General features: G+C 50.4%; 2 protein-coding genes, 2 long non-coding RNA genes and 1 pseudogene across 4 annotated transcripts; 2 read left to right on the top strand and 3 right to left on the bottom strand.

The window, feature by feature from the left end:
- Positions 1 to 11,615: 11,615 nt before the first annotated feature.
- On the bottom strand, positions 11,616 to 14,040 carry LOC117011594 (annotated as a pseudogene).
- Positions 14,041 to 31,866: 17,826 nt separating this feature from the next.
- LOC117011593 (olfactory receptor 14J1-like) lies at positions 31,867 to 32,794 on the top strand. Its single transcript, XM_033087011.1, has 2 exons — positions 31,867 to 32,145; positions 32,238 to 32,794. The coding sequence occupies exons 1-2, from the start codon at positions 32,034 to 32,036 to the stop codon at positions 32,792 to 32,794; spliced, it is 669 nt and encodes a 222-aa protein (XP_032942902.1). The 5' UTR covers positions 31,867 to 32,033.
- A 2,494-nt stretch (positions 32,795 to 35,288) lies between these two features.
- Positions 35,289 to 38,019, bottom strand: LOC117011592. The gene is given in 2 exon segments (XM_033087009.1): positions 35,289 to 35,429; positions 36,498 to 38,019. Coding segments are annotated over 2 exon segments (1,401 nt in total). The 5' UTR covers positions 37,758 to 38,019.
- A 4,470-nt stretch (positions 38,020 to 42,489) lies between these two features.
- LOC117011598 lies at positions 42,490 to 43,552 on the top strand. Its single transcript, XR_004421029.1, has 3 exons — positions 42,490 to 42,552; positions 42,862 to 43,021; positions 43,203 to 43,552. It is a non-coding gene; the product is annotated as an uncharacterized LOC117011598 (long non-coding RNA).
- A 14,981-nt stretch (positions 43,553 to 58,533) lies between these two features.
- LOC117011596 lies at positions 58,534 to 61,229 on the bottom strand. The gene is made up of 5 exons (XR_004421028.1): positions 61,113 to 61,229; positions 60,399 to 60,479; positions 59,878 to 59,985; positions 59,408 to 59,517; positions 58,534 to 59,262 (listed from the first exon to the last, which is right to left on the bottom strand). It is a non-coding gene; the product is annotated as an uncharacterized LOC117011596 (long non-coding RNA).
- Between the last annotated feature and the right edge of the window lie 243 nt (positions 61,230 to 61,472).

Below are 61,472 nucleotides of genomic sequence, written 5' to 3'. Positions count from 1 at the left end.
GTGGCCTCATCACCCCAGGTGGAAGAAAAGGGTGAGGAAGGAAACTCTGCTCACCGTGGGCGTCCCAGTTCCCAGTTGTTCAGAGGAAGCAGGAAGCTTTAGCAGTCCAAATCCAAGAAGCCTGATCCCAACAGGAGAAAAAGAACCTCTCTCCTCGAGTTCGACCGGCGAGCTGTAGAGTTCTCCTACCCCCAGTGTTCTCTTACTTGCCAAAAACAAAAGCAGGACTCCACCTTTCCCTAATGGGCCATCATCGCTTCAGCTAGTCCTTTGTCTCCAGCTCTTAATGGCTAATAGGAGAGCCATCCCGGCTAGCTTAACATAATAATGGGAAAAAATTTCTAAACCTCGCCAACCCACAACAAGTGTATGCCTGGTGCTTCTTGTTTTTCAGACTAACTTGTTTTTAGTTAACTCTGCAGTTTGCAATTCCATTAAAACTCGGTATCTTGCTTTTGACTGCACCTGTAATCTCACTTGCTCTGCTATCTTGCTTGCTTTGCCTGCACATCTTGTTACAGTACTGACAGGAGTGAGGGATTTGTCTTTACAAACAAGCTGTGGCTCTGCTGATGGATAACACCAGCACTGAGAGATAAAAGAAACAATGAGAAGGATTCCATTGACTGATGAATGGGGAAAAAATATATTTGCCTTTACAAACAAACTGTAGGTTTGCTGATAAATGAAACTGGATATTGAAAGATGAAAGAAGCAATGGGGAAAAACCATGAATTCTATAAGAATTAAAAATTAAAAGGAAGAGCTTTACATTAGAGGGGAATCTTAGGTGTCTGGTGTTTTGGGAAGTCTGTACTTCTCAAGTACCTCAGCCAATGGAGGAAAAGAGAGGGAAATGAGGTCAGGAAATTGGGATAAAAAGGAGGTTGCATCCTCCAAAAATTAGAGTGATCCCAGAGGAATGTCCCATGGCATCTCCCTTTATTCAAATAAAGTTGAAGAACTCCTCTGTCTGCTGTTGGACATAAACCTCTGGTGTTTATGTATTAGTTTTCCTGACAAAGGCAACATGCAGCTAAGTGTTTAGGATAAAAGGAGGCTGCGCCCTCTGAAACCTCAAGAGAGAAAACCCCACAGGTGTGTTTCCCAGTGAACTCTCTCCCTTTATCCAAATAAAGTTGAAGGACTCCTCTGTCTCCTTTTTGAACATAAACCTCTGGTGTTTGTGGATTTTCCTGACAGGAGCTACCCAGAAATCCAGGAAACATGAACATATTCTGTGGTTAGCACACTTTAAAATTACCCCAAACTTTATGAGATTTGTCAGGTTCAGTGCAGACTTTCTGTTCAGCACCATCAGAGCACAAACAAGAGCTCCTTGGGCTACTGGGACCAGCACCACTGGAACTGCAGAGCCTAGGGGGAAACCCCCAGTTCTGGTTTCTACCGAGGCACTCGGGGTGCACTGAAGGCCTCAGGAAGGGTCCCAAATGGAGCAGTGCTGGAATTGATGGAAGCATTTAGAGTGGGGAAGGGCCTGTGGTTTTTAAGAGGGTGTTCGCCCATCATGGTCCCAGAGAAGAGCAAGCAAACACTGGGGAGAGGGAAATCTCCATTAATGGGAGCTGGCAAATCCAGGAAGGACAAATGCAGCAGAAGAAATTCAATTTTCTTTCTGTCCTCTTTTCTGCACGAGCTCTTCTGATGGTGCAAGGCAGAGCTGAGGTACCAAACCCAGGGATTTCTGTTAGGCTTGAGCAAATCTCACCCAGGTCAGGCTGTTGGGGGGCAGGGACAGGGACATCCTAGGAGCATGTGGGGGTGTGTGCACACAGGGCTCTGAGGTGTGCTGGAGGGCACCAGGGATGTCCCAAGGGGACAGGAGGACAAAGGGGACCTGGAGGTCCTTCAGGAGCACCTGTGTGCCCAAGACTGAGCTGTGCCCATGTCCCCCAGGGACACCCAGAGACTCCCTGCCCGGGCAGTGGTCACTGGGGGCAGGTTCCATGTAAACAATCGCTGGAAGCGGTGGCTGGGGGCAGGTGCTGTGTCATAGGGAAGGCCTTTATGACACCCCTGTGGTCCGTATCTAGCAGGACAGGGACAGGAACACAGCGTTGGTGAGGAGTCTCTGCACACAAGTCTGAGACCTTCTCTGCTTCCTCAGCCTCCCTGTGGTGGTGTGATTCTCGCCAAACAATTCTCATTTCCCCTTTTCCACTTTCAGCCTTTTCCCTTCTACCACAGGATGGAGAAGGAACCCCCAAGAGTGCCCAGGATGGCCTGGGAGGGGGATGGGGCTCTCCAGGAAAGCAGCTCCTCCATGGAGCCCCACGAGGTGACAATGGTGCAGCCCCTGCAGATGGGTGAGTGGTGCTGGACTGGGCAGGGCTGGGAGCCCAGCCTACCCTGCACGATGCCAGGATCACCTTTCCCCAGCCAGGAGCCCGGGGGTGGCTGTGATGCCTCAGTGCTCAGGGCTGAACGCTGGCCCCAGCACAGCCTCTGCCAAGGAGGGGGTGAGCAGAGGGGCACCAGCTCCTGTTCCAGGGTGAGGGCAGTGAGCAGCAACTGGGCTGGCAGGAGGCAGGGATACCATGGGGCCTGTCCCATTACCATTGCCATCCCAGGGATGGGAACCTCAGGGATTCCTGTCCCTCTGCCAGCTTGTTCCTCAGCCCAAGGCACTGGGGCTTTACCCTGCAAGCCGTGCTCCAGCTTGGCAGCTCCTCTGCTGGGCACCCTCCAGTCAGGATCCACATGGGATCACCGTGCCAGCAGAACAGGCACAGGGCTGGGTGCAGGGCAGATCTTCCCCTGCTCTCTCCTGTTTGCAGACCCTCTGCAACCCTCCCTTCTCTCTGTTAGATGCCAGTGGGTTGCCTGTGTATGGAGAGGAACGGGAAGCCATGGCATTCATCCAGACCTTTGTCAGGCTCTCTTGCCCGGTAACCGCAGCCTGTTGGATGGTGGCTGTGCCCTGCTGCTCCCCCAGGGCCCTGGTCCTGCTGGCCATGTTCTCAGATGCCCTGTTGTCTCTCTGTCCCCTGGCTGCCAGATGAAGGATAACAAGCTCAAGTTCCTCAACAGCATCTGCACCCTGTGCAGAAGCGCCACGGACTGTGGCTCGTTGCTAGGCCTGGAGTTCTTCTGCCGCAGATATGAACTGGCAGAGAAGATCAAGGTGAGGGCACACCTGAGGAAGGGGGTAGGGAGCCCCAGCACCCTGGGGCAGTGCTTGGGCAGGGCGAGGAGCTGGTGGCACTGGGTGCCAGGCCCCAGCCCAGCTGTGCTTGCCAGGTGCTGCTGAACGAGGAGCCCCAGAAGCAGATGTGCACAGAGGTGCGGCTGCTGGCCATGCTGGCCATCACTGGACTGAGGTACCTGCTTGTCCCTCTCAGTGTCCACCTGCACAAGGCCCTGAGACGCTGCTCCTGAGAGGAATGAGGGATTTGTCTTTACAAACAATCTGTGGCTCTGCTGATAGATAAAACTAGCACTGAGAGATAAAAAAAAACAATGAGAAGGATTCCACTGATCGATGAATGGAAAAAAATATATATTTGCCTTTACAAACAAACTCTAGGTTTGTTGATAAATGAAGTGATATTGAAAGATGAAAGAAACAATGGAGCAAAACCATGAATTCTATAAGAATTAAAAATTAAAAGAGAGGGTTCTACAATAGAGGGGAATCTTAGGTATCAGGCTTTCTGGGAAGTCTGTACCTCTCAAGTACCTCAGCCAATGGAGGAAAAGAGAGGGAAATGTGTCTGGGAAATTGGGATAAAAAGGAGGCTGCGTCCTCCAAAAATTAGAGAGATCACAGGCAAATGCCCCATGGCCTCTCCCTTTATTTGAATAAAGTAAAAGGATTCCTCTGTCTTCTGTTGGACATAAACCTCTGGTGTTTATGGATTAGTTTTCCTGACACTCCCATCACCAGTATCCAACTGGGCCCTGTCTCTTTGCAGCTCTGTGGGGTCGGTGCTGCAGGACAGCACACAGCTGATAAACTCCTGCTTTCTCAGCATCCTTTATCTTCCTCCAGAAGGGGAAATGACAAGCCTGGAGGCTTCCCTCTATACTCAGGTGAGTGCTGGGTGAGTTGCAGGAACCCCAGGGCTGCTCTTGGCCACTCTGTGCTGCCTCATGTTCAGAGATCCAAGGTGTGGCAGGGTCTTGCTTTGCTTTCCCACCCTCATCTCTGTCCCCTTCCCTGGGTTTGGCCGTGTCCAGCACCACAGGCTGCTGTGCCTGCAGGACACTGCCTGTCCCTGGATCTCCCAGGCAGTGTGGGCATCCTGCCCTGGGAGTTCACATCAGTCTGCAGGGTGGCAAGGACAGCAGAATCCCTGCCATGGCTCTCTGTGTTCCCTGCAGACCCTGGATGCCATGGACACCATGCTGAAGGCTGTGGTGCTCAACTCTCCTGCCGAGTCACTGCAGGATATCTTGGAGGTCTGGGCTGTGCAGAGTGGGGATCCTGGGGCTGTTTCTTACCCGGGGGGGTTTCCCACTCCTGGGTGGATGTTCCCCAGCCCAGCTGTGAGCAGGCAGAGCTCACTGTGGGGAGGGTGCTCACCTGCCCTGGGGCTCAGCTGGAGTACAGGGACTGCAGAGGGTGGCACCTGCCTAGCCACAAGGTTGGCCAGGACCCTTTGTCCCAGGCACAGGAGCCTCCTGAGGCGAGAGGAAGCCTTGAAGGATGGTGGGAGTCCAGCCCAAGAGCAGAGCCATGCTGCCACCACAGGAGCTGGTGTCTGCTGCCAGGGCTCACCTCAGCCTGTTTCTGCCCAGCTGCTGCTCACCTTCACCAGCTCTGAGAGAGCAGTTGTGCGGGAGAGGAGCTTGGGGAGGATTTGCATCCTGAGCCATTGGCTGGCTGGATGTTCCACTCTGGAGGTGAGGACCAGGCACCCTTCAGCCATCTCCCTGAGCCTGTGGTTGGTACAGCTGCAGCTCTGAGGTGCCTTCAAGGCCAGCCTGGGCACAAGCTCTGAACTGAAAGGTGTTGGTGTCTCCATTTCCCTTGGGCTTCCCAGCCAGGAGCCACCTCTGCCCCAGCCCAAGGAGCATGGAGGGAGCTCTCCCTGCTGGGGCTACTATCCAGTGGATTCTCTAAAAGATCCTGGAAGACCCTTCCAAGTTCTGACCCACCTGCATCCAACCGTGGATACCTTGTGCGGGTCAGGGTTTGGCCTCAGCTGCTGCCTTCTGCTCTTCTGCCTCTCTCCCCCAGACTGGTCAAAATGAGGAGAGAGGTGATGCCTCTCGACAGATCCACATCCCAGTCCTGGGGAAGGTGTTTGGACGTCTCATCCTCATGTCATTTGAGGAAGGAACGACCAAGTGTGTGGCTCTGGATGCTCTCTACGCCCTCCTCAAATTCATCTGTCAGCAGAAATGTAAGAGAAGCTGTGCTGGGCTGTATCCCCCTGCATAGTGACATGCCCTGATATATCTGTTGCTCTTCCACAGCATTTTGATGGATCCTTGTGCCTGGTGCAGGTGCTGCCATGTCCCCAGCACTGCTGTCATCTCTGTTCCTTCCCCACACTCTCTGTCCCAGGCTCTTGATGGTCCTGTGTAGCTGAGCTGCCCCTCCACACAGGACTCAACCCATTCTGCCCCATCTCCCCATCCCCTGGAGAGTTTGTGTTCTTCCCTGCCACACTCCAGCCCCACAAGCCCTTCCCCCTGACCAGCACTGCAGCCACGGTGTCACTGGGGGCTGCATGCAGAGCTGAGGGAGCTCAGAGGTTCCTGGGCCAGCAGTTCTGGAGGAAGGTTGCCCTTTCCGCCACTGCCACCACCTCCTCCTGTGACCAGCTCCTCCCCAGCCATTCTTAGCTCCCGAGGTCTGTCAGGGAGGGCTTGGCTTGCTGGCCCAGCATCTGTGTCTCACTGAGGCATCCACATCTCCCTGCTCTTCAGGTGTGACACTGCCAGAGGGGAAAGCACAACTCCAAGCACGCTGGGAAGCTGGGATCACCTCCTTGCTCCATTCTCCCAGTGCCAAGGACTTCATGGAGGTACTGAGCCTTCCCCTTGCTGGGACTCTTGTCCGTAGCATTTGTGTGAGCAAAGGGGCCCAGAACCAGCAGGGCTCCTGTCCTTCCTACCACAGGCATTTGGAAACTACCTGGGACCTTCTGAGAGGACAGGCATCATCCTCTCAACCATCACCATGTTCCACTGTTCATCTACCTGCAGTCAGCAGGTGGCTCTCAGCATGCTGGAGGTGATCGGGAGAGACCCTGACTGGTGGCTGATGGATGTAAGTGGCCCATGCCTGGATTGCCCTGCCATGCTGGCTTCCTGCCTCCCTCCATCCCTCCCAAATCCAGATGTTTTGGGCTCCTGAAGCCACCTTGAGGCAGCAGAGAGGGATGGGAAGGGCAGCTGAGGCTGCACCACCCTCAACTGTGTCCCTGCAGGTGCCAAACATTGTGAGCCACATCTGCCACACTGGGTGTGGCACGGACACCCAAGTCCAGCACAGGCTCCACTCCCTGCTCCTCCTGATGGCTGACAAGAGTCCTGGGCTGGTGGTCACAACACTGCTGCAGATGGCTCCACGAGGAGAGAGGTACTGGCCTCGAGAGCCCCAGTGAGGACAGGGACCCTGAGACCCTGTGGCTGCCAAACCCAAGGAACACTGCAGGACCCCACCAAGGAGCAGGGCCCTCCATCCCACCACGCTTTCCAGCCCTGGTGGGGGTCATGCAGGCCTGCAACAGCCAAAGCTGGCTGGGCCAGCCAGAGCCAGCCCAGAGCCAGCCCAGAGCCAGCCCAGAGCTGCTCCTCAGCCATCTCCTGCCTGCCTGGGTGTCACTGCTGGGGCAGACACGACACACGAAGGGACACACTACATTTCAGAAGGCTAATTTCTTTTTATTAGAACAGCGGGCTGCCTTTTATACATTCAACAAAGTTTACACTTTATTCATTGGTTACAACAGATCAACAAAATGTTCATTGGTGCAAAGCAGTCTCCACCACTGTTTTTCACAAAACCTTTCTAAAAATACTTTTCCCAGCTGCAGGCTTCTTCTTGCTCCTCTCTCCTCTCCTCGCCTCTCCTCTCCTCTCCTCTCCTCTCCTCTCCTCTCCTCTCCTCTCCTCTCCTCTCCTCTCCTCTCCTCTCCTCTCCTCTCCTCTCCTCTCCTCTCCTCTCCTCTCCTCTCCTCTCCTCTCCTCTCCTCTCCTCTCCTCTCCTCTCCTCTCCTCTCCTCTCCTCTCCTCTCCTCTCCTCTCCTCTCCTCTCCTCTCCTCTCCTCTCCTCTCCTCTCCTCTCCTCTCCTCTCCTCTCCTCTCCTCTCCTCTCCTCTCCTCTCCTCTCCTCTCCTCTCCTCTCCGCCTTGGTAGAATTCCTCTCAAAAGTTAACTGTATCAATCAACTCTCTCTGGCTCACAGACCAGCTGTACACCCTTCCACACCTGGGCAGGATCCCCAGGCACCCCACATCTTGCAGGGCTGGTCCAGGCCCTGCTGAAGGTGCTCTGCCTCGCAGGAACACCCTCAGTTTGTGGGAGGTGATGTTCTCGGTGCCCCAGACTGTGGAGAAGGTCTTGAAGGAGCTGCACATCCAACTCCAGGACCAGAAGAATGGCGTTCTCCAGAGCTCTGATGAGAACACCTGCCTCGCTCGCGTGGCTGTGAGTCAGCAGGAAAAGCCCTGGTGCCTTTGTCCTCCCCCAAGCTGTGGGGGAGAAGCAGGAGCTGTGCCACAGGAGCCCTGCTGGCTTTGCCAGGGGGCAAACGCTGCTCACTGCAGGGTTTCTTTCAGCTGCTGGCCTCTGAAGATGTGCAAGAGGAGGAATTTGCCCTGTTGTACAATACCTGCAGGTTTCTGATGTATCCAGACAACACCACCGATACTCAGATGCTCTCCCTGGTGCTCAGGGCCCTCATGACACTGTCAGAGAGAGGTGATGGGGTGAGCAGGGTGCTGTCAGGGTGGAAGCTGGGCTTAGAGGCGCTGGGCAAGGCAGTGACTTGGCCTGGGCTGGCAGTGAGGACAGGGGGTCAGTGCTCCGGACACCCTCCCTGGCTGGCAGGGCCTGGGGAGGGCTCCAGGCATGGCCTTCTCACAAAATGACAATTTCACAAAATGTCTTTCCTGCAGGCGAGGAAAATGAAGGTCCTCGTGCCAGACCTGGTGAACCTGTTGAGGCACGGCCTCGTGTCCCTGGCCATGAAGGCCCTGATGGTTCTCTGGAATGTGATGAGGCACTTAGAGAGGGCTGAGGCCAGCCCCATGGCCGTGGAGATGGTGAAGGCACTCCGGCCCTACTTCGATGAGGTGCTTTGTTATTAACAAAACTAAGAAATAGTAGTATGATAAATGTGTTTATCTTGTACTACAACATGGTGTTGTAACAAGCTTTTGTTCATGTACAAACTCAGAGAATGATAAAAAGATAATCAGGAAATTCTTCACATTTTTGGATTATCCTATCTGAATGAAGACAACCAGAACTCCAGGGAAGGAATTTATTGATCAGGAATTAAGCAACAGGATGGCACCACAAAAAAAGTTGATTTACAGATTGTGAGGGGGTGATTTTAAATAATGCATGAATGTCTGTGAATATGCAACATGTTGATACATTTAGGGAAGTGTTTTCTGAGTTAGTGCGTGCTCTTGGCTGAATGCCCAGCACCGGCCACATTAACCCTTTGCTTTAATGTCTTTGTCTCCCATTTGTCTTTTTTTTTTTTTTTTTTTTTTAATTAACCCTTTTAAAATTTGCCAGGAAAGTGGCACTGTGGGCAGGGAGCACAGGAGCAGCAGGGAGCTTCCCGAAGCTCACCTTTCCTGGTTCCTTGCAGGAGGAAAGCTGGGTGCGGGAGCGCTGCATCCGCTCCTTCAGAGGCCTGCTGAGGACAGTGGTGGGGAAGGAGAAGAAGTGGATGAAGAACTACGTGCACAGTGTCCTGGCCCCGCTCATCCTCCGCATGAATGACAAGGCACCCAGAGTGGGCCAGGTACCGATGTGAAGGCACAGAGAGGGGTGGTTGACACCTCCTGGGGCTCCAGGCTTTGGGCAGCGCTCCCCAAGCACAGCCCCAGGGAAGGGTCCCTGCAGAACCGAGCTGGCACGGCCACTGCCAGCACCTACCCTGCCTGCACCAGCAGGGCTCAGCACCAGCCCAGGACCACCGAGGTGTGGACAGGCGTGTCCCCAAAGGTGCTGGACAGCAGGGGTTTGGGCCTCAATCCCTGTACCTAGGGGCCATTCCCTGATGTTTTGGTAGGGGCGTGTCCCAGCTCCCTACAGGCAGAGTCACCCCAGGTCACATTTCCCACTGGAAATACCATATGTCTGTCCAACACAACCCCAGAAAAACCCTTCTCAACCTGCCTAATTACTGTGAATGTTTAGCCAATTCCAGCAGAAGTTGATAAAGCTATACGAAGTTCACTGGCAGAAATGCCAAAACAGGATTTTCAAACCCCTGTAAAAATGTGGGATCGGTGGGTGCCTCACCTTCCCAAAGCAAGCTCTGAGCCACTGGAGCCATCTCCAAGTTTCTGCTGTTCCCAGGCCTCCAGGAATGCCATCCTTGCTATCGCAGAGCTCCTCAAGTGGAAGGAGCTGAAGCACGTGGTGAAGACATGGCAGACCTGGCGGATGGCTGACTGCTTGGTGAGGATGAGCCCCAGGGACTGTGCTGGGCTGTGGGCTCTGCAGCTGGGCCTGGGGAAGAGACCTCAGAGCCTGGAGCTGCATCCTTGTTCCTGGCTCAAGAACAGAGCCCCAAGGGCTCTCCTCCAGGCCCATCTCCCCTTCCTGCTCCAGAGGGAGGGAGGAGAGCCCTTGGTAATGGGGCTGCTGGCAGGAGGGGCTGCTCCAGCCCCCTGGAGGGTGTGTGACAATGCCCTGGCCCCTCCAGATGGAAAAGGACAGCAGCAGGGCTGAGCAGTATCTCCATCAGAGCCTGCAGTACCTGAGGGACCCTCAGGAATGTGTGCGAGACTGGACCATCAGGTTCATCGGTGAGTGCCAGCCCGGGGTCCCTCTTTGGGCAGCCCCTGTCCCCCCCAGCCCTTGCCCAGTGCCACATCCAGGCTCCTGGTGCTCCCTGGTTTCTTGGGAGCGTGCTGGGGATCAGCAGCGGCTGACAGAGCTCTGTGCCCAGGGACCATCACTCGATATCTCAAGGATCAAAGCGAGGAGCTGCCTGCTCTGGTTTTCAGTGGTGAGTGGGGAGTGAGGGCTGGCAGAGTGGGGGGTCTCTACAAACACGGGAACTCAGCTCTGTTTTTGTCACAGAACTTCAGGCCTTGGAGGAAGATGGGTGTGAATTCATCCGTTGTCTGGCAGCTCAGACCAGCTTGATCCTGAGGAGCCCGAAGGAGCAGCGGACACCGGCACAGTCCCTACACGCTCTGTGGCGCTGGCGCTGCTGAGCTGGGAGCCTGGAGTGCCCAGAGTGGGACACTCAGGCAAGGCTGAGCAGGGACAGCCTCCTGCTGATTCACAAGGTGCAGAAAGGACTCCCTGACTTCCCTTGAGGGTCCTTCTCAGAGAAGGCTCTGGGTGTGGCTGGATCCAAGCCCAGCCCCAGACTTGGCCAGCACTTTATGTCTGAAGGGTCACACAGGTATTGTTGAGCCTGGATATCACTCTGTCCTAAGGATTATGGCTGGCAAGCCAACTGTAGTTTTGTAAAGAAAGGTAGTTTTTTGTTCAAATAATAGCTTTTCAAATTTCTTTTAAGACATCCCAAAGGTACCTGCGGGCAGGAGGGCACACACAGGTGTGATGGGGCTGGGTGGGATCAGGCCCGGAATTAGACCCTGATTTTGTGATTTACAGCAGGACTTCTCTGATCCCAATTCCCAGTGTAGTGGGGCCAGCTGTGCTGGTGGAGGGTCTGGGATCCTCAGACTGGGATGTGGGACCCCTAATCTGGGGTTTGGGTCCCTAAAATTGGGGATTCACGTCCTGGACTCCTAAACTGGGGTCAGGGGCCCTCAAACCGTAATCTGGGTTCTTTAAACTGGGTCTGGGATTCTCAAACTCAGATCTGGTACCCCAAAAGTGGGTCTGCAGCCCTCCAGCAGAATATGGGATCCTCACACTGGGGTCTGAGCTCTCCGAACTGGGATCTGGAATCCTCTGACTGGGATTTAGAATCCTCAAACTGGGTCTGGACCCTCCTCCCACCTGGAGTTTGGACCCCTGAAAAAACTGAGGGGACAAGGCGGGGGATGAGGTAGGGGTTCATTTGGGGGTACAAAGATTAAAGGGGGATGGGGAGACCTCAGAGTGGAATTTTGGGTCCACCTTAGAGGGTGAGATGAGTGGGAGGAGCCTAGGGTGGAGATTTGAGATCCTCAGGGTGGGCTCTGTGTGGTATCAGGGGGGATTTGGGGGTCCCAGGATATGTTCTGGAGGGCCCCAGGGTGGATTTTGGGATCTCAGTGTTGATTTGGGGAGTTCCAAGATAGATATTGGGGTCCAAGATGGATTTTGTGGGTCCCAGTTCCAGATTTCACAGACCCCTCAGTGGGGGGGAGTCTTTGGGGTTTGAGGATTCCCAGGGTGGATTTTGGAGTTTCATGATGAGTTTCACCCTCTCCAGGATGGATTTGGGCGTCTCAGGTTGGATTTTGGGGTTCCAGAATAAGTTTTTAGGGTCCTAGGTTGGATTTTGGGGGTCCTGGGCTGGGTTTTCAGGGTCTGGGGATGGATTTTAGGGTTCCAGCACCCACAGCACAAAGTCCAGGGCAGGGGCACTATGGGTCAGACACCCCATGGACACCACATCGATGTGGGGCCCCAAAAACTGGGGGACGGTCCCCAGAACGATGCCCCCACTGGCCTCCACTGCCACTCCGGGATGCGCAGCCTTGACCTGCACCGCTGCTGTGTGCAGCTCCTGGGGGGGACACCCTGTTAGCAGGGAGCACCCCTCCCCAAAATCTGGGGGTACACTGCACATATGGATGTACAATGGATGCACAATGGATGCTACATAGTGCAGAATCCTCCCCAAATTGGCCCAAATCTGCCCAGTTTGGGTTTCCCCCCACAAGAAACCACCAATTCAGGGATTACTCCACCCACTGAGCTCCAGAACTGGGGTGTCCACCCCCAAACCCTCCAAATCAAGGGTTATCCCCCTTAAAGAAGAAACCAAATAAAAACAGGGGTTTGCCACCCAACATCTGCCCAATTTGGGGGCACCACCCACCACTGACCTCCAGAACAACCCCAAATTTGGGCTCTCCAATCAAAATGGTAGTCCCCCCATCCAGAACACCCCAAAATTGTGGCCTCTTATCCAACCCCTCCAATCCAGGCATTTGCCCACCCACTGACCTCCAAATTACAGTCTCCCCCATCTAAACTCCTCAAATCAAGGGTCCCTTAACAAATCGCCCCCAAATTGGGATTACCCAACCCTCTGACCCTCCAAAATTGGGATTCTCCCTTGTATCTTTGGCACTACCCCACATTTACAGAAGATTCCCATTTGACTGGTGCAACCTCACCCCGGGATGTTCCCCATTTTTGCCACTCCCCTCGATTTTGGGGGGCTCAGCTGGGTATAGCAAAGCCTGGATCTATGTGGTTAACCCCCACTTTTTAGAGTATTCTACCCATTTCACTGCTCTGCCTCCCATTTTAAAGGGTCTTAGCACTCATTTTGGGGTCCAGCCTCACACCTGGAGCATCCTCCCGTTTTTGGCAGCCCCTGCCAGCTATTGGGGAGCTCACCTGGTGAGGGCAGAGGTCAAATCTATGCCATTACCCCCTCTTTTTTGGGAGATCTGTGCCTCACTTTTGGGGTTAATCCCCATTTTTAGAGTTCAACCCCCCATTTTTAGGGTCCACCCCACACTTAGGGTCCCACCATTATTGGCCCTCTCTGATTTTGGGGCTCACCTAGGGGACCAGGTTGTCCAGCAGGATGATCTCAGCCCCAGCCCCAGCAGCTTCCAGCGCCTCATCCGCACTTGAGCACTCGACCCAAAACCAGTGGGTGAAGCTCCCGGCCCACCACACCCTGAAATTCATCTGGGGGTAAAGGGGGTCAGGGGGAACCCCAGAGCGACGCCCCAGTATGGGGCAGGGTAAAATGGGGGCCCCCCCCACATCATTCCCTTAAAATTGGGGTCCCCTCACTCCCTCTCCACACTTATCCCCAAAAATTGGACTCCTCTCCCTAGAGTCCTCCAATTCAAGGGTGTCTGCTGCCCCCAAAGCTGGGGTTCCCCCAACTGCAAACACCAACATTTAGAGTTACCCAACACATGACTCTCCCCAATTCAGGGGTTATCCCCTAACTTCCCTCCCAAACTGGAACCCTCCCACCCATGCCCCCCAATTCAGGGCCCCTCCCACATCAGTCCACACCCAGAATACCCCAGCCCAAGAGTCTGTCCCAAAATTGATACTCCCTTCAAATATCACTGCTTCCCCACCACCCTAAAAATTCGGGGTACCCCAAGCCATCACTCCCCCTAAAATCGAGCCATTTCCACCAAAACCCCCCCAATTCCTCCAAACCTCATATTCTCCACACCCCCAAAACTGGGGTTGCCACGCCTACCACCCAGAACCGCCAGTTTAAGGTCCTCCCCTCCAACCTCCCCAAAAACTGGGGTGCTGCCCCCCCAATCTCCAGGTTTCCCCAAAATCCAGGGGTCCTGCCACCATTACTGCCCAAATTCTGGAGTCCTCCCACACCCAGAATCCCACAATTCAAGGGTCTCCACTCCAATCTCCTTCCCCAAACTGGGATGCTGCCCCGCCAATCTCAGCCTGGCACTCCATAATCCAGGAGTCCCCAAATTCTGGAGTCCACCCACACCCAGAACCCTCCAGCTCAAGCCCCCTCCCCCCGCCCACTGTCCATCAATTTTGGTGTCCCCACCTGCTCGAGCCGCGCCACTGCCGCCATTTGGTGTGGTGGCCATGGGAGTTGGGTTGGTGGTCAGGGGGGTTGATGTGCCTCAGGGTTCCCCCTTTTGTTCCCCAGTGCCCCCTGATGATGCCCAAGCTGACGCCACTGTTGCTGACACCTTGGCTGATGGTGGTCAAGATCTCGTTCCCCATCGTCCTCCTTGGAATAACTCTCCAGTTCATTGCCAGGAGCTGCCTGGAAGAGGAGGGGGGCAGGACGTGTCCCCATGTCCCCATAGCCCCCTGTTTCCCCCCATCCCCAATCCCCCCTTTCCCATGGGCCCATGTCCCACCCGAACCCTGCCCTCTGCTCATGGGTCACCTCCATGGTCACCTTCATGGTCCATGGTCACCTCCAGCTCCTCCCTGTCTCCTCTCTCTCACTTTCTCTGTCCCTTTGACAATCTCCAGCTGGTCTTGACCGTCTCCATATCCCCATCACCACGTCCTGTTCACCTTGAACACCTCCACGTCAGCTCAGATGTCAAATATCAAGAACATCCTCTGGCAGTGTCAAGCTGCCCTCTCTGCCAGCAGCAGAAGCCTCTGGATCCTCTCCCAGAGGTACAGCACCTGCTGTGGGCTCCATGGCCAGGGACCAGCGAGAGCTTGTGCCACCTTCCTCATGGAGCACTCTGGCTGTGGGCACAGCCCAGGGAACCCCTTCCCTGGAGAGCACAACCAAAGGGCTCTGGCATGGCTCAGCGGTAAGGCAGGGCCAGCGCCTGCCACCCTTGCAACCCGCACGCGCTGTGCCACTCTGAACTGGGACTCTGCCAGCATGGAAGTATCTGTGGCCCTCCCAGATAAAGGAGCTCATCGAGGGGCACACAGGGCATGGTGGCAGCACCTACAGAGGCCTTCTTGCAGGATTCAGCAACTCCCTCATGCAAGACAGGTCCATGGTGTTCATGTGCACCCAGGAGCAGTCAAGTGTCCTCCAAGAGGTGGATGCAGGCTGTCAGGAGCAGCCCAGTGTTTCCATCTCAAGCAAAGGCTCCACAGCAGAGGCAGGAGAGTGCTCTGAGCTCCTGTCCCCTGCCCAACTGGCAGAGCAGAGCGCTGTCTCTGATGTCTGGCAGACCTGGGACGCTTCTCTAAAGGAGCCAGAAGAAAAGCAGGAGGAAAAAGAGCTGCCAGAAACAGAGGCTGCAGGAGAGTGGGACAGTGACACAGAGAGCTTGTTGGTTTCCCTGTTGAATGAGAACCGGGTAGAGGCAGCAGCTTCTGCCCAGGCTGGAGATGCCTGGGACAAGGGGCACAGCAGGCTCTTCCTCACATCAGAGGCTGAGGAAAGCTCAGGCTCCTCAGCTTCTTCTTTGTCAGGAGGAGGCTCCTTTGAGGAGAGGGCAACTCGTTGGCTGGCCAATCACGCTGCACTTCCCAAGCAACTCTGCATGGGGCCCAATACTTTGTTGCAGTATATGCCAGCAAAGAGAGAGCAGATGGAGAAAGTGGAGGAAGAACAAATGCTTGCAGAGCTCTTTGAAGACATCTCCTCCTCCATGGGCAATGCAGAAAGGCCCATGAGCTCCAGCTGCATCCTCTGGCCTCCATCAAGTCCCACCCTAGCAGCAGTTGCAGACCGCTTGGTGCCACACAGCGCTGGCAGCGTGAGCGATGACGCCACAGCAGAGACACAAAACTCCTCAGAGCTTGTGTCTCCTGACCCGTTGTCAGTCTTCGGCGTATGACTCTGATGACTCACTGCCCCTGGAAACTCTTTTAAACCAGCTGCTGGAGAAGTGGAAGCGAGAAGGAGTGGCAGCACAGAGGGACAGCAATGTAGAGACCCCACTGTCCCTCCCACCACCAGAGCAAGAGCCAGAGCCAGCACCCACTCCTCCAGACAGCGGTCTCAGTGACGAGGAGCCCAGAGAGACTCTCCCTGCAGCACTGCCCAAAGAGGACAAAATGTTTGCGGTTTGCTCCTGGCCTGCTGATGCCGCGGACGAGGCTGAAGCAGCGCAGATGCAGGCTGGCCGTGCCCAGGCCGCCCCTCCCCAGGAAGAGCCCTGCAGAGCTGGGACGCCGGCACGGGCTTGCCTGGTGCCTGCCCAGGCCCTGGCATGCAGCGTTCCCGCTGGCCCCGCCGGCAGCGCAGTCGTCCCGCAGCCCCTGGCCCCACGGCCATGGCGCTCCATGGCCAAGACAGCCCGGTGGGCTCTGCACTGCCTCTTCTTCTTCAGCTGCCTCAGGGGGCAACCAGAGGAGTGAGCCCAGTGCCGGCAGCAGGACCATGCCCAGAGATGCCGGCTCACCCTCAGGACACCCAGCTCCCTGGGGCAGCGGCCACTCCCACAGGTGACGGCACCGATGGGAGACAAAGATGGGATGCACCAATGGATGGGCGGATGGAGCCCAAGGCAAGCACTTGCCAAAGGTAGGTCCCACTGCTGGCGCCAACCCCTCAGCCCCATGCCACCAGCAAGGCAACCTGGTCAGGGAGAGCTGGCTCGGGAAGGATAACAGCGCTGTCTTGTAGAATGCCACAAGAAGCTGACTTTAGGCCTGGACTGCCTTGTGGGGGTGCATCCCTGCCCTGTCCCCAATCTGAATTAGCTGCTGACAAACGCTCCTTGGGCTTCAGCACTGCAGCTAAATGAAGGCAAATCCTCCTTTCACATGGCAGATAGGAAAACGCTTCACTGGATACTTGCAACAGGCACTGGAGAAAGGTGTCCATCCCGCATGGGTGACCCAGGATCCCCATCACTACAAGAAGTACTGGGACCCAAGTGTCTGGAAGCTCAGGATGGGCAAGGACCAACAGGATGCCGCTGGAGCCAAGCCTCTTGCATTGTCTTCTCTTTGATCTCTTCCTCACCTCACCCCAGCCCTGCTCTTCTTCTCCACATCCCACCCTCGCTTTTCCCCTGCACACCCCAACCTCACTTTTCTACCTCTCTCCTTCCCACTCTCCTCTTTCCCATCCCTTTCTGTCTCTACCACACATTTCTTGTTCAATAAAATCCCTGTTGTTAGCTTTCAGAGATGCTCTCCTTGTCACCTTAACTCACACAGGGACACCTCTCACTCCTCCCATCTTACCAGGGGCACACTTTTGCACGCAGGGCTCGAGGTGTGACAGCCCTTGTACCCAGCACAGAGGGACAATCACTGCCCTGGTCCTGATGGCCACAGGAAGGCTGACACAGAATACCAGTAGGCTGGCCACTGGCCTATGCTATCCAAATCCTTCCCTTCCTATTCCCCCTCTAGGAAAGAAAGATTTCTCTTTGGCTCTCCTTTGTTTTTAATCTTTTTACAAGACACTGCAGAGACACAAAACTCCTCAGAACTTGTGTCTCCTGACCAGTTGTCAGTCTCGGTGATGTCCAGGGGAGTTGGAACAGAGGCTACACAGAGTTGAGGGGAATAAAATGGGTGTTTATTGAGAGGCCTTCAAAGGCCACACCCTTGCAGAAACAGTGCCACTGTTGTGGCCTCTGCCTGGATGGCTTCAAGATGTAAGTAAAAGAGGGCTTGGTCACAAGATCTCACACCTTTATAGATTTTAGTCCATTTGCATAGAGGAGTCAATTGTCCAATTAATAGTCTCAAACTGTGAAGTTTCATCCTCCTTGCTTGCTTGCTGGCCTGCCCTCCTCTTTTCATGTTGTTTATGCTTATGGCCTTAAGTTTGAAGAACCTATCCTTGAGTCCCCATCTGGAATAGGACTGTTTTGTCTTCATTACCCAGGCACAATGGAAAAGCACCCTCAAGCAGAACAGAAAAATGTAAAACTTAAGGCATCAGTGTGACAATGGCCCCTTGGTTTTCTGAGGCCCTATGGTGTCAGAATGGACACTTGGTTCCATGCAGTTTAGCGGTGTCACAAGGTCCCCTTGGTTCTATAGGACTTCATGGTGTCATAATGGCTCTTTGACGCTGGTGGGCGCCATGGTGTCACAATGGGCCTTTCGTTCTATGAGGCCCTATGGTGTCACAATGGCCCCTTGGTTCCGTTAGGCTTCATGGTGTCACAATGGCCCCTTGGTTCAATGAGGCCCCATGGTTTCACAATCGCCCCTTGATTCTGTTAGGTCTCATGGTGTCACCAATGGCTTATGTGTGCCCTGAGGTCCAATGGTGTCACATGGCATCTTCCTTCTATCAGACCCAATGGTGTCAAAATGACCACATGGTTGTGTTAGCCCCCATGGTGTCACAATGGTCCCTCGGTTCTGTTAGGACCCATGGTGTCACAATGGCCTGGTGTTGCCTTGAGGACCCATGGTGTCATAAAGGCCTCTTGGTTCCAAGAGGTCCCCTGGTGTCACAATGGCCTCTTGGATCCAGTAGGCTGCATGGTGTACACATGGACCTTATGGAGGAATGATGCCTCATGGTTTCACAATGGCCCCTTGGTTCTATGGGGCCCCATGGTGCCACAATAAACCCTTTGTTCTCAGAGTTCCCATGTTGTCTCAATGGGGCCTAGGTTCTGTTAGGCCACATTGTTTAACAATGGACCCTTGGTTTTGTTAGGCTCCATGGTTTCACCATGGACCCTTAGCTCAGTTGGGGTTCATGGTTTCACAATGTCCGCTTCTTTCCATGTTGACACAATGGCCCCTTGATTTTATGAGGCCCCATGTTTTCACAATGAACCCTTGGTTCTAAGAGACTTAATGATGTGAAAAGGGTGCCTTTGGTTCCCTGAGGCCCCGTAGTATTACAATGGCCCCTTGGTTCCATGAGGCCCCAGGGTGTCACAATGGCCCCTTGGTTCTGCTAGGCCCCATGGTTTCACAATGTCCTCTTGGTTCCATTAGGAACCACAGTGTCACAATGTACCCTTTGTGCCCTGAGGCTCCATGGTATCAAAATGTCCCCACAGTTCCACGTGTCCCCATGTTGTCACCATGCCCCATTGGTGCTCTGAGGTCCTGTGGTGCCACTGTGGTCCTTTAGTTGTTTTCTTCCCCATCACGTCTCAATGGCCCCTTGGGTATGATGGGCCCCATGGTGTTACTATTTCCTCTTGATTTCATAAGGCTCAATGGTTTCAGAATGTCCCCTTGGTTCTGTTAGGACCTATGGTGTCACAAAGGTTCGTTGGTGCCCGTAGGCCCCATGGTGTCACAGTGGAGCCTTGGTTCCATGTGTCCCCCTGGTGTCACAATTGTCCCCTTGGTGCACTGAGGACCCATGGTGTCACAAGGGCCCCTTGGTTCTCTTGGGCTCCATGGTTTCATAGTGGCCCCGTGCTGCTCTGAGTCCCATCACGTCACAATGGCCCCTTTGTACCATTTGGGCTCGTGGTGTCACAGTGACGCATTGGTTCCTTAGGGTCCCATGGTTTCACTATGGCCTCTTGGTTCTGTTAGTCCACATGGTGCCACAATCATCCCCTCAATTCATAAGGCAGCATGGTGTCACAATGGAACCCTGGTTCACTTAGATGCCATGGTGTCCCCACGAACCCAAATAAAGTTCAATAAGGACAAATGCTGCCACAGTTGCCCCTTGGTTCTGTGGGGCGCCATGTTGTCACAATGGCCCGTTGGATCTATTAGACCACATGATGTCACAAAGGACCCTTGGTTCTGTTAGGCACCATGGTGTCACAAAGGACCCTCAGTTTTGTGACTCCCCATGGTGTCACAATAAATCTTCGATTCCGTGTGGCACCATAGTGTCATAATGGACCCTGGTTTTATGAGGCTCTATGGTGTCACAAGGGCCTCTTAATTCTCTCAGGCCCCATGGTTTCACAAGTGACACTTGATCCCATTGGGTGCGATGGTGTCACAATGACGCTGTGGTTTCATGAGGATCTATGGTGTCACAATTTCCCCTTGGTTCTGTTAGGACTCATGGTGTCACAATGACCCTTTGATTCCATTGGGCACCATGTTGTCACAATGGACCCTTGGTTTTATGAGGCCCCATGGTATCAGAACAGCCCCTTGCTTCTATTTGGTGACATGGTGTCAAAATGGATCCTTGGTGTGCTCAGGACCCATGGTGTCACAATGGCCGCTTGATTAAATTAGGTGCCATGGTGTCACAATCAACCCTTGGTGCAGTTAGGATCCATGGTGTTAGAATAGCTCCTTGGTTCCATTATGCCCCATTGTGTCACACTGGTACCTTGGTTCCATGATAACGCAGGCATTGACAATGGCCCCTTGGTTCTATGAACCCCCTGGTGTCACAGTGACTCATTGGTTCTGTGAGGCCCCATGCTGTCAAATTTGTCACCTGGTTCAGTTAGGCCCTACGGTGTCACAATGTACACTTGGTTCTTTTAGGTCCCATGGTGTCACAATGGCACCTTGGTTCTCTCAGATCCCATTGTGTCAAAATGCCCCCTTGGTTCCTATAGGAGCCTTGTTTCCACAGTGGCTCTTTGGTTCCCTGAGGCCCCATGGTGTCACCATCAATCCTAGATGCCCTAAGGACCAGTGGTATCACAATGGCCCCTTGGCGCCCTGAGGACACATGGTGTCACAATGGCCCCTGATTCCGTTGTCCACAGTGGTGTCACAAAAGACCCTTGGTGCCCTGAGGCTCCATGGCATCACAATGGCCCCTTGGCTCCGTGACTCCCCATTGTGTAACAATGGCACCTGGTTCTGTGAGGCCCCATTATTACACAATAATGCCTTGGTTCTATGAGGCACCCAAGAGTCACAACGGCCCCTTTGTTCAGTGAGGTTCCATGGAGTCATAATTGCTGTTTGGTTCTATGAAGGCCCATGATGTCACAATGGCCCTTTGTTCCCACGATGCCCCATGGTGCCACAATGGTCCCTTGGTTCCATAAGGCCCCATGGAGTCACAACATGCCTTAGGTTTTTTCAGGCTCCATTGTGTCACAATAGACCCTTGGTTCTGTTAGGCCCTATGCTGTCACATGGCGCCTTGGTTCCGTTTGGCCCCATGGTGTCCTAGAGGTCCCTTGTTTTTTTTAGGACACATGGTATCACAATGACCACTTGATTCTATGAGTCCCCATGGTGTCACAATGGCCCTTGGTTCTATGAGGCCCATTGGTGTCACAATGGCACCTTGGTTGTATTATGCCCCATGGTGTAGCAATGGCTCCATGTTTCCCTGAGGTCCAAAGATGCCACTGTGGCCCATTGGTTCTGTGATGCCCCATGGTGTCCCAATGGCCCCTTGGTTCCATTAGTCCCATGGAGTCACAATGGACCCTTGTTTCTATGGGGTCGCATGGTATCACAACAGCCCCTTGGTTCTGTGAGGCTCCATGGAGTCACAGTGGCCCCTGGGTTCGATGAAGCCCCATAGTGTCACAACGGCACCTTGTTTCTGTGAGGCCCCTTGGTGCCATAATTGCCCATTGGTACTGTTGGGCCCATAGAGTCACAATGGACCCTTGGTTCTGTGAGGCCCCATGGTGTCACTATGGCCTCTTCATTTGATGAGGCCCCATTGTGCCAAAATGGCCCATTGAGTCTTGGAGGATCCAGAATGTCACAACGGGCCTCACTAGTCCTGCCCAGTCTGAACCCTTACACTCGGTAAATAGAAATAAAGTCCCTATAGTACACATGAAAGATATTTTAGGTAAGACTGTTTAGATTAGTCCCACCACGAGCAAAAACAAACCTGTCCGTGGGATTTTTTTTGCTCAAAAACCTAGTTACACTTGGTGGGTAATGCAGAAAAATAGAGAATCCCATTGTGTACCACAAAAAACCTAATCTTAAGTGAAAACAGTGTGTAAAGTGTCATTATGCAGATGGTAATAGAATAAGGGGTGAATAATGTCTTGAGTTACAATACAGAGTGTGATAAAAGGTCTATTCTATTACCATCTGTTGAGAGTGGGGGCGGTGATGCTTATCTCCGTAGGAGATGTTCTGCTAATGGGCCATCCATTGAAACCAGGCAGGACATTGTTCTTTATCTTTTCACAACCCATCCTACCTCCAGTTCAGAAGTTCAGCCTTGTGCAGACCCCTGTCTGTGTCAGGAGCCAAGCTGTCCAGGCCCAGTAATAAACCTACGGCCCAAAGTCTGTAGAAACATTATGACACATTTCAAAGACCTTAACATCCATCCCTTCACCCACCTAACGATTTGTAAAGACACGAGCACACGTCTTTCCTCTCAGATTGATGTTTCCTCTGCTGGTGACAGTGTTTTAAGCCCAACCCTCAGCCAGGCCTGTCGCCTTCTCAAGGCGTGGCGACCTGATCTTTGGCCCGGCACGGTGACTCAACCTCAGAGTCACTCGGTCCAAATGCTCCTGACACCAATGTGGTGGAAAATAAATGGCGTTTACTGGGGGGTTTCAAGGGTTCTTATAGCCTGGGTAGTTACTGTCACTTCCTCCTGCTTACGTCAGCAAGGTACATCCAGGTACAGGGCAGGGGTCTGGTTACAGAGGGGGGGTGTGTCCTAACTAACCGTACAGCACGATATCTTCCGTACACATGTCCCTAACTCTCTACATTTCCCCCCTCTCTCATGGTTAGTAAAAATGTGTAAAAGGTAAATGTTATAAAAATTTCGTGGGTTAGTAAGATTAGTACACAAAATTGTAAGTGTGTTAGTAACAGGAACGCTTCAAAGTAATTGTCGGCGTTCGACAAACATAATGTTAACCGCTTCTAAACGCTTTTTAACAAGTAGCACTAATTTGTTTAAAATGCAAGGCCCGAAGGTTAGTGTTAGTAAGATCATGGCGAATGGGCCTATTGGGGAAGAAATTAGGGTGGTGAGCCATGGAGACCGGTTGAACCATGGCTCAAACTGTCCCGGTTGGGCTTCTTTTCCCTCCGGGTTCGCTGGCATCTTGGGTGGTGCCAGGCTGCTTGATGGTTTCTCCCTCTCTTCAGGTAGTGGGGTGCGTGGGTTGCGGGGGTGTCCGATGATCTGGTCCTGCAAATAGAATCTCACAACTTTCGTTAGTTTTACTCTGAAGGTCTGGTTTGATAGATTTGAGTAGACACCGCATACCCTCACCCCGTGAGCACTAGCTTTTGACTTTGTTCCTATTTCCCTAGTTCGTTTTTGCTTTGAATTACTTTAGCTTGATGAGAATTATAATTGTTGATATTTTACAATTCAATTTTAGTGTTTAATATTGTTCAAGAATTTTCCTTTTACACGATAACTTAGGAGAATCTTCTCTGGATAAGATTCTTCATGTTTATCTCAAAGGAAAAGGTTTTAGCTTTCGCAAGGCTAAATCAACTAGTCCAAATTACTTGATTTCAATTTTAACTCAGAAATATTTGAATGTTACAATTTTCTCCCCTTGTCAGCAAGTTTCAACCTGGCCACAATTGAAACAGGCTGAGAGGGTTTTGATAGTAAACATTCTTTTGCTTAGCTAATATTCCAGCCTGGCCAGGGCTGAAACATTAAACTAGGCAAAACATTTTTCTATTATATTTTTAGATTAAACTTTTACTCAATTTTAATAAGTGGTAGAAAACTATGCAAGTTTAATTTGACTGTGAAATATTTTCCACTAAACCAATCCACATAATTTCGATTTACTAAACTTATAATGTTAAAGAAAGTAACATTCTTCTGGATGGCTAATAACATACAATGCCAGTGCAATGTAAACAAACAACATTAACAAACATTGTGGTGCTAGCTTCGACATCTCGAAGCCGTTTGTCTTCAGGGTTTCGGAGATGGTTGATACCAGCTGGTCTACTTGTCTCGTTGATGGTGCGGCGATCAGGATGTCGTCCATATACTGCATGACGGTAGCGGTCGGGTTGCTCTGCCGGACTGGTGCTAGTGCTCGGTCTACTGTGATCTGGCAGATGGTAGGGGAGTTGATCATTCCTTGGGGTAACAATCTCCACTGGAAGCGTAGGTTGGGCCGTTGGCTGTTCGGAAAGATGATGGAAAAGGCGAACCGCTCCTTGTCGTCCTCGTGCAGGGGAATAGAAAAGAAACAGTCTTTGATGTCGAGCACTGCACAGGGTTGTCCTTTCGGTATCATCGAGTTCATGGGCAGCAAGGTTTGCACGGGGCCTATGGGCTGGATTCTCTTGTTCACTTCTCGCAGGTCGTGCAAGAGACGAAAGCCTTCACCAGACCGTTTAGGTATTACGAAGATTGGGGTGTTCCACGGGCTTGTGGAGGGTTCTATATGATTCTTGTGCAGCTCACGGCTAACTAGCTCAAGGAGGGCAGTCATTCGAGGCTTGGACAAGGGCCACTGCTCGATCCACACCGGATCGACTGATTTCCAGGTCAGCTTGATGGGCAGTGGTGGGTATGCGACAGTGGCCCTTAGAACAAATTTGTCACCCTAACATCCGGTAGGGCTAGGGCATCTCTCCCTAACAAGGGTGGGCAATCCGACATAATGTATGTAATAAGGGTGATAGTCCTTCCTGGTCCTCTCTCAGTGCAGAGTGTTATTGCTATTGGCTGGGTGCTTTTGCGGGCCCGGGACATTCCTCCAACTCTGCCCACCATGGGGGCTTCTTCTAGCTTCCATGGAAGAGGCCAGTGTATGTCTGGGATGACGGTGACGTCTGATCCTGTGTCCACCCAAAAGGGAAGGCAGATGTCTGGGTCGCCGGAGCTGTTGTGGAGACGGCACGTTGCCCACACGATCAGTGAGTGCCTGCCCACCTTCACGGCGACGGCCACCCATGGGTCTTGTTCCCACGCTTTCATGACCAAAGCCACCCAGGGGCCTCGCCCCCAGGGAGTTGTTCTTGGTATTCCTGAGATGCAGATGGGTTTGATTGGGCCATTGGCTGGGCGACGAAGTTGGAGATTTCTTGAGAGGGTGGTGGGCATGGAAGCCCTGTGCCCCATTGGGGGTTGCAGTTGCTGGGCCGCTTCATGTTCCAGGAGGGAGGAGGTTGGGTACGGCCCGGCTGCCCCCTCCCCTTCCCGTTTCCCTGAGGCTTGGATCTGCATTCTTTAGCTAGATGCCCCTTCTTTCCACAAGCCCAGCATGGTCCTCTAAGTTTCCCCTGGCGTGATGGAACAGCTGCTGGTGGGTGCCCCGACTGGGGGCAGTTGACTGCCACGTGGCCTGCTTGACCACAATTAAAGCATGCCATAACACTGATTATTGCAGTGTGAACTGCTGCTTGGATGGGAGTTAGGTGTTCTTCCTTTGCAACATGTCTGATCATGGCAGCAACATTGGACCCAGGTGGCAGTGATCTTAAAATGTCCTTGGTGGCTGAATTACATTGCTGGCGCAGGCAGTCTGCAAGCACAGGACCCTTCGCCTCTGAAGGTAATACTGAAGAGTCCAGTGCTGCCTGAAGGCGGTCCACAAACTGAGTGAAGCTCTCACTCTCACTCTGCTTTATGGTGGACCATGGCGATGGCCTGGCTATTACTTTGGAAGCAGCACGGATGGTTTCCCGGGCAGCTCGGGTCGTTGTCATAACCTCATGGGCCCACAGGCCCTCTGCCTGTGCCTGGGGGGTGATCATAGTGGGGTCTGTGCCCATTAGCCTCTGTATGCTGGAGCCGTGCAGTGGATGGTCTGCCCCCGTTACTAAGGCTAGCTGCTTTACACAATTGTCCTCCCATTCCTGTTTAAAAACGATCATCCCCACCCCATCGAAAATCAGCCTGCACGTCTGTTTGATATCAAAGGGAAGCATATCATCGCCTCCAAAAACGCTATCGATGAGTGTGGAAACCATGGCAGAATTAATCCCCCTGTCCGCAACGGCTTTAACAATTGCCTGCACGTCTTTCGGGTTTACCGGCGAGTAGGTTCTTTGGTTTCCGCCCGCGCCACCCACGCGGACCGGGAACACAAGCCTGGCGGACGGAGTCCACTCCGCACAAGCTATCTTTATTTTTCTCCAGTCTGTAAGCGGGGTTCGATCTTTCTCTAATATCCCCTTAACCCATGCCGGAGCCTTGCAGCTAGTGATCTTATATGCCGCCGCTCCCTGTTTGTTAAAACCCGATCCGGTATCAGACTCGTCCTCCAACCAGCTCTCCAGCTCGTCGGAGCTCGAGTCAATGTCCGAGCCGGAAGTCGACTGACGGGGCGCTTCCGGAGAGCCCAGCCAGTTTCTCGGGCTCCAACCCCGCCCCTTCTTGCGGGGGTCGGGCCGTTCCCTCCCCCTGGGCTCCCTCCGCCTCCTGCTGGGGGAGGTTCTTGCCCTATAAGGACTTGATTTAAAATGAGCGCTGTGATTGGTCTTGGGCGCCTTCTCAGGGGCCGTCCCTCCGCCCCCCTCGCCCGCGCCTGCGCCGTTCACCGTACTCTCGGCTTTTCCGCCCCCCGCGTCATAGACATGCAGTCCGGCGCCATTTTCAAACCCATACGGCGGCGGTTTTCCCTTTAATTCCGCGGCTGTTTCGGGCTCCGATACTATGTCCGCAACCCGCGCCTCCTCCGTGAGCCCCTGCCAAAACGCCCGCGCGTGTTCCCCCGCCTCCGATGGTGGTGAGTTCTCTCCCGGGGGTAACGGAGCGGGTTATGGAGCACCGGAATCCCCGCGCCCGACTGCTTCCAATTCCTCCACAGTTTGCGTCGCGGCCCCAATACCCAACTGCGGCGTGGCTAGCAAACAAGTTCGCGTGGCTTTCCAGGTCTCTTGTTCCTCCCGAGCTTTTCGCAAAGCTTGCATTACCCTCCCCCACGCATGTCCCTAACTCTCTACACAGGCCTCTCTGCTGTTGTGGTTCCATGGACAGAGGTTGTTGTCTCTTCCCCCTTCCATGGGCAGGCCGGTGTTCAGCCATCTCCAGGACAGCAGGGCCCCACCCCACGTCTGTGACCTGGGAAGACAAAAACCATCTCTCCAAATGTGCCCCCTCCTCCTTCTTCCCAGGCATTGGGCCCTGGCAGTGGGGTTTGCTGCTGGGTGACACAGGAGAAAGGACACCACTGTGACACTGTGGGGCACATGGAACCAAACATCCATTGTGACACTACAGAACCTCACAGAACCAAGAGTGCATGGTGACACTGCAAGGCCTCAGGGAATCAAGAGAGTCCAAAGGTCTAAAACAGTTCTTGCATATCTCTGCCTTGGGAAGAGAAATCTCTTTGGTGGCAGCTTGGGCTTGGCACACACTAAAGGAAGGTGTCAATTTTAAATAGGGAAATTAGGATTTTTAGACGGCTTCAAAAAATTTAAAAAGGAAAAAAAATCAGTTTTGGCTATGTGCAGCCAGATCTCAAAGCCAAGCATGTCCCAGATGAGTGAGGACAGACAGGATGGAGTTTGGGAATGTGGAGCAAGGTTGTCCACACTGGGTCTAAGCTAAGGGCACAGCTTCTCTGGCCAGGCCAGACCTCCTGAGGAGAGAACCAGGATCAACACCTATCACAGAAAGCTGGAATGACCTCGGCTCTAAAGAGAAACAGTAAAAAAAGACACCCTTTAAAACAGAAGTTCGTTGAAATATTTCTCCATAACTGTAGTAGGAAAACTTCCCATGAGCTGCACCAGACCAGAGTGAAATCAAGTCAGAGCCATGGTTTGTCAGGACTTGCTTGATCCCAATGAGCCCCGTGGTGCATTTGGTGCTGAGCCCTTGAACCTCAGGGCCTGAGAGGAGATTGCACAAACCTTTCCAGGAGTCCAAGTCAGAAGAAAAACCCAAAGTGTCTGAAAGCATTGATGGGTCCCACTGAGGTCCATCCCCAACACAGGCTCCTCATGGACTCCTTGGAGAAGTGGAAGCCATGATTGCCCAAAAACTTCTCAGAGACTCAGAGAAGAAGAGAAAAAGGAAAGTAGCATAAAAAAAATAAGTATCTTGAAGTATTAATGAACTCCACGGAGTGTTGTAACTGACAATGACTCTCAAGGGACTAATTAAAGCAGATAATTGGAGGCCATGATTGCACAAAGTTCTCAGAGACTCGAAGGCAAAAGCAAAACCCAAAGTCCCTGGAAAAACCTGCAGTCCCTGGAAGCAGGAAGGAGCCCCCCAGGGCCATTCCTGACCAAGGCTCCCCAGGGACTGGTCCCAGCACATCCTTGAGGCCACTGGGATGTGGGGGGATGCTGAGGGCAGGACAAGGGGTGACAGTGCCCAGCCCTGCTGGGGCTGTGCCAGGAGGCCCCAGTGCCTCAGGACAAGGTGTCTCCTCAGAGCCCTTGGTGGCACAGACCCTGCTGTGCCCCAGGGCACCAAGACTTGGCTTCTCTTTGTCCCCACCTGTCATCCCTGCCTCCAATTTCCTGCTCTAACTGCAATCTTGGCACACTTTCTCAGTCGTTTCCCTCAGTGGAACCCATTAAAACTTTAAGAAACTTTAAAGTTTGATTCTGGTGAAGCTCTTGAGAGGTTTTTTCAGCTCCCTCTCAGGGACTGATGTCCAGGGCCTCAGCACAAACCCCAAGAGGGTCATTAAAGTCCTTGTGCTGTGCCTGTGCTGCTGAGCTGGGCTGGGCTCCTGGCACAGAGGCAGCTCCTGGCAAGGGCAGCGCAGCAGAGAGCCAGATCTGCCCAGGAGCAGCTCCTGTGCACAGCCCAGCAGGGTTGGGCCACTGCCTGCAGCCACCCTGGGCACAGCACAGAGGCACAGAGGGGTTAAACTCAGCCTGGGTTGGAAGCACAGAGCAGAGCTCACTGAGTACTCACTGGAGCAGATATCCTCAGTGTTTGAAACTGTCACTGTGTGGCTGTGGGACAATAAGCTGCAGTTCCTACAGGGATCTCCTGAAGCTGGAACATCCCACAGCTTTTAGGACCTTCCAGGAGGACTCTCAGAGCTGCTGCAGTGCAGGGGATGTGGCCCCAGGGCAGGGCAGGGTTTCCCTGCTGCAGCACCTGAGGCACAGCCCAAGGCAGCTCCCTGTTCCAGGCTCTGCTGCAGGGCTGAGCAGCCGGGGCTGCAGCCAGGGGTGCCCAGGGCTGTCCTGCAGAGCAGGGTCCTGCAGCCCAGGGCGCTGTACTGGGGCAGGGACTCTGCTGCCTGCCAGGGACAGCTCTCAGCCAGCCCTGGGAGCTGCTCACAGCACTGGGGAGAAGCTGTGGGGACAAAGACTGACCCTGAGCAGGGCAGGGGCTGCTGCTGAGAGGTGCTGGGTGGGGCAGGGCTGCTCCCAGCTCCAGACCAGGCTGGGCACAGCTCTGGAGAACGCTTCCCAGAAGAAGGTAAGCCTGGGATTACTGTAATGATCAGATGATTTCATGAGAGTGTTTTCAATTTCCTCCTTGGAGAAGTATGGGAAAGTTGGGGTAATGACAAAAAATATTTTTACTTTTTAATTATTTTTCATATATTAATAGCTCTGTAAACTATTATTATATAGTTATAAAATTATAACCCTTAATTGACTCTATTAAACTCTTAATTATCTCTACTAAAGTACTATTATATGCCTATATAACTATAATCCTTAATTAACTCTAGGACATTCCCTAACCTTTCTCTTAGATTTTAGAACAATAAGCTGGCCTTCTAAATACATTCCTGAAATACTCTATACTCTTATTATCAAGGGGAGGACCTACAAGAATAATTGGTTTTTTTAATCAATATGTGAGCAATCATAAAAAAATTGGGACAAAGAAACTCTTGGACCTACTCCAGTGTTTTTACCCAGGAGTGTGTAACAGGGAAAACCAAATCTCTTTTTGGATGTTCCTGTTAAATATCCCAATTATTCAACCTTAAGAAATTGCTGGAATCGGGGGCTGGGTGTGCCACATCCCCACTGGGACACCTGGAAGCTTCCAATAAAGGTCTGGTTTTTACTTTATTGTTCTAATACTGTTTGAAAGGTTTTTTCTCTTTTGATTATAGACCACAGGGAGATGAGAGAAGCAGAACAGGAACTGTATCCCAGAATCACAGAACATTCTGAGTTGAAAGGGACACACAGGATCATCAAAGTAATGTTTGAACATTTACAGAGACTCCAGATCTGTAACTTTGGCCGGTCACTCTCTCTGCTGGGAGCCTCCCAAAGGGCCTTCAGCAACTCCTCAGCCCTGGGCAGCACCAGCATCACCTTGGCAAGGCCAGCAGGGCTCTCCTGAGCTGCCCTTGCCCACCTGCAGACAGACCCTGCCCCAGGCAGGGACCTGCAGTCAGGCAGGTTTCTATAGGGCTGGGTGAGTGCACAGAGGGTGGGCTGGGCTCTGTGAGCCTGGCAGGGACAGGGGAGCTCTCAGGAGGGAATGTCCAGGCCCAGGGAGATTCTCAGGGAAGGAGAGGGGGCTGAACAGAGTAGTGCTGGGGGCAGGAGGGCACTGTTGGTGTGTGGGAGGTGCCGTGCACAGCTGGGTACGGGAACACTGCCCTGAGTGCCCGGCTGTCTCTGCCCTGCCCTCCCAGGCACAGCACCACAACATCTTCTCTCGTTTCTGCACTCCTCTGATGCTGTCATTGTTATCTGGTGCTCTCAGGGAGGCTCTGGGGTTTGCAGCAACTGAGTCAGGCACTGCCCTTGGGATTCCTGCCAGGCAGGGATGTCCATGGGAATGGAGTGTCCAAGCTTCCCTGGGAGCTGTGAGGGTGTGGGCAAAGCAGTCCGTGGGAGAGGGGAATGAGCTGAGCCCCCTCCCTGAGATCCCATCATGGGCACACCCGGGGGTCTCCTTGCTGTGCCCTTTCCAGCTCTGAGCTGCCCTCCTGGGTGCAAATCTGTGCCAGAGTCTGTCGGAATTCCCTGAATTTCCCACGGGGAAATGCAGAGATGCCACAGCTGAGGAAATGCTGTTGGGTTTGCCAAGGGAGCCTTGAGTGTCCTTGGGAGAAGGGGGTGCTGAGACCTTGCTCAGAGAGCTTAGAGAGGGTGAGACATTCAGGGATCCCACTGCTCTGGACAGGGTCTGGTTTATCCCAGGGTGACACAGGGGTGTGATTGTGCTCTGATTCCAGCCAAAATTGCAAAGCCAGAGCAGTTGGGAATGAGCCCATCCAGGCCCTCACCTTGCCCTGAGCCACAGGGAATCCTTTGCCTCTCACATCTCTCAGTGGCAAACTCTGAGTGCTACAGAAATTTTGGAGATTTCTGACTGCAGAGAAACAGAAACTACAGTAATTTCACGAATACAAGCCGCACCAATTTGACCAAAATTTTGGTGGAAACCCGGAAGTGCGGCCAATATTCCGGGGCGGCTAATACATTAACAAAATTCTAAAAGCTGCCAACACGGAAGTGAGAGCCCGCGGCAGCCCCAAGCCAAGCTGGAGCCCGGCCGGCCCCGGCAGAGGTGGGAAAGCCTGGCAGAGGCGGGGCCAGCAGTGTGGGGGCGGGCGGCAGAGCCTGAGCCAGCAGGGCGGGGCAGGGGGGCGGCAGAGCCGGGTCAGTAGGGTGGGGGAGCCTGGGAGAACTGGGGTTAGCAGTGCAGGGGAGCATGGCAGAAGCAGGAAGGCCGGCGGGTGGGGCTGCCTGGCAGCGGGGGAAGCCCAGCAGAATCGGGGCCAGCAGCATGGGGGAGCCCGGCGGTGCGGGGGCCTGCAGTGCCGGCCAGGGTGAGCAAACGCGGCGACGGTGCAGACGGGAGGGGGCGGCCGGCGAGCCTGGCGGCGGCGGCGGCAGCCCTGCCGGCAGGGCGAGCGAGGCGCGGCGCGGGGCGAGCGAGGCGCGGGGCGAGCGAACGCGGCGCGAGCGAACGCGGCGCGGGGCGAGCGAGGCGCGGGGCGAGCGAAAGCGGCGCGAGCGAACGCGGCGCGAGCGAAAGCGGCGCGAGCGAAAGCGGCGTGAGCGAACGCGGCGGTGCTGACGGGAGAGGGGGACCAGCGAGCCCGGCGGCGGCGGCGGCAGCACCACCCGGCCAGCCCCGCCGAGCCGTGGCGCTGAGCTGGGCCACCCGGCCCCGTCGGCAGCCATGAGCGGGCCGAGCCTGCCTGGCCCCACCCCGAGCCAGTAAAGCCCGCCATGCCGCGATCCTGTTACTAATTGGCCGATTTGTGAAAGCTGCGCACGGATTCTCGCGACGAACGAAAGTGCGGCTAATATTCGGGGTGCGGCTTATCTATTGACAAAGACAGCAACATTGTCGAGGCACCGGGGGTGCGGCTTATAATCCGTGCGGCTTGTATTCGTGAAACTACTGTATGTGTCAGTAGGCAAATAATTCCTTGCATCTCTACCCTGCTGTCCATGTCCTGTAGACCTGGGAGTGCAGATGGTGACAAGCCTTTCTGCATAAGGAATGATTCCACTGACAAATCCTGAATATCCTGCCTTGTCCCTCTGCCACAAAGCCACAAACCCAGGGCTGCAGGGCAGGGATGGCTCCTCAAGAACCCCCTCACACAGGCCTGGCTACTTCTGGCACAGTTAGAAAGCACAGCTGGAGATCAGTCACAGACCTCGGTGAAGGTTTCCCAGAAACAAGGGTGGGTGAGTCACAGCGGGACATTCTATAGGGAATGGCCCAGGTTTGGCTCAAAGCAGCCTCTGCTGACTTGTCACTGTCCTTTATCCATGAACAGATCCCCATGGCCAGAGACAACAAATGTCCAACAGCAGCTCCATCAGCCACTTCCTCCTGCTGGCACTGGCAGACACGCGGCAGCTGCAGCTCCTGCACTTCTGCCTCTTCCTGGGCATCTCCCTGGCTGCCCTCCTGGCCAACGACCTCATCATCAGCGCCGTAGCCTGCGGCCACCACCTGCACACCCCCATGTTCTTCTTCCTGCTCAACCTGGCCCTCACTGACCTGGGCTGCATCTGCACCACTGTCCCCAAAGCCATGCACAATTCCCTCTGGGACACCAGGAACATCTCCTACTCAGGATGTGCTGCTCAGGTGTTTTTCTTTCTTTTTTTTGTTTCAGCAGAGTATTTCCTTCTGACCGTCATGTGCTACGACCGCTATGTGTCCATCTGCAAACCCCTGCACTACGGGACCCTCCTGGGCAGCAGAGCTTGTGCCCACATGGCAGCAGCTGCCTGGGCCAGGGGCTTTCTCAATGCTCTGTTGCACACAGCCAATACATTTTCCCTACCCCTGTGCCTGTTGCCCGTCAGAGAGACAGGAAACAACTAGGTTGTTTAGTGCGGTACTTTATTGAAGGCCCTGGGGTCTGAGGACTAGCGTCCAAAGTCAGAGCCCATCTTTCTCCTTTTTCGACAGGTTTTTATATCCTTTTACAAAGTGATCTACATACAATAGTACAATAGTACACATTCTTCAAGACAATACAGTTACGTAAATCTCGTAGATATTATTTCTAAAAGTCATAAATTCTACACGCTTGTCTACTCAAAACTATAGGTTACCCCCCTTTAATCCCCCTTGCTTGTCATCCCACCACCAGAACCCTTTATCATTGATTATACATTAACCTTTATCATTTATTTATTTTTCTGTGTTCTGCATGCCCTACTAGATCCTTTAATTATCAGTTTGTGGTTCTTAGTACATTCCCAGGGCCTGCTTGTGAACTGCTGCTTTCTAAGCCTTAGCATAACTACTGCTATTGCTATATCTACATTAGCTCTTTTCTCATTATTTTCGGTATCAACTCCCCCCTTTTGAGCATTCTTCAGATTTTCTGCAAGGATGCTCAATTCTTCAAGTAATGGTTTCTAAGTAGGATGGTGAGTCTTCTCTTTGAATTGGTAGGATTACTTCTTTCCGGGTTAGTGCTCTCATGACACGTCGAGTATGAGTTCCTTCTCTAGCAATCATTCCTAAAAGACATCTATACATAATCATGCAGACTACAATAATCAATACAATCATTATTACATATTGTACAATTGATGATATCCAACCAGAGACCTGGATTCCTAGGGAGCTAAATAGTGCTCCTACCCAATTATGTTCAGCTTCTTCCTGGACTTCATGCACTTTTGTTTCAATTTGTTCCAATTGACTTACGTCCTTTTCTACTTCTTCTGTGACATTTGGGATATGTACACAACAATGATCAACCTTTCCTTGGAGGTATCCACAGACTCCGTGTTCTTTTAATAAGAGCAAATCTAATGCCATTCTATTTTGGACTGTCATTCTTGTTGTTGCTTGCAACTGTAAGTTTAGATCCCTAAATCCTTTCTTTGTAACTGCGGCTAACCTCTCAGTTTGTCCCAATAATTTGTACAGCATCTCCCGGTTTCTATATGTAGAAATTTGTGCAAACAGGGATTCCAGTACCCATCCAAATTTAACTCCTGATGAGGGTTCATGCCACTCATCTTCATCTCCCAATCCTAGTTCTTCTGCCACCTCATTTGTTTCTCTCTTTGTTCGTGACTGTATCTCCCTTTGTGTTAATTTAGACTGTTTCCAGAGAGGGCAGAGCGTAGGGACCCCTAACGTAATCTACGTGACTGGGCCGTTAATGGGCATATGGGTAGTCCATTGTCCGTGCCCCATTACCCACACCGAATGCCCTGGACTCCTGACGGTAGTCGCCTGACAATCTTTCCAAGCCCCCTTTATTTCTCCTGTTATTGTATGATTATATCTTTGACATTCACAGCCCCATTTTAGTAGTATCCGGACTGGCACTAAACCAATTTGGGATTCAGGGGTATCACATGTGATAATTTTGCTACAATTCCAGCTAGGTGTGGGGGTCATTCGATCCCGTCTTACCACTTCAGTCCCTACCATTCTTAAATATTTTTGTTCCCTTTGGCCTGACCATTCGATACACCAATGTACTGGTCCTATGTAGCTGTAAGATTCTAACAAGCTGGGACCCCAAATCGTTTTCCACTGTTCCCATTCTTCCCTCCCTTCTTGACATACTATCTCATAAGAATACTCAGTGACTGGTTTTTGTCTTTTTTTTTCTTTACGTCATAAGAACACCATCCTACATCCTTGAACCGCCCAATTTTTGAAAAAACTGCATTTGGTAATTTTAGGCATTCACTCCTTTGTCCCGGCGATGACCATTTCTCTCGAACTGTATAAGTTTCCTCTGTCATCTTAGTATGGTTCTGCATTACTTTATTACATCTTTTTGTCCCATTTATGGTTTCTGGAGGCATTTCCCCAACGGGAATGATGCCCCATGGTATTGGATCTCCCGCCGCTTTAGGTAAAGGTAAACATGCAGTGATGGACGTAGTATTTTGTACTTGCCCAAAATCTCTAACTAATCCCACTATTAAGTTTTCTTGTCCCAATTCTTGTTGTGTTTTTCCAACTTCTGTCACCTGTCGTACTCTCCTATTCTTTTTTAGAATATCTACATTTATTTTTTCGTAGTTAAAGCTTTCTCTAATCCACACAACACATGAGAATTGTCCTACCTGATCAGCTTGCATATGAGATATCATCAATGTGGTGTTACCTCTTTGCTGTTCCATATCCCAAAGTGTCACGATCCCTTCTGTAAATACTTCGTCTGTGGTGATTTGTTTCCAAGCTGTATTTACTTCTTTTAATCCAGCTCTCTGGTTGCTAGAAAACAGACAGGTTAAATTTACTCTCACACCTTCCGGCACTATTACATCTGGCTCCGGAACTATGATTTTAAGAAACGCTTCTCCCACCTGCATTATACAGACTAATGTTAAAAGAACTAAGGCCTTGCCCTGAACACCATCTTTGTTGCTGACAGAGGCTGTACTTCCCATCTTGACGGGACCTTCTTGATTCGAGTGTAGTGAATCCAATTTTCGATCCCTTGGACTTTCACTGCCGTGTAGGTGGTCATGATCACCTGGTGAGGACCGCCCCATACTTCTTTCAAGGTTTCCGTATTCCAGTTCTTCACATATACTTGATCTCCTGGCTGGATGTCATGGACAGGATTTTCCAAGGGCAGAGGCCGGTTCCACTGCAATGCTCCTCGCAGCGCTGTAAGGACTTTATTTAGAGACAAAACGTAACTTAGCAATACTTGATCTCCTACTAAGTGAGGGTCCCCTTTGTAGGTTGCAGCATGATATGGTTTGCCATACAAAATTTCGTATGGACTTACTCCTATCCTTTCTCTGGGTTTAATCCTGATTCTTAGCAAGGCTAAAGGTAGTGCCTGAGGCCACTGTATCTTCGCTTCCTGACAAATTTTCTTAATCTGCCCTTTCAATGTCTGATTCATCCGTTCTACCTGGCCGCTAGATTGTGGTCTCCAGGGCGTATGGAGATCCCAAACTATCCCTAATACTCTAGCTACCTCTTGGACTACTCCAGCTACAAAGTGAGGTCCCCTATCTGAGGACATTCCTAATGGGATCCCAAATCTAGGAATAATCTCTCGTAGTAAGGTTTTAATTACTTCCTTTGCCTGGTTAGTCCTGCATGGGAAAGCTTCCAGCCACCCTGAAAAAGTACACACATACACCAGTAAATAACGGTACCCTTGTGCTTTTGGTAGCTCTGAGAAATCTATTTGCCAATAGTCTCCCGGTTGCAGCCCTACTCGTAACTTTCCTAGTTGTATTTGCCTTCGTGTCACTGGATTGTTTTTAATACAGACTGGACACGTGGCGTTAATCCGTTTTGCCATTGTTAACATCTGGTTGGAAATCACCTCATATTTTAAAAATTGTACTAATGCTTCTGCCCCCCAATGGCACTTGTTATGTTCGATTTCTAAAATTGTTTTCATTACCTTTGTTGGCAACACAACTTGACCTACAGCTGTGACATACCATCCTTTTTCATTCTTCTGGGCCTGGAGAAATTGAGCAAGTTTCTCATCTTCATGTGTATAGCATGGTTTCTGCTCAAGAAAGGAAGTGGCAGGGTTAAATCATGCTGGTAATAAAGCTAATTGTGTCCATACCTCTCGGGCAAACTGTTTGGCAACTCTGTCAGCCAACTGGTTTCCTTGGAATGCTTTTCCTTCTTCATTTTGATGTCCTCTTACATGCATCACTGCTACTGCCTGAGGTTTATGCACTGCTTCCAATAGTGCTAATATTTGTTCTTTGTGCTTAATTTCTGATCCTTGAGAATTTAACAGTCCTCTTTCTTTCCACAGAGCTCCATGTACATGTATTGCGCCAAAGGCATATTTTGAATCAGTCCAAATATTTACTCTTTTCCCTTGACTCAATTCTAAGGCTCTTACCAGAGCTTGTATCTCGGCCTTCTGGGCTGAAGTTCCCGGGGTTAAGGCTCGAGCTTCTATTATTTGTGTCAAAGTCACTACTGCGTATCCCGCATACCTGGTTCCATTTTCCACAAAGCTGGATCCGTCTGTAAACAGTTCCCATTCCGGATTTTCCAAAGGCTCATCTTTCAGGTCTTTCCGGCTGGCATACACCTGTTCAATGATTTCCACGCAATCGTGCGTCAATTCGCCTCCTTCTCACTGGCTGCTGCTCCTAAGAAATTCTGCCGGATTAAGATGATTAGTTGTTTTTAATTCAATGTCGTCCTGTTCTCGGAGAAGTGCCTGGTATTGTAACATGCGGCTTGACGAGAGCCAATGCCCCCCTGTTTGTTCTAAAACTGCAATGGCCATGTGGGGAACAAATACTTTCATCCTTTTTCCCAGAGTCAATTTTCTGGCTTCCCGAATTAGGAGCACTGTTGCTGCCACAGCTCTAAGACAACCAGGCCATCCGGCACTTACAGGGTCTAGCTGTTTTGAGAAGTACCCTACCGGGCGTTTCCATGAGCCCAGTTTTTGGGTGAGAACCCCTATTGCCAGTCTCTGTCTCTCATTTACGTATAGTTGAAAAGGTTTTGTAAGATCTGGCAATCCTAGCGCTGAGGCTTCCTTTAAGGCTTGTTTCAAACTCTGGAATGCCTTTTCTTGTGTTTGTCCCCACTGAAACACAGGGCTTTTGGCTGCCTCATACAGGGGTTTTGCTTTTAGTCCAAATTCCGGGATCCACAAGTGGCACCACCCCACCATGCCCAAAAAGGATCTTAACTCTTGCGGATTTAGTGGTGTGGGTATGGTGCAAATTGCTTGTATTCGATTAACTCCTAACTTTCGCACCCCTTGTGAAATTTCGCAGCCTAGGTAAATTACCTGGGTTCTTACCAGCTGAGCTTTTTCTTTCAATACTCGGTATCCAGCTTGTCCCAGCATATTAAGTAATCCAATAGTGAGTCTGAGGCAAACATCCTTTTCTGTGGAAGCTATAAAGATGTCATCAACATATTGTAGGAGAGCAAATAAGAAAGGTGGTTCTTTTACCTGAGTCGTCTTCCATTCTTCTAACTCTCGAGCCAATTGATTTCCAAAAATAGTTGGTGAGTTTTTGAATCCTTGTGGTAGACGCGTCCAGGTGAGCTGCTTCTTGCGTCCCGTGTCTGGGTTCTCCCACTCAAAGGCAAAGTATTTCCTACTTTCAAGTGCCAAAGGGATACAGAAAAATGCATCTTTCAAATCAATTACTGTGAACCACTTAAACTTTTCCGACAGAGCTGTCAACAATGTATACGGATTAGCTACAACTGGGTGTATATCTTTAGTGATGTTATTAATTGCTCTTAAATCTTGAACTAATCTATACTTACCATTTGGCTTTCTGACTGGGAATATCGGAGTATTGAATTCTGACTCACATTCCTGTAAAATTCCTAAGCTAAGAAATTGTTCAATCATGGGTGCTATGACTATTCGCGTTTCCAATTTCAAAGGATATTGTCTTACCCTTACTGGGGAGGCTCCTTCCTTTAGTTCTATTACAACCGGTTGTGCCGCTTTTGATTTTCCAGGTACCGCTGTTTCCCATACCCATGGTACTACAGCTTGCTCTATTTCTTGTGGTATTTCCGCTGCCTCAACTTCTTTTATTACAAACAACTTAACAATATTCTCCTCGGGAAATTCCAATCTTACTCTACCTTTTTCAAATATTATCTTTGCCTGTAACATTGACAATAGATCCCTCCTGAATAGCGATTCTGGGCTATTTGGCATATATAAAAATTGATGGTCAAATTCTTTCTCCCCAAATTTTATATCTAATGGTCGCAAAAACGTTCGTTCCTCAACTTGTCCCGTAACCCCCACTACTTGGATAGTAGAATCACTCAAAAGGTCCTAGCTTAGTGTTAACAGCTGAGTATGATGCCCCCGTATCTACTCTAAATTCTAACTGTTCCCCATCTACTTCCATTACTACTTTCAGGTCCTCATCTAGTCAACTTGAATTTTGATAATTCCCCATCATAAAGGCTTGGGCGACACCTTGTGGATTTCCCGGGAAAGCACCTGTATTATTCATCATTCCCTGATTTCCATCCCCACTAGCTATAATTCCTCCCCCAAAATCCATTCCTTGGTTGAGAGGACACTCATTTTTCCAATGCCCTCTATTTTTACATAGAGCACATTGATCTATCCCTAGCTGCATTCTTCCTCTTCCCATATTCAATTGACCCATAAGTCCTCCCGTACCCATCAACCTCCCCCCCGCTTGCTATCCCTTTTCCCCCTCTTAGTCCACGTCCTCGGCTCCCCCCTCTCATATTGTTTCCAGCCGCTTGCTGTAACACTGCTAACATAGTAGCCTGTTGTTTCCTGGCCGTTTCTTTTTCCCTATTATTATATACCTTACACGCAACTTCCAATAGCTTATCTAAATTCCGAGTATCTTCCCCCTCCAATTTCTGTAGTTTCTTTCTAATATCTTCCTGGGACTGCCCCATAAAAATTAATGCTAGCTGTAATTTTCCCAACTCTCCTTCAACTTCTAAATTGGTGTATCTACGAGTTGTCTCCTTAAGCCGCTCTAAAAAGGTTGACGGAGACTCATTCTTTTCCTGCCTGACCGAATACAACTTAGACCAATTCAAAGTTTTTGGTATTCCATTCCGTATTCCTTCCGTTAACAATTCCTGATAAGCTTTAAGTCTCCGAGACCCGCCCTTCGAGTTGGGATCCCACTCCGGATCTTCCCTAGGTACTAAATCATTTACTGTACCATCCACAAGCCGTAACCTAATCATTTCTCGTGTTTTCTCTGTCATAGCTTTAAACACCATTTCCTTTTCAGTAGAATCCATTATTGTGTCTAACAAAACTTGTAAATCATTCCAGTCTGAGTTCTGAGTCTTAATTACCATTTTTACCACCCGCGCAGTCCGTTCAGGGTCCTCCCGATACGCCCCCGCTGATTGTTTCCAGATTAGCAAATCATTTGGAGAAAAGGGAACTTTCACTACAACCCGTTCCCCATGCGGCCCGACTGCTTCACACAGCGGAACCATTAAATGAGCACCTTCTTCCTTTTTCTTTCTTTCTACCTCCCACCGCCCTCTCCGAGTTCTTTCACTTAAGGGGGTTCGTGGTATATCTGCGGTTTCTACTTTTGCTTCCCGATCCTCCCTTTCTACCTCTGGCATACTTTCTCCAGAGTCACGTTCCTCCATTGGAGGGGCACTAGGGGCTACCAACAAAGAAACATCCTCCTCAGGTTCCGAAAACCTAACCGAGCATTCCTTCCCTTTTTGCCATCCCTTACATCCTTCACAATTCACCTTTAATGTTTTCAAAACCATGATTCCGCACTCCTTTTGCCACTCTGGTTTGTCCTTCAAATAATAGAAGAGGTCTAAATACGGTATTTCATCCCATTTTTCATTACTTTGTAGGAAATGCATCAAAGGTGTAATAATGTCAGGATTCAGTGTACCATTTCTAGGCCATTGCATACCATCGGGTTCATATAAAGGCCACACATTATTACAAAAGTCAATCAATTTCCTTTTACTTAGTTCTTGACCAAAATTCCCCGCATTCCAATGTTGTAATAAACAGCCCAAAGGCGAATCGTCCGGGATTTCTATCCCGGAACTTGCTAGAGTTTTAAACGTTTTCAAAGGCATCATTCCCAAACAGAATAGACAGGAAAAGAAAGAAAATCTATGCAAATAGAAGAATAGACCAACCAACCAACCAACTTGTCACCCTCCGACGCCGCGGGGGAACAAGTACCTGACCAGCGAAGCTTTCGCCGCGTCTTACAGTCGGCGCCTAGGCTTTACCCAAGACGTCTTTAGCCCAACCCAGCGGAGCCGATGCTTCGTCTTACGGGCAGGCACCCAATACCACAAAAAAATAAAGCACCTTCGGGCTTACCTCCTGCAGTTGTCCGACAGGCGCGGGGTCGGGCACGAACCGATGACTCCCCGAGAATCACTCGGTGCCGGCGTGGAGTGGATCAGGACGCGAACCGCCCCAGTAGCCCTCGGAGTCCTGCCGCGGTCGCCAGAAAACTGTTGCCCGACAGAGAGACACGAAACAACTAGGTTGTTTAGTGCGGTGCTTTATTGAGGGTCCTGGGGTCTGAGGACTAGCGTCCAAAGTCAGAGCCCACCGTTCCCCTTTTTCGTCAGGTTTTTACATCCTTTTACAAAGTGATTTGCATACAATAGTACACATTCTTAAAGAAAATACAGTTACATAGATATTGTTTCTAAAAGTCATAAATTCTACACGCTTGTCTACTCAAAACTATAGGTTACCCCCCTTTAATCCCCCTTGCTTGTCATCCCACCACCAGAACCCTTTATCATTGATTATACATTAACCTTTATCATTTATTACTTCACTACGTTCTGCATGCTCTACTAGTTTGTGATTCTTAGTACATTCCAGGCCTGTCCAGGCCTGCCTGTTTCCCAAGGCCTGCTTGTGAACTGCTGCTTTCTAAGACTTAGCATAACTACTGCTATTGCTATATCCACATTAGTTCTTTTTCTCGTTATTTCGGTATTAGTGGCACCTTCCTCCAGGACACAGTCTACATCAAATTCGCAGGTGAGCCGAGCCTGGGGGATGCTCCTGGGTGTCTCATGCCCCAGCCTGGCTGGGGCAGCAGGGATTCCCCCCGTTGCTGCAGGTCATGGGATTGTTTCTGCCCAGGGATGCTGGGGCAAGGCTCTGGGAGCAGCAGCATCCCCCTGATGAACTCCATCTGTATTCCATAGGAACACTGTGCTACAGCCCCCCAGAATGGACCCACCTCAAATGTTACTACATCGAGGCAGCAATGATCTGGTCCCTGGGTATCCTGCTGTACGAGATGGTCTGCGGGAAGCACCCGTTCAAGAGGGGCCAGGACATCATCTGGGGCCAGCTCAAGTTCCCACAACGGCTCTCTCAAGGTGGATCCTCATCTCTGGGCACAGGGGAAAACCAGTGCTGGGAGACAGCAGCGGGCTCATGAGCATCCTGCTCTTGCAGCTGCTGAGGAGGTGGCACATGTCCTGCTCTCCTCCAAAACAGGGAATTGACTGGAAAGTTTAGTCCCAGCTCGGAGCACATCCAGCAGAGCCTGGGCATGGGAACAGTGGGGCAGAGTGAACAGGATCCTTCTCCAACTGACTGGTGATTTCTGGTTTCTCTTCCCAGAGTGCCAAGATGTCATCAGCTGGTGTTTATCCATGCGCTCCTTGGACAGGCCATCTGTGGAAGATCTATTCTATGACCCTTGGCTGCAGGATGTTCATCTGCCCTAGAAGATGGGAGACATTCACAGGCCCCATTTGATCCTGGAGCCTGGATCCAACAGCTCCACACATCTCTTGGTGATCAGAAGCAAAGTCCTGCCTGTACCATGGAGCAGGGGTCATCAGATGGGAACATCTGTTCTGGAGCTGAGCTGGTCTTGTAAGTGCTGGTGGCCACCATCCAACCTGGTTTTACTTGTCCTGGTTCAGTGATGACTGAGTCCCTGGGCAGAGCACTGACAGCCTGGTCTGGGCCCCAGGGAAGGAGAAACAGCCCCTGGAGAAGCTGGACCAGGTGGGGTTGCTGCAAGGACAAGCTCAAGGATGACAACCTCTTCCTTGACCTGGCCACTGACAGTTGGAGATGATCCACTTTGATTCTGGCACCTTCTTCAAAGACATGATCCACGCCCAATTTGCAGGTGAGTCCACAGCCAGGGGGATGCTCCCAGATCTGGGCACGGCATGGCCTGGTTGGGCACCAAAGGTTCCCCTCTTTGCTGAAGTGGATGCAACAAATTCTTCAGTGGGCTGCCAAGCTGCTTTTTGGCTCTGGGCAGCTGCTGAAGGGCTGGATGTGCCATGGCCGGCTGCAGGCTGGGCACATGTGCTGCTCCCAGAGGCAGCAGTGACTGGGGGGTTTGTGCCCAGCTCTGGGCACCACGGGTGGCTGGGACAAGGGGGACAGGAGCCTTCAGCTGACAGGTGGGTTCTGGTTTCTCTCCTTGCAGCCGGGCTCTGCGGATGCTGAGGCAGCTCTGGGCTTTGCCAGGGCTTTGCTGGGCTCAGCCCTGGGCACAGCTGGGCCTGCTCTGCCCTCACATGGCTCTGACAGCTTTGCATCAGACGAGCCCGTTCTGAGCACACTGCCTGAGCTTTCTGCTTTTGCAGGTGAGTGAGACTCTCCTGCAGGCCAAGACGTTGCAGTTAGGGGACACACACCCAATTGGCAAGAACCCAAATTCTCCACAGTCCCAACTGAACGCCTGGATCTCCACAGGATGTTTTGTGTCCCCCACTCTTCATTCCTTTCTGGCTGGAATGGTGCAGTTGCACTTTCTTCCTCCTCTAGAAGTGCCACGAGTGGGCAAAACCTGGCGAGTGGGCCGTGTTGCTAAGGCAGTGCAGTCTGGAGCTGATGGATGGAGAATTGCCCTTCTGCCCTTCCAAAGGAGAGAAAAAAGCTGTAAGTGGGACTTTCCATCTTGAGAAATCACTGACAATTTCAAAGGAAATGTGCACCTCATTTGAAGGGTGAGAAGGAAGGGCATCTTCTAAAGGATTTGGGATTTGACAGAGTTTAGATTCCCAGTCCTGCTTGGAGCTGGCAGGGCCCAAAGCAATTTCCTCTTGCTTCGAACCACAATTTAAAAGAACAATATTGGAAATAAACCCCAAAATTGTTTTTAAAAGGCTGCTTTGGTCAGTAAGATGGATTCATACCATCAGCACATTTACAAAGTAAATAACTTAGTTCTTGTTTTACAAAGATCAGTTACCCCTTTATCCAAAGGTATGAACTCTTTTTCACTAACACTTTGTTTTGTTTTTATCTTTCACATATTTTTCTGTGGTTTTTTCCTTTACTTTTTTTTTCCTACTACAGGAAACATGTCCTAAAAAAGGAGTGTCCTTTGCTCCTGATTCCTGTGTGGAGCAGCTCCCTTCCTGCTGGCTGAGCTGTTCAGGGAGAGCCCAGCAGCTCCTGGCCCTGCAGGGCAGAGGCTTTTCCCTGTTGCTGGCACAGACTGATGGAGCAGCACTGCTGAACACGGGGACACATGGAGGGACCAGGAGCAGCTGCCTTTGTCCACCTGGAGCTCCAAGGCCCAAACTCTGAGCAGACAGGGCTGGAAGAGACTCGCAGGCTCCCTGTTTGCTGTGCTGCCCCACTTGTGCCCAGCCCAGCTCTGTGTGGGGCAGAGGGAGAACAAGGGGCAGCTCCCTCCCAGCCCCCAGCCCAGGGACCCCTCTGGCCCCGGGGCTTGGGGCACTGTCAGCACCTGCTGCTCCAGCCACCGCTTCTGCTGGCACTGACAGCAACACCCAAATTGTGGCTGATCCCGAGGGAGCAGCAGCAGTGCCTGGATCTGATCCCTGACTCTGGGCAGGGCTGGACAAATGACCCCCACAGCAGCAGCAGCAGCAGCACATGGACCTGACTTTCAGCACAGCCCCTGGCACTCTTCCCTCCCGTGTGCAGGGGTGTCACAGCAGCCTGGGGCACCTGGGAGCCCCCAGTGCCAGCAGGGACTTGAGATGGCAGCCCTGGGCTCCTGGAGCTTGTGCAGGGAACAGAGGTGGGGACTCCCTGTCCACGTGGAGCTTCCAGATGGAAAAGGCTGCTGTGAGCAGGCAGCTCCAAGGGCACAGAAAGGAGAGGCTGGAGCCCTTGATCTGTGCCAGTTCCACAGTCCTGGGCAGCAGCCACCGCGCCCCAGGGGAACAGAGGGCACAGCAAGAGGGACAAAACCAGTCAAGGTCAGAGACTGGGAAGAGCCAGAGCTGGGAGCAGGAGCAGCTGCTTCACTGCACCCTTGGAGAAAGCTCTTGGCTGGTTCAAAGTGCTGAATGGCGTGAAGGGCAGGGAGGAGGCCACACCAAACAATGCTCCTGGATCCACACCCTCCCCTCTCAGTGTCCCAGAAGGAATTGGATGAAATGTGTTCTTCTATCTGAGTTGTCTCGTTCAGCATGAGCAGCTCAGCACCAGGAGCTAAAGGAAGCTGAAGCCTCAGGCCTCAAGAGCTGACCAAGAGGGGACTTTTGGACCAAAGTAATGCTGCTAACATGGACCTAGCTGAATGCAGCAGATGGAATCCTGGAATTATAGAGTCCTTTCTGTTGGGAAAGACCTCTGAGCTCACCCAGTCCTGCTGTTCACCCAGCACTGCCAAGCCCAGCACTAAATCACATCCCTGAAGCCTGGACAAGAGGCCCTGACTGAGGCCTGGACAACAGGCCCTGAGCCAAAGGTGATCTCTGGATGAACCTTCCAAACAAATGTTATCTTTGTATCCACTCATTAACGAAATGTGCATGGTCATTGGCACTGTGATAGATGTATGCATTCATTAGTGAAATATGGATTGACCTTTCTGTATTTAGAAGCCAAACAAGGCCATGAAATCCAACATCTGGCCTTGTCTGGGGCTGTATGGTCAAAGCCAACTCCCTTGGTTCCTCCTTGAGCCCTGGCCAGGCTTTGGGAGGAGCCCAAGAGGAGGATGAAACCAGATGTTCCTGCACCAGAAGTGCTGTCACTTTGTTTATTCAGCACTGTCAAAGCTGGGCCCTCTCCCAGCAGGGTTGGAAGCCTCACCTGTGGCTGGAGGCACCTGCAGGAATTCCCAGTGTCCAGGAGTGGCTCTGCAGTCCTTGGCTGTGCCAGCTTCCCCCAGCTGATGTGTGGGTCTGGGTGATGGTAAAGCCTGGGGGCAACTGATGATGGATCTTTCTAACTCATTGTGGGCAATCTTTGGTAGTGATGACTGGGTGCATTGCTGAGCTTCTCCTTGTGCAATTCTTTGCAGCTTTGTGCTATATAAATTACACAATTCCTTCAGTTGGTGTCTGTGTCTTTGGTGCTGACCCTGCCCACTGGTGAAATTGAGTCCCATCGTGTCTAAGTGTTACCTTGGGGGACAAACACCATCACTCCAAATGTCCCCTCCTTTCTGCCTTCTTCCCCCCTGTATACACTGAGCATGATGTCCCATGGTCAGGGATATCCCCGGGGCAGAAAAGGGGCTTGCTTCTTAAGGAAAGTGCTTCCCAAGGAGCTCCCAGTGAGGTAGGTGCAAGTGTCCCCCTTTGGCTCTCTGTGGTCCTTTCAGTCCTTGAGGCCTGCTGCCCTTGGCAGAGGGGCAGGGGAAGGGAGAAGGCTGTGAAGAGCAGGTTTGGAATCAGCCTGGACCTGCAGAGACCGAGCCAAGCACCTGCAGCAGGGTGTGTTACCCCCCTTTGGACAGAGGTGTGAGCAGGAGCATCTCTGTCCAGCTGTGAGTCCCAAAGCTCTCTTGGAGAGCTGTGAATTCAAAGGCCTTTACACACACACTTTTCACATCTTGCCTGCCTGCTGTGTTTCAGCTCGTGGCAATCTGCAATTGCCTCTCGCTTGGTGGAAGCTGCTGTGGGCCAGGGCAGCACAGAGCTGGGCTGTGTGGGCCGGGCAACGAGCAGAGGCTTGGCTGATCTTGGCGTGTCCCTGGCCTCAGCAAAGGCTTGGAAGTTTTGCCTCCCGAGGCATGCTGCTCATTGGCTCTTCCTGTGCGCCCTGGAGAGAACAAGGCAGGCATTTCTGGCAGCTGGGCATTAGCAGGCCTTCAAACGGGGGCGTGTTGTGGAGCAAGCCCAGCTGAGATACCCTGAGAGGAGCCAGCCCAGTGCTCCTCGCTCCTCTCTGCTGACACCAGATCGTTTGTCTGGTTTTGGGATGACCCTGGCTCTGTCAGGGGGTGCTAGGTGGACACAAGACAGCCACTCCTGTCCTGCTGGGTCCCAGTGGTGCCTCACAGCAGTCCTGCATGCACATCGGGATGCTGGCCAAGAGAGGTCCTGGAAGCTGCTGCAGCTGATTTCAAGCTTTTGCAGGTGCCTACAGGTCAAGGCCAAGAGTGTTCCCTCGGGATACAGCAGTGCTGAGGTTCCCCCAGAGCTGCCTGATGCCACCCACGTGATAGAGGGCAATGATAGAATGACCAGTTTGGAAAGCTATAGCATCACAGTCCTTTTAAGTAATGCTATAATTTCACAGAGTGCAACTCTCTACCATAAACATGAATGCAATAATACTCTCTAAACATAAATGCAATAATATATGCCCTCATCTTAAATAAAGAAAGTACCCTTCAAACTATATTAAAACTGTACACTGGAGTAAATTTTGGAGTTAAACCGTAGTTTTTGAATTTTTTTTGCTACTTAAATACAAACATTTTCTGGTGGAAACCTGGAGAGGTTGGGAGCTGTCACACTGCACATTGTTTTGTAAGCATCAAACAAACTCTTGCATTGTAATTACAAGCACAGAATGAAAGAAGGTAACTGCAAACATGGGAGGAAACATAAAACTTTACCACCCACCAGTTATGCCACACAGTTTCAGATGGAACAGGTGGCTGGATGAAAATGTATGAATTTCCATTGACTTTTGATGAAAAATAACAGGATTGTAGCTTGACACCTGTGTTCATTATTTCACTGGTCTCTCCTTATTTCCTCCTTTTGTCTTGGGGTTTAGATTACTAAAAGCAAGATCATTTTTTGCTACTGTTCTTGTGCTGTTGTACATCTCCTGTGGCTGCAGTGCTGGACACTGGAGCCATACAAGCTGCAGCTCTGTGTGCCAGTGATCCTAATTCTAAAATGACACACTAATATGAATTCTTTCAATTGCTTCGAGAAAATAACTTTGCACACACTTGCACCTCTGTGTGTTTAACAATAATCATCTGGTAGGCTGAGAAGGGGGCTCTTTGACAGCAATAGAAAAATGATTTAATTTCTTTCCTGAGGTCACACAGCAAGTCAATGTCAAAGTCAAAATTACGTTTTCTGCTGGATCTTTTCATTCTCTTGCATATAAATAGAGCTCAGAATTAGTATCTCACTGCTGACTATGGGCTAATTTCTCTGACAATCAGACACTGATAAAACTGGAAGAGATGGCTGTCCACATTTTAATAGAAACCTAATGTGCACATCCAAAGGCATCAACCACAAATCCTGTACACAGGCAAAATATCAATGAAAGACCAGACAGCTTGAATGCCTTAATTAGCATGAATGCTGACACAGTCCATAAAGACATTCCAGGAAAGCAAATCCTGCCCCAGAATGTTTCTCCTAGTTTTCTGACAGATAGCTTTAAATGATAACCTACTCTTTTCATAAATTTTTTGAAAAAAAACAAGCCAACATTTGGAATATCAAGACACAGATTCTTCTCACAGATGAAGAAATACTACAGTTCTATCTACGTTTATGCTATGGTGACTGGAGCATAAGAACTCACTACTAATTACTGACAAACTAATCTGCTAATATCAAAAATCAAGATCAACTTCCTGGCAGTGAGTCTGGAATGTAACTGCTACATACTGAAATCTGATTCCACTGGCATCCTACATCAAGGAAGACACTACTTAGCAGAAGTAAGGATGTTAAAATTTTGACTCTTAATTCACTACACCATTCCTGTCCATACCTAAACAAACACTCTTCTCCGGCAATGTGTTCCACTAATTTTATTTCTTTAATGGGATCACATCCATCTTACAGTACTACCTATATAACAGTAGGGCTTTTAAACCAACATATCTTTGGTTAGACTAAAGCTGTGGCACATACACAAAGAATCTGGTTTTTACCTTCCTCAAAAACACTTTTTCCCCTAATATAAAATGAATATGCCTAGACAAGAAAAAGCAAGATAGAAAAATCATGCAAAACTCCTGCCAAGTGATCTGAACATCAGTTCAAGGGATCCTTGCCAGCTGCAGTCAAAAGCCCACTCCAAACTCTGCTAGATGTTAAACCCTTGGTTAAAAACCCTTCTGCTCACCTCAGAACAGCTCATTGAACACTGTAACCCCTGGACAGCTCCTCCAGGTGCCCACTCCCACCCCACCAGTGATGGCAGAAAATGATGGCATTTAGCTAGCTGAGTTTGAAGTAAACATCTAAATGGTGAAATTTATATACAAAGGACTAAGGCCTCCTCCCCAGTGCAAGGGTAGTACAGTTTCTGTCTGTGGGGACTCAAACCTGGTGTGCACAGCCCTGCCCCTGGAGAGCTGTGCCACCTCTGGACTGTTTCACCACCTGATACACCAAAAAAGGGGAACTCTATTTCCAGGGAAATTAAGTAGACACAGCCAGTTGAATTTACACATGTCACTGAGGTGTGTTTCTAATTTTTTTTTGCCAGATATGGACTATAATCAGTGAGCAAGAGCACAAATTTCAGTGTCAGTCCTGTGAACTGCTCTTTTCTGACAGACTTGTAACACTCCAGACTTAAAATCCCACACTAAGGCGCCCAGACAAAGCCATGGCACCTCCATAGCATATTAGCAATCAATACTAATAGTGATGGCACTGATTCACCCCCTGTGGGAGCACCACACACTTGATTGTATCACAAGGCCACATGGTTGGCTGTGTAAGAAAAATTAAATAAAGTCTGTTACATAAGGTGCCATCTATTGATGCTGTGCAGGCGCATGAGATACACAGGTAAGCAAGTAGAGACTTGGTCCTTACATTACAATTTGTCCAGATTATCAGAAATCTGGAGCACACCTGCCCAGCTGGTCTTTCTAATTTGACATGGGAAATCAAACTAGACATGCTCACACTATTTCATTTGCAGGGCCACTAAGTAGCAAGCAATACAGTTCTTTGGTTACCCAGCCTGGCATTTTCCTAAATTCTGTCTCCAGCTCAGAGAGTTGCACACCCACAGCCTCCACTTCAAGAACACACACACCTAATTACATCTGCTGTCCTCCCAGGATTGTGCTATTGGGCACAAATACCATTAAGGGATGTGGACAAAGCAACTGAAGCCAGCTTTCAGTTTCAGTCTCACATCTCACATGCTGCTCAATCACAGAATCTAAGATGTTTCACCAAAGGTCTGCAGCTTATCTGCTGGGAAACAAATGCTATCTCTAGACTGGTCTTTTGGAGGTTTTTTTTCTTTGGTCTTCCAACATGCCAGAGAAAAACAATTTTTCCTAAATAGAGTCATTATATTATTCAGCTTTCTAAATCACTGCTGCAAAACCTCAGTTACTATCTTGATACAATAAGCTATGAAGCATCTTCTGCACTGATGATATGCTCCAAATGAGGTTTTAAACTCACTCTAGAGTGAGAAGTTGGTACTTTGGAAAAACTTCAGAGATGTAGGAGATTCTAGGAAATGCATGTTTGCTTTGACTGCATTTCAGTACTCAGTGACTGGCAGCAATATTTAAGTATTAATAAGATTACCAAAAACTCCCCCTTCCCAGCTCATTTGAGAAAAAGCACATTTTTTCCTAATTGATTTGTGCCTACATTTCCAGTTTGAACCTACTCCTTGGCTGAAAGACAAAATGGCAAATGTTTATGCTGCTATTCCTGTTGTCAGAAGAAAATCTGTAAAGGATATCACACAACTGAGAATTTCTCTAGTCAGCTTCTGCTGAGGCACATATGCTGTAATGAAATCAAGGTATTACACAGATTGACATTTTCATGTGCAGGTCACGCTAATTCACATCTATGCACAAGCATCCCTCTATTCCAGTGTGTACACTCGCTCCAGTTTCTGCTCACGACTTCCGTGAAAATGAAGGAAAAAGCCTTCCGTGAAAATACAGGAGAACCTTTAAAATCAGACAAGCGCTCCGAGGAGAACCTGAACCGACCCGTCCGGGCTCGGGACCGCAGCAGCTCCCGCATCCCGCCCCAGCAGCCCACAGAACGCGGGGACACACACGCCTGGATGCTCTGCAAAGGCGGAGGCACCGCGGGCAGCCCCGCATCCCAGCCGCTCCCCGAAGGACGCTTCTGCCCAGGGCAAACCCCGCTCCGGCAGCGATGCCGTCTCGCCCCCGCTTCCTCCCCGAGGCTGCCGGGCCCGGCACCTGCGGGACGGGACGGGACAGGTCCGGTCAGTGCCCCCCTGTCCCGCGGGCACCCTCCCCGTCCGAGCGGCCACCGGGAGCCGCCGCCGGCACCTGAGCGAGGGGCGGGGAGAGCGGCGGGGCCGGCGGGGATCAGCCCCTCCTCCGCCTGCCCCGGCCCGGCCCGGCCAGACCCACAGACATTTTTAACCACTGCCCGCTCGCCCAGCGCCAGCCCCGCTCGGGCCGCGGTGTGGGGCGGGCGGTGTGTTCCCTCAGCGCCGGAATCGCCGTCCTGCACTCGCTTTCAGGCCAAGTGCGAGCTACACAGGGACCTCAGAGGGCATTTTATTCGGCCTGCTGAAAGGTAGGGACCTACCCAGCCGGTGGTGGAGGAGTGAAATCGCCTTTTGAAACACTGAATGCTTCGGTCCCGCCATGAGGGGCTGATCCTCAGCCCCGTCAGGAGCACATTGACAGAAAAACAAACGTCATGAGCTCCTCTCCAGAACTGCTACGGGAAGGAAGAGCGGGGTGACGTCTGCATTTAAATATGTTCTAGTGTATTTAGGGCACTTGCTCCGCAAAAAGTGTTGCTTCTTTTTTTGGTTTATTTTTCCCCTATTCGAACATGCTGTAGCTGTTACACGATCGCTGCTTGGCTCGGTCTTTGCCAGCGGCGGGTCCGTCTTTGGGCCGGAACGGGGAGGAACGTTCCAGCACCTTCTCAGAGAAGCCACATTGGTGGCTACTAAAGCCCGTGCTCCTAAATCCCGGCCATGGCACCGCATAGAGCTTTTCCCCATGGCCGTGAGGTGTGGGGGTGCTGAGGGTGCTGTCCCCAGGCAGGCACTGTGGGGTTGCTGTGTGCCGGGCGTGCCCCAGCCCGGGCTGTGGGGGTGCCGAGTGCCCGCAGGATCTGTGGCTGTCCCGCAGGATCTGTGCGTGTCCCGCAGGATCTGTGGCTGTCCCGCAGGATCTGTGCGTGTCCCGCAGGATCTGTGGCTGACCCGCAGGATCTGTGGCTGTCCCGCAGGATCTGTGGCTGACCCGCAGGATCTGTGGCTGTCCCGCAGGATCTGTGGGTGTCCCGTGTGTGGCTGGGAGCTGCCCGGGCCGGCACGGGCCGGCAGGAGGAGAAGCAGCGGCGCTGCCCCCTGAGGAGGCGCAGGCGGGAATCGGAGATGGCGCTTGAGCTCCAGGCGGGCCTGCACAAGGGGGACCCCGGCAGCGGGAGCTCGGTGCCCGTGGCGGGAGCTCCCAGGGTGCGGCGGTGCCTGAGGGGAGCTGGGGCTGTCCGGAGCTGCTGCTGGGGCTCAGGTGCTGCATGGTGCTCCTTCCTGGTGCATCAGCGAGCTGAGCCTGCAGCAGGTCTCAGGAGCTTGTCCCAGACACTGTAAGCTGATGTGGTGCCGAGGGAGATGATGGCAGCTCCACCTCAGAGATGTGGGGACACCAAGTGGGCAGAGGGACTGCATGGGTTTGGGATGGCCATGGGCTGTTGGCACTGAAGTCCTGCGTTGCAGGGACACAGGGATGCTGGGGAAGGTGTCCTGAAGCAGGCTGGGGGTCTCCTGGTGGTGTCAAGGGCCTGGCGGTGCCCAAGATTGCTTGCAGGGCTGGGGAGCTGTTCTCAGGACAGGGCTCAGTGGGGACCGTGAGTCCCAGTGCAGCCTGGTGAGCCCAGTGGCCCTGAGATGGAGACCTGGCCACAGAGCCCCATTTGGAGACCAAGCGGTGACTGCTGCATCCCCAAGAAGTGACACCAGCTGGTGCCAGAGCTCGTCTGTCACCTCCAGGTGGGAGGGGATGTGTCCTTGCCTGAAGGCCCTGGATGGGCAGAGTCATGGTTGAGATGCAGACGTAGCAGAAACAGAAATGCAGCTGGAGATGGGAGACTGGATGAACATAACAGAGACTCAAGGGAACCAAGGATTTGGTGCAACCATAGTGTGAATGTAGGTCTGAATGGGAATGGAATATTATTTTCTTATGCACACCTTCAACTATTAGCAGTGACACGTACAAGTGATGCCAGTTCCTATGGACAGGCATGAGAGGTCTGTACAGGGCTACTTCTTTGTTCTTTTCCAACTAGTGACTGTGATTCTGATTTACCTGATGAGATAATTATTTCAAACAAATTGTATTTAAGGAAACAAATTACATTTATTCTAAGGGTAAAATAAAGCATGAAAACAAACAAAAATGTCCTTAGATCTCATCTGCGCTGATTGGTTAATTCCAATTTTTTTTTCTTAAGGTTTTGGAGTTTCCTTCCCAACTCTTCAACAGTGTCCATTTCTCATGGATTTCTATCCTGAGGTAACTGTGGTTCTTGTGTATCATTATCTGAGCTGAAAAATGTATTTTGAAAAAACATGACTATTCCTTTTGTGAGAAATGACTGCTCACTTTCAAATTTCAAAGGTTTCTTAAACCACACCAACACAACCAAGGGACTGGCTAAGGACAAAGGGACAGCGCTGGGTGCTCAGCTGCAGCCAGTGGCACACCACAAAGTGACAGCTACGCCTTTTATACCCCTGGTGTTGCCAAATACATATTCAGGCATTTTCCTTCTATGTGCCTGGCTGTTCCTAAAGTCTACCATTTGTATAGTAACAGAAAAGTGCAAGAGTTTATGGGCAATAAATGTGAAATACACTGATAAATGTGATTAAATTAAGCACTAAATTGGTGTATTATATAGTACAGAAATGTAAATACTAATGCCTGCTCCTGTCACTGCCTTTCCCTGGGCAGTGCTGGGGTTTGGAGAACCTGGGTGCTGGTGGCCAGCCCTGCGTGAGAGTCTCCCACCCCTGTGGGTTGTGTCTCTACTTCAAGGAGAAACTGAAAGGAATGTTTTTTTCCAGCCTCATCTGCTCCCACGTGCCCACAGTGCCAGGTCCCTCTCCACTTCCCAGGTCTCTGTGTTTCTGGAAGCCAGTGCCTTTGTGCTCCTCCCCACAGCCTCAGAAGGAGCTGGAGTTGCTGTCCCAGCAGAGCGGGGCACACGGGCCAGAGGAGCCCTGTGACAAGTCCAGAGAGCCCAGGGCCAGTAACAATGTGGGCCATGCTGTGCCATCCTCCCTTTCCTGCCTCTGGCTGTTGGCATCACTGAGCACAAGCAGTTCTTTATTCATTTGGACCTAACTATATACCCTATAACAGTTTAAGCAAAACTTTACTTATTCTATAAAAGCAAACGTTTTTCTTCTCTAAAAAACAACAAAATATTTTTTACTATTCCAACTTAAGAAATTACAGTAATTTCAACATTTATTTATTTAAACCCCAATGGCTTTGCTTATATTTACAGTTAAAACATTCATGTTTACTTCACAATATTTTTATGTGTTAAAACAATTTTTCCCATAATATAAAAAATATAAATAAGAATATGAAACATAAAAATACTCTATGTCTTTTCTCTTTCCCTCAATTAAAACTTCACTATTTTGTTTAATCTCAATATTTTCATGTTGTTTTTGTTATTATCTTAATTCCTTTTTAATCAAAAAAGTAGTGTTTATAAGTCTTACCTTAAGTAGTAAAATAATTAATACTGTGTCTAAACAACAAGTTTTGTAATCTCTGCCAAGCCATAGCTAATAGTTGTTTTACATTATGAAGGTTTTTTAAATTATTGTGCTAAATTAAAGTAAAATTTTAGTAAAAGCTCAGTTAAAAACAGTAGTGTGTTGTTTAGTTACATTTTATTTAAAAAAAAGAAGTTTAGTTTAATCTCTCCCTCCCCAGCTACAAAAACCACAACAAACAAGCTCAACCCAACCCCCACCACAAAGCCAAAAAACCACAACAAATCAACTCCTACCCAAAACTATTCCTAAAAGTATTAACAACAGCATTTTTACCATGTTAAAAAAAGAAAAAAGAAATTAACAAAAGTCTCCCCTCCCCAGCCTGGCCCTGGCCCCAAGCCCAACCCGGCCCGCAGGCCATGCCAGGCTTAGCCCCAGCCAAACTAATTACCTTCTAAAATGCCAAATATAAATAAAACCTTTCCCAACATTTTTGTCTTTACATGTATATTTCACAAAACCACATCAACTTTTTTATTAACATAACAATATATTATTCTTAAAAATCCAACACTACTTTATCCTTATAAAATACAATAAGAGCTACATAAGTCTCAACAAATAAAAATTTCAAAAAACCTTTACAAACCACCACACCCCTAATATGCACCTCCATATTGGACTTCAAAAGAAAGAAAAACCTATTTGTAATTCTATTCATTCTTGGTTCTTTTTCCCTAGGTTCAGGAATTTAACATGACCTTGGCTGAGCATCAGTCTGTGTCAGAAACATTTTCTAGAACCAAGAGTTTCTTCTGTTACTTCCTTATCTCTAAGTTCCTGGCCCTGTCTACAAGCAGATTCACATGGTCTGTTTGTAAAAACACATTCATCTGATTCCTTTGAGTTACAAGGAAACCCCTCCTGCAGCCAACTCCTGTCAATGTAGACTCCCAAAGTGGATCTTGCAATGGAAAGAGACTCCTTAGAGTGGGTGGAGGGAGGTGGAGGGGGAAGGTTTTTCTTTTGGTCACGAGAAGTCTTGTCGGGGAGCTGCTTGTGCTCTGGAGATGGACACCAATGATGTGTATCCAAGCCTTGCAGGTTCATTCCTGAGCTTCCTGACACACCAAGGAGACCTGAAGGATTATTGTGTCAGGGGAGGCGTTCCCATCTGGGAACTTTTTCAAATGCTTCAAACATTTATTTTGATTTTTTTCTTTTTCTGCAGAGCTATTGCCATAATCATTTGATCTCAGAGAATCTTTTCCTTCTCTTTGGGGAACTTCCCTCTGCTGGACTCCCAAATCAGGCCAATTCCCAGGGTTCCTTCCCAAACTGAGGAGTAGCCCATGGCCTCTGCTCTCCAGCTGGAACAGAAGGAAGCTACAGAGCTTGCTGTTGTGGGAGAGGAGCTTCTCTTTCCTGCCTGCTTTCCCTTTGGGATGGGTTGGTGTGTGCTCATTTGATAAAGGGAGGTTTAAACTCTGAAGGATTTGTGTTTCAAGCTGCTCCCTGCTCGAGCTCCTCTGTGGGTATCCTTGGACCAAAGTCCTCTTGGTGTGAGCTGCCAGTGGGCAGGGGAAGGAAGGAGGTTGATATTTCAGGGCTTGTGCCTGCTGAAAGCACTTGGCTTCCAGAGGAGGCCAGAGCTAGGAGTGGGTACTGTTCTCACTTGCCTGCAGCAAAGGAAGGTGGATCATGGTAATTGTGTTGGAGGAGGTAGTGATCAGGAGTGTTTTCCAAGAGATGGGCTGGCAGAGATGGAGGAGGGGAGGTTTCAGGCAGGAGCAGCAGCCCCTGCCTGGGTCACACTCCAGGGAACCCCAGAGGGAAAGAGGTGTGAGAAGGGTTGTTTCTTTTTGTGCAGAGCAGCAATTTTGTCCTCTTTCAAAATAAGATGGACAGACCCTTCAGTCTTGTGCTAAACTGGCTGTGTGTTTGTTTTGGTGGTGGGGAGGGTCAGAGACACAGATACAGACACCAGTGGAAGGAATAGTGTAATTTACTGCCATGCAAAAGTGCAAAAAAGACAAGGATAAGCTAAGCAATGCACCTCAGCATTGATACTTGAATACACTGAATACATTGATACAAGAAAGCTTGCCTCTAGAGATTAAGAAACAGACATCACCTGATACCCCAGTCCTTTCCCCTGCATCCATCCACACATCAGCTGGGGGAAGCTGTGCCAGCCAAGCTCTGAGGAGCCATGGCCAGGAATTGGGAAATCCTGCAGTGCCTCCACCTTTGCTGGCCATGGGGCTTCTGACTGTGCTGTGAGTGTAGCCTGGCTTTGATAGTGCTGAGGGGGTGTCAGAATCCATCAAAAACACCCCAAAGCTCTCCCCAGGGTCTTTGCACCACAGGACTGCACTGGACACAGCAGAGTCTGTTGTAAGAGATGATGGCAAACTCTCCCCAGCCTGGGAGGTGCCTGGGTTTTCCTACCCAGCCTGGGCATGTATTAACCCATCAGATTCTGTGCTGTTCAGGGGGACCATCACCACCACCAAGACCAATTGGAGAGGGTCAACAGAACATCACTGGAATCCATGGAGTGCTGATATTTCCCTTATTCTGTCTCTGTCACTCTCTTACCTCTTTTTTATCTCTTTTTCTTCTTTTTTCACTCTTCTCTCTCTCTCATATTTGATATCAAATAAAACCCTATACTATTGACTCTGGCATATGGCCTTGTTTGCACCTTAATTCAAGCAGAGGCATTTCTAAGAACTTTCATAACTGGATCTTGACAAAGGGTCATCTACATAGAGGGCAGCTTTGGCTCAGGGCCTGTTGTTCAGGCCTCAGTCAGAGTCCACAGTTAACATTCCAGTTTTGCCAAGTCAGTAAAACCATTTACAATTGGGCTACCCATGCTGAGCAGCTTTCCTAGTGTTTGGAAAGTTACAGCCTTAAAGAACCCAACAGATTTTCCTCCTGTGAGGATACCAGCCAGTAGCACAATGCCAATTCTTTGCACCTCTTTTCTGTGTCTTTGGTGCTTTTCAGAGTTCCTCAGTCCCCAGCAGGATGAAAGCACGGGTGATAATGTAAGTGATTTGAGAGCTCTGTGTTGTGCCTTGCCACATGAGTGTTCATGACAGACTGGACACCCCACTCGTGGGTCTGTTGAGTTAAATTCATCCTAATTCTGTGCAAACAGCAGCCCTGAGATGCTGAGAAGATCAAGGACAGTGGGTGGGTGTGCATGCACACACCCATGGGCTGGCTGCTGTGTGGGCAGAAGGTTTTGGACAGCAGCACATCTTCACTCTCCCAAGTTGGAAGAATAGATTAAATTTATATGAAATGAAAATATTTATCAACATGTATCAAATAATACATGTTCATATCTATCATATATGCAATTTATAATATATAATGCTACATATGATATATTTTAATATATATACTATAATAAATAGAATACACAAAATATATTTGATCTTTTTCTAGGCCATTGCCTGTGGGGCATATAGACAATCACCTAGTGTTACTACACTACTTCTGGTACTATGTATTATAGCACCACATTCTCTGGGGAGTTCCTTTAGGGAACTTCACAAAAAGGATTTCCATCATTTCAGCACGTGTGAGTCTTTGTTGTTTCTCAGTTCTCCAGCATCCTTCTGCATTTTGGAGCATCTCAGCGCTTGTGTCCATTCCTTTCCTTCAGCCCCAGCCTGCAGCAGTTTCAGTCATTGTTGTCTCCCCTTTGCTCCAGCTCCTTTGCCAAAGTTCTGCCAAAGGCAGCAGAGCTGGCTCAGGATCACTCTTGGCTTCTGGTGTCCAGGATGACCTTCAGAGGACACTTGGAGCACTTCCTAAAGAACTGCCAGTGGGATGGGGGTGGATTTGTCCTTCCCCGGGTGGCTCCTGGCTGGAGTTCTACACTCAGTGGAGTCCCGGAGTTTTCTCAGCAGGTTTTGCAGGGAGTTCTCAGTGAACGTGTGGCTCTGCTGCCATCCCAAATCTGCGCTTTCCTTGCCCAGCCTGAGTGCACGTGGGGCATGAGCTGGGCATGGCTGGAGATGTTCGTGGCCAAAATCCTCCAGCATCATCACCTTTACATCTGCTCATTGCTTTGAATAGCACAAATCTACACTTCCTTCAGTTCAAACATTGAGTTTCTTGCAGATCATTGCATCAACACTATTAATGTACAAATAGACAAAAACCAACTTAAGTTTAAAAATTACATTTATTTTAAATTGCTACACCCATGCTGCCAATATATAAACATACAAATATTTCTTTAAGAAACTAATTTATTTTTAAAATTGTGCTATGTAGATATATACAAATATGCACTTCAGTTAAAACAGTTAATTTATTGCAACCCTCTACAACCACTCGCTATACACAAATATGAAGTTTAACAGCTTAATTTATTACATATTACTACAACTGTACAGCCCGTATACAAATACAAAAATGTCAATATCCCTCTCTAAAGAATCCCAGACTCAGAACTAAACACATAGAATTATATAACTATACTACTCAACATATATTTAAATATCTGTAAATACATAACCATACAACATACAGATGTAAATATATAATTAATATTTCAAATGACATAAAGCAAGATGTACATAAATACACACATAACAAACCTATCTATAAATATACAAATATCAATGTGCCATGATCCTTACAACCCTATCAACAGAATTACACAGCTATACAACCGCACAAGTATGTAAATATAAACCCAGATGTGAACAGATTAATATACATGGATCAGTATAACAATACACATACATATATGCCTATACAAACATCTGTCAACATAGGTAAATATCCATAAACTTCCAGCTATCTCAGTTGAACTCTACACATCTGTAACTAGAACTCCAGCAGGAGGGATTGCAGCCACCGATGTTCCCAGGCTCTCCCTCGGTCTCTTCCTCCCGTGCAGAGCAGCTCTTCTGGACAGGGACAGCAGATGGGACATCTGGGAAGCAAGGGGAAACTGAGTCAGGAGCAGAGCATTTCCCTTGGCAGCCCCTGCATTTCCATCAGGGAAGAGAAAATCTCAGCGCCTCCCCAGGAGGGCTGGAAAGAAAAAGCAGGCCGAGCAGACCACGGTGTGGCCTTACCCATGGCTCTCGCATGGCACCAGCAGCTCCCTGCTCACTGCTCTTGCTCCTGGCCTTTGGCTTCTCCCTGCTGGCTCCTGTCACTCCTCCTGCTGTCTTCAAGGTCTTCACTGCAGATGTGGCAAAAACAGAGGCTCAGGAATTGGTTCCAAGGCCTGGCAGAGCTGCAGTCCCGGACCCCTCTGTGCTCCCTGCTGGCCCCTCCATCCCCTCAGCCCCGCCATGCTCTGGGCAAACCCCGAGTCCCCTTCAGTTTCTCCAGAGCCCCGCAGTCCTCTCACCCCCTCAGTCCCTTCTGACCCATCCTGTCCCCTTAGACCCGCCACCCCCCTCAGCCTGTGCCACTTCCCTGTCACCTCAGTGCCACCATGGCCCTCTGCTGCCCCACAGCCTCAGCCCCAGCAGCACCTCAAGGTCACCGTCCCTTCAGTGTCACCCCTCCTCAGCCCCCTGAGCCCCCTCAGTCTCACCGTCCCTCAGCAGCTCCTCAGGGGACAGTTCCTGGGGCCAGCGGCAGCTCCCACTGCTCCAGGGACACCCGGGGCTGGAACTGCTGCTCTGCCCAGCCCGGCCGCCAGCTCGGACCAGCACAGCAAGAGGGGACAGAGGGGACACAGGGGAAAGCAAGACGTGAAAAAGGCATCAGAGGGGAGAAAGAGGTAAAAAAACGCCTGTACCTATATAGGTATCAATCTACGTAACTAAACTCCCAGCTATAAATACAACTATAGCTATTTATAAACATTGGTATATATATTTAAATATATAACTAAATACATTTTTAAATGCAACTAGGCACATCCATAACTTCATATGTAGAAATAAAACTATATACATCTACAACTCTATATAAAAATTAAACTATACAGATCTATAAATACAAGTATATAGACATATAAATACACCTATATAAATCTATAAACATAACTATATAGATATATAAATATAACTACACATATCTAAAAATATGAGTATTGCAGAGGGATTTCACCTGCCCGATGGTCACAGGCCCTCCCTCTGTCTCTTCCTGCCACACAGGGCAGCCCTCCTGGAGAGGCAGCTCAGATGGAATCTGGGAAGCAAAGGGAACACTGAGTCAGCATTGGCCCTTGTGCACGTTTCCCTTGGGCACCAATTGCCCTTCTGTCAGGAGCTTTTCAAGATGGTCTGAAAGGCAGACTCTCACTAGGAGTTTGAAGCATGCCCTTTACAGAAGAGGGATCCTTCTAAATGTTCAAGACTCTGGAAAGCATTGAATTTTCTCAATAAAGCCTCAGCACTCACAGTGCAAATGGCACCCATGAGAGCCTGAAACACAGACAGTCCCAGCTCCCACAAAGGAATCCAGCCTTGCTCTTTCTCTGTGCTGACAGAGACACCTCAGTCCTCACTGAAATGGCTGAAGCTGAGGGGGGCTGTGAGCTGAGTTATGAAACCAAATTGGGACACCCGGCTTGGTGACATAACTGCCACAAGATCAGGTTTATTCCTGCCTCTCTTGCCACAGCAGAGGACTCAGTTTCACAATCTCTGGAGAAGCATGGAGGGCAGGGAGGTTGTGTCAGTGCAGGATTTGACCTAAAGGCACTGGGAAGCATCAACCCTGCAGACAAGAACTCAACTCTTCTGATCTCCCTTCCTGTCAGAGGCAGGCTCAGAGCAGCTGTCTCACACCTCTCTAAACCAGTGTGGGCTCTGTCCCTACCAGGCTCCTCATGCTCTGGGGAACTGTTCCTGCAGCTCTCGGTGCCAGATGAAACTTCTTCTGCTGCAGCCCTGTTCAGAGCATCCTCTGCTGGAGACTCAGGGGCAGCATTAACATTGCCCTTGAAAGAAAAACAGAAAGATCACTCACTATTTTCTTGGAATCATATCAGGGATACAGTAAGTCACCTTCTTCACTCCCAGGGCACATGGAGCACAAGAGGGGAACACTGCCCACACGGTTATGACGACAAGCATTTTAAACTCAGTATCTGGGTGGTCAAGGTGAAACTGAAGCCCTTATGAAATTACTTTTGAGGCAAAACATTAATGCAGAAAACCAGAAGACCCCAAGTGATGG

The sequence above is a fragment of the Catharus ustulatus genome, unplaced genomic scaffold (assembly GCF_009819885.2).
Source record: "Catharus ustulatus isolate bCatUst1 unplaced genomic scaffold, bCatUst1.pri.v2 scaffold_98_arrow_ctg1, whole genome shotgun sequence".
Classification (NCBI taxonomy): domain Eukaryota; kingdom Metazoa; phylum Chordata; class Aves; order Passeriformes; family Turdidae; genus Catharus; species Catharus ustulatus.
The sequence above is the reverse complement of the archived record's forward strand: the minus strand, read 5'-3'. Positions and strand labels throughout refer to the sequence as shown.

Coding starts and splice junctions, on each gene's coding strand:
- LOC117011593 (XM_033087011.1), top strand. CDS start 32,034: ATGGCTCCTCAAGAACCCCCTCACACAGGCCTGGCTACTTCTGGCACA. Junction 32,146..32,237: donor TTTCCCAGAAACAAGGGTGG/GTGAGTCACAGC, acceptor ATCCATGAACAG/ATCCCCATGGCCAGAGACAA.